Genomic DNA, 72,089 nt, shown 5'->3' with positions numbered 1-72,089 from the left:
ACGGCGCAGGTCTGTCGGCGCCTACTTCCAAGCGTGATTTTTTATTGGGTTCACGTGCTATCCCTTGCCTCCTCGCGTTTTCGAAATAAACTTACTGCTGAACGACTTTTGGCTGCTGGCTAATATGATCGGTGCTTTCGACGTAGCCATAAATGTTACCTTTAAAGCTGCACGCCGACTGCTCCCAGCCCATTTGCCCCAATACGCTTGCATTCAGTGCGCCGTAATACGTCCGAAGGTTTACGACAGTGAACGCATCACTGTATAAGATGTGACTTGCGCAGGATGTGAGAGGTCGGGAAGTTGGAACGCCCATGGCTCGTCTGACTGCATTCGGAAACCTTTTCCGGTATACTTTAACTAAAACTCGAAAACTGAGAGAACGCTAACCACAATAAAAGACCTTACTGAACGAGACGATTTTTCGATCAACATACTCCTTCGCCCGCCGCACTTCCTACCGATAAACTGCCCCTTATGGTTATGGCCATGCACTCTCACGAGCATCCGGCAAGTGCCGGCCGTTTTCTTTAAGCCCATTCCAACCACCACAACTCAAGGAACGCGCGACAGAAAGGGTGCAGTGACCGAGCATGCTTCCGGCCTGGAGATCGTGCAGCTAGATGATGCTTCCTCCAATGCTCTGCAGGGGGCATTGTGACTCAGGGTGCCGCAGGAACACCTTTGTAATCGCATGCTCATAGGGCTCGCGCAATACGTTTCGAAGAATAATTGGCGCTGCCATGCCTCGCTCTGGCCAGTGGACAGAGAAAATACGTGTGCGAGAGTCAGCTGTATGGGGTGCTCTGCACGTCCACTTTCGAAAGCACAAAGACCAGAATAAACGCTTCGAATAAAATACAGAAGGGAAAAACATTTTTCTACTGCTTCTAATATTTACTTCAGGTGGCTCAATCTAATTGAACAGCAGGGTTTCTTTCCAGGAGACAAGGTCAGAAGTTCATTTCAGACAGCGAATTCAGTCGACTCGCGGATCTCGGAACATTGACACCAGTCCGTTTTTTTTTTTAATTTTTTTTCCTGTGGGGAAGAAGAGGGGGAGGGGGAGGGGGGACTCTTTACTAACCTCCCAGCGGCTCATATTTTCTTCTCTTTGGAGTACTGCGAAAAGAAGCGGGAGTATGCGAAGAAATAGTCATCGCTGAAGCTACGCGCTGGAAATCAAAGTGGCGCATGTGACGTGCCGCATATACCCTCTACAGGTACATGCATTTGGGCTGATTGAGACGTGTACTTGTGATCACTATGGTCATGTTTTCGGTTTTTATTTTTTTGCGAACTCACTTGAAGGACAATGATAAGCGTCTCTGCGCCGCCGAGTATCTATAAAACAAGCTGATCGAGACCTTGCACGCATCCATGAATGCATTTACGTATATGCTGGGCACGAAACACTTAGGGAAGTTGGGCGAAGGAACACATTCTTACTCTGGCACGGCTTAACCTTTCATTTTGCAGCGGTTTCAGGAAAACAAAACAGAATTTCATTGCTTGTGTAAAAAAGTAACGCTTATGTGCGGCTTAGATTACCGAGTCTCCTCCGGGCGGAGGCTGTCGAGAACAGTGGAGCGTCATGTGAAAATCATTTCCATAACGACTTTCTCTTTCGACTCCTTCGTTCAAACATCCTTTGTTTCAGACGCCCTGAATTCTGCACAAATAGCGTTTTGAGCAATGCTCTTGCCTGCTGGGTCATTTTTGCCTCATCCACTACGTCTTTCTCTAGGGAGAGAGAGGATGTAGGGAGTTGTTGCAGTACTGAGTCGCGGATGGCCTGCGAAAAAGATCTTGCGGAGGAAGCCGCCCTTGCAGAAATATAGTAATGTTTCTGTCTTCTTTGAAACCACACGGTAAAGAGTCATCTCGCATGAGGCCATTGGTTCCTTGATGTATACATCATCTATTTACTAGCCATGTAGTGATGGAGCCACCCGAAAGTTCTGCGCGTTCTAGCCAGAAAGACTGAGCGCATTGTTCGTAACGAGTAGACCTGTAAGAGCGCAACAGGTGGCCCCCCACGTGCTTTGCCAACTTTTGCCAACTTTTCGTCTTTGTGAGCTCGTTTCCAATATCTCTAAAGGCATTCAGCTTTCAAACGTGATCTGATAATGGCAGACTTCGTATTTAAAAGTTACATTTTAAAATAATAAACAAAGATTTTGTCTGTCTGCCGGATGGCGTGCGATTAGAAACAGCCTACCTGTATCGACAGTGTGGTGTTGTTTCTGCCCAGAAATTAATCGAACAAAAGAAAGCTGTTGGTTGTTTGTTTTTTTTTCTTACATAGAGTCTTTAGTGGCTGTCGAGAAAAACTTTGGAACGAAAACATGGACGTTTCGTTCAACGGGTAGGCGGCACTTTGTACTACTGACGGTATCTGTATGGGACTGATGCCCCCGTACGTTGAAATTCTTGGTTATTCTATTAGAGCAGTGTACTGCCGATCACAGTGGACTGCGTGGCTTAGCCCACCTGTATCGTGTGTAACCACGGAAGATGCATTCTCATCACATACCTTCCTTGTTACATAAACAATGGACTCTTCAATCGAATACATCAACTAAGGGGAACTAATCGAGAGCATTTAGCATACCTAACGCGGAAAACACCCATTCAGCCCTGCTATCATCCGCTTACTCTTGAAGGTGTAAAAGTGTACTGATGTGCAGACAGAAAGCATTCACAGTGAAAGAAACTGATTTTTTTGTATTTTTTTTTTCTACGCAACCCTTTTCGTGCACAAAGAAGTAAGGGATGCGAGTGCGGCACCTGTCGGTGACCAGTTGGCGAACACGGCACGACGGTGCTTACATTGTCACTTACTGCGGATGGCGGCGAAACTTTGGATGTTTTGATACGTGTCATTCCTCTTTTCGTCAGAGACAGTAAACAAAATGGAGCAGCTGAAGATTCTACCATCCCGATAGACGTCTCCAAGGACGACATAATTTAATCCTGTTTGCTACAATGCTTAGCTAATTCTGCCTGTGGATTCCTTACCGCTCCATCGCGCGGAACGCGGACTAGGTGAAAAAGTAAAGTTAAATCGCCAACAGCGAGAGAAAAGCCCATAGCGCAGCGCAGTGCAGCGCTTGGCAAAGACAGGGAAGAGAAACGCGGCGCTTCTATCTCGTGGGTGAAGTAAAACTCCGGGTAACGCGGCTATAACGTGGCGGCTTAAATTCGCGCAGCAAACGAAGGCCAGCCCACGGATGTTTGTCTCCGGCGGGCCTGGCCATCTTATTGACGGGCGCGGTGCCATTTGCCAGTGAGCGCGTGGCCAGTGGGCGCTTAACCACTCCGGGTCGACCAGGTCGTTGTCGCGGGTTTGGGGAGCTATAAATTCCGCCCCCACCGCGGCATCGGTGGGCCTCCACTCTCCAGCGATAGACCTCCGACCGCAGCCGTTAAAGGCGGCCGCAGTTCCGGTTTCTTCTGTGAGCCCTTCATTGGCTTCCGTGTCCTGTTGGCCCGAAAGTAATTCGCGCAGCAACTTCCGTACTACCGTATCTGGTAGTATCCGAGCGCGGCCTCTGCGCACCCTGCTTGGCAGGGTATCGAGAATGGGCCTCATTGGCGACTCACGTCCTTATCTTCCGATTAAATGGTATATGCTTAACTGTGAGAACGTAGGAAAAAAAACGTTAATCAAAAGCATTGGCGACATCGATTGTGACATGCCATTAGATGCAGATCGCCATGTCAACAGGTCACTTTTTCAGTGTAGCTATTTGTTAAGTATTCTTTAATACGGCACCGCAACGAGCATACTTAGAAGAGATTAATAAAGTATCTCATTGCGCGCGCATCGAGGCACTTTGCGGGTTAGACCCATTTTTTGAAGGGATTTAGTGAAGCCGCTGCGGTCATTGCGCTCCCCAGGCGTCACCGCTGCTTATTGGGAAAAGCTCGTTCAGCGTTTTTTCGGACAAAATGCGTGGTTTTCGTATGCCTTAACCTCTGAAACACGGACGACATGGTTGCACAATGCCTCGTTTTCCAAGATAAGCTCTAATGACGACTGCTTCACCTCATAAAAATCGATCGAGACGTTTGGCAACCTGCAATCAAGTCGTGCGTTGCGTATGTACACTGTAAGATATACCGTGTGTTTTTATTCACTTTTTGCCTGGGCGGCATGTAAATTATCGTTGCCTCCATACTTTCTGTTCCTGATATTTCGCCTATACGTTGGCGTGTGTAACTTTGCTTCATTTTTGGATACGCAATGCTTCGGTCTTATTCACTCAATCGCTGTATAGCGACTAGCGTCTGCGTTAGCGGCTAAAAGGCTGTGATGCCCTTGTCACCACGCTTTCGCGTTTTTTTTTTTCTTTTTCTTACACTGAAAAGAGCACGGGTGCAATGCAGTTCTATGTTCAGAGAGCTCAAAGCGCACTTTCTTCTTCTGCTCGAATCACTGCAATTGTAGGGAACTTCGATTGGCTTCCTTCTAGGGGATATAGTGAAGAGTGATGAGTGACAACAACTTAATGCCTGCAAGGTCTTTGAAGAGAACAACATTCTCAGCCATCATAGCGCGTCGAAGCCCCCCCCCCCCCCCCCCCCCCCCCCCCAGATGTTATTCCGTCGCAAAGCGCTGTCTTCTTTATCCGTAGCGCGTAACTTTCTTAGCTCGACCTGAAGTGGCACACGAAAAACTTAAGGGTTAATGAGAGCCACCTCCAAACGATACCCATGGCAAAACAAAAAAAAAAAAACAAAAAAAAAATGTCAGCATACTATTTAAGCTAGCCACGCCGTGGTGGCTCAGTGGTTGGGGCGCTCGACTACTGAACTCTAGGATGCGGGACCGAATCCCGGCTGTAGCGACTCCCTGTAATTCTGATAGAAAGCAAGGCGCCCGTGTGCTTTGCGGTGCCAGTGAACGTTAAAGTACCCCAGGTGGTGGAAACTTCTGCAGCCCTCCACTACGGCGTCATAAGATACCAGTGTCCTCATCGCTGTACCTACATGAACCGTAGCAAATATTTTTCTAAGGAGCGCTACCAGCTGCTGGCATTTTTCTTTATAATACCTGAGACGAAGCAAAAACATTCTTCGGTAATGAATAGAGATTATTCATCGCCGTGGACTTTATGCAAAAGTTTTATCTCGTCAGCGCCACGATTAGCAATTCAAACAAGATGTCGAGTAAGGACCACTAGGGAGCGTTGGGAATAAGGTGCGGGCGCCGCCTGTGTATCTTTTTTTTTTCTTTTTTGCTTGCGTCGGGGTTTAAAACGCAGCTTCAAAAGACCATTGACTTCATAGTCTTAATAGTGCCCGTGCTGATATATCAGTTCTGTAACCTGCGGTTATTGGGTTCGTAATCAATTTTATTTACATCGGCAATTAACTTGGAATGATTCGTAATCCTGTTCAATGCGCAAAAGCTCCCTCTAACGAAACTCAAGACCTGATGCTTTTAGTTGTATTGTGCTCGGCCTTCATCATCGTCATCGTCATTAGCCGGACTGTGCCTACTGCAGGGCGACGGCATCTCCCATATTCCTCCAATTAACCCGGTTCTGTGCTACCTTCATCCAGATGACCCCCGATTCTTAATCTCATCCGCCCACGTAACTTCCCGCTTCGCCTTGCTGCGCTTGCCTTCCCTTGGAATCCAGTCCGTCACTCTTAGCGACCATCGGTTATCTTGCCTTTGCACTACATACTCTTCGCACGCACATTTCTTCTTCTTGGTTTCGGCCAGATTTACTCGTGCTTTTTTTTTTTCATTTCTTGACTCTTGACATCTACCACTTTCCGTCCCATATCTCTATGCGTCGTCCTCCATTTGTGTATAATCCTGCTCGTTAGCCTGCACGTCACTGCACCATTGGTGAAAACCGGTAAGGCCCCTCATAATAACTGGCCTCGTTTGTTCGGTGCTAAGAGCTATCCCTCCAGTGCAAAATTAGCAACAGCTGCTCAATGTTTCTAGCGACAGTGCTCTAACGCGTGGCGCCAAGCCTGACCCCGTAAATTCCTACACAGTTGTTGGAGTTACCGCGGGTCACGCCATAAATAGAGGTTTCGTCAGCGCTTTAATGCAATTTGTTCTTTTCCCCCAATCTTTCATGCAACCCTTCTAACAAAGCCTTCCCGTGCTGCAAGATAGCTTAGTTTATCATACTTTGACTGCTGTTATAAACTTGCGACCAACTTAAAAAGGCAGTCTACCTCCCATTAGCAAAAACTGCCTTTACACGTTATATGAAAAGTGTACTTTGAGTCTCCGTGTGTACTTAATATTTTTGCTATTTACTTTTTCTGCCAAGATTTCTTATTGGTAAGCTCTCATTTTTGACACCCATAAACGTAATTTATGCATCTGCGCTAACTTCGTGTGTGGGGATTTTCATTCCCTCTCAGTCACGATGTCATGCAGCTGCTCCTCCGCAAAGAGCCATTCCTGAGCGCCATGAGAGCAAGGGAATGTCCGACCCTTTTTTTTTTTGTTTGTTGGCATTGAAAAGAAGTTTCTGGGGAAAGTATTTTGCGCAACGAGGCCGTCGAACAGGTTCAACCTTCAACGAAGCTTTTTCGTTAACGCCAGTGTCTGCCAAAGCTGCTTTTACTGCAGCGCCACTCTATATGCAAGGAAGCCTAACTCAATAAGCGCGGGTGGCCCGGAGTGGGTACGGAAATTTTTCAAGACTATTTGATACCGGGATAAATCAAAGCTGAGAACATGAATTTAAATAGCTGAATCTATAAAACTAACTTTAGTGGGTGGAAGTTTATAAAAGAAGGTTTAGGTCAGTTCGCCCTTCTTAGCACTAACTCCGAGGACATAAACTACTCTTCGTGTTTATTCACAAAGTTATGCGCCCTTCACAGGATGTCGTACTCTTGCTTTAAGTACAAAATATTATTAAGAGGTGCAAAAAGTGGAAATATTTAACTTTTTTATTAATACGCTGCGCAGCCGGCTTACTGTGAGTAGAAGGACTAACGCGCAAAACTTAACCGTGCTCCATGGCATGAGTGTGTAGCGCAAAAGGACGAAGGTCACTGAAAAGTACACAACACAGGCGCTAACTTTCAACTGGAAGAAACTGGAAGGGAAAACGTGACATGTAAAGACTAACAGGCACATACGTCCAGAAAAAGCGGTGAAAAAAAGAACTGACGAGAAAACCACTCAGCGATTAACGTTCCTTAAGAATGCCAGCTCATGTTTGGACGCCTTAGCTTGTTTCATTCCGAGGTTAGCGGCTGTGTTGCGTGCCTTTTCTGCGTCCTTCGTCCTTTTGCGTTGCCCACTCATGTCATGGATCACCGTTACCGATTCTCCCAAGTTTCCACCCTTAACAGTATGCAGAGATATTGCTTCCACGCCAGCCGTGACACGGCAGTCAAACTGATGCTATTTCAAATTCCCTTTTCTGCGTGATCAGTAAACTGCTTGTTATCCTTGGCCATGCGTTGCTGCGGAGATGAAAATGGTAAAGCATGCTGTTGCCACGTGGCTAGCATCAAGCATACCCTCATCGCCCAACGTGCACGTGTTCCACAGCACCGAAGTGGTGCCCGGGAAGTGCTTGCGCGCGTCAGTCTTCTAGGACCGTGGTAGTCCGCTCTGCCCCCGCCAGATACAAATGGATTTCGTGTTCTTCATGGTGTAGCGTGAAGCATCCCCTGTCACAATCGGCTTTCCTGCATGGACGCCCGAAGAGTTTGCCAGTACGCATTTTTACCCGCTGCCTATACTTCTTTGCATCGGGCGAGGGCGTCGTCGAAATTTCTCCTCTCTAGAAAGCTGGAAAGAGGTTTCGCTGCAGCTTCCACAGTGCTATTGCGCGGGGTGCACACGACAGTCGAGTGAACGATACAGCAGGGCCAAGGAAGCCTAAAATACAAAGGACTATACTGCGGATAATATATGTAATGAAGACACATCCGCAATAAACAACTTATCGTGCCCAATAACTATTTACAATCATTACATTCGGTACAAATAAATGCCAGGGAAAGTTCGGTGACTAGTTGTTTTGCGATTATCAAGTTCTTCGATTATCATCGCTTCTGATTTGGCTTATGAAAATAATGCTCAGAATCCTGAATACCGCATATTTTATGATTATCAACCATGGGGTACTGCACGTATACACGACTGCACTGACGTTCAGCTAGCACCTTTTCCGCAAGGGGGAACAGCGCAAGTTACACACGGACAAAACTGGGAGGACGAAACACACACAGCGCTGACTTACAACTGAAGGTTTATTTCAGACACGTCGGTAAATATACAGTAGCATCAAGGGATACAACAGCAACCTAGTTAGAAATAGTCATCGCCACCAGAAAACATACAGGAAAACACAGATCATCCAGCTCCCGATAAGAACTGCAATTCTTTATCTATTAGGGCTATGGAGGGGGTGCTGATACAATGCTCTTTAAGATGCGCATTGTTTAAGACTTCAATAATCTCTCGCTTGGTCTTGTCACCGCACCTGCTCATCACGCTCGTGTTGACCAACTGAGGGGTGCATTTGCAATCTCGGCAAAGAATGCCCAGGTGGCCCGAGATACGTTGCGTAACATTGTAATTGTGCTCAGACAGTCTCTTGTTGAGGCATCTGCCGGTTTGGCCTACGTATGCATGGCCGCAAGACAAGGGGATGGAATATACAACGCCCTGAGCACAGGAAACGAACTGGTCACGATGATTAACGGTGCATCCTATGTGCTTACGACCCATCTGGTTAACGCGCTTGCAGATGCTTGACAAGCGATCCGGAGCTGAAAATAAAACGTCTATTCCTACTCTTTTTTCCTATTTTTCTTAAGTTGTGAGAAATTCCGTGTACGTAGGGGATGACCGCGATCTTGCCCTTATCTCTGATTCTTTTTTCTTTTGCTTTCAACAAGGCCTCAGCCACTGAGGATATGAGGGTTAGCGGGTATCCAGCCTGTAGTAATCGGCGCGTCTGGGTTAAAAAGCTGTTTTCCAGTTTGTGGTTGCAGGATTTCTTGAATAAATTTTCAAAACATGAATTTATTATACTGCGCTTAACTAACTTTGAGTGTGCTGAGTCAAAAGGAAGAAGTGATTTGTTGGCTCGAGGCTCAAAGGCCCAGCACACGTGACTGGGGTTAAAATAAATTCCCAATTCTAAAAACCGCATGAAGCCATTAGTAGGAAGTTCATGAGTGACAATCAATGGGCTCAGAGTGCTTGCAAAATTGCTAAGAACTTTGGAAGTTTCTGAAGAGAGGACGTCCTGTTCACACTGTAACAACACAAAATAATCATCCACAAATCTAAAGATTTGTTTCACATTGCTTCCCTGAATGGACCTGAGTAACGCTCTATCTTTCATGGCCAAGTAAAGATCACTCAGGATGGGTGCAATGGATGATCCAATACAGATGCCATTCTTCTGAATGAAAAGTAGACCGTTCCATTCCGCGAAGGTGGATCTCACGTATGTTGACAGTAGCTCAAGGAAGCCGGCAGTTGAGACGCAACTCGCGTTCTGAAATTTTATAACTCCATGCTGGTCGATACAATCAGTTAGACAACACGAGCGTGATAAGCAGGTGCGGAGACAAGACCACGCGAGAGATTATTGAAGCCTTAAACAATGCGCATCATAAAGAACATTGTGTCAGCACCCCCTTCATAGCCCTAATAGATAAAGAAATGCAGTTCTTATCGGGAGCTGGATGATCTGTGTTTTCCTGTATGTTTTCTGGTGGCGATGACTATTTCTAACTAGGTTGCTGCTGTATCCCTTGATGCTACTGTATATTTACAGACGTGACTGAAATAAACCTTCAGTTGTAAGTCAGCGCTGTGTGTGTCTCGTCCTCCCCTTTTTGTCCGCGTGTAACTTACGCTGTTCCCCCTTGCGATGAACCAACTAGCCCGCAACGTTTTGTTTTGTTCAAGTTCACCTTTTCCGACGATACAAGAAACACAAATATCATAACAGCCGAAGAGCGTGGAATGATGTGCTTGTTTGCTGCCAGTTATGGAGTCCTTAGTGCGCAGAGAATTCAAAACCCTAACCTCATTCGAAAGCAGATACGAACGGAGTGCTCCTCTACGCCATATTTTAATGCAAAACGGCAGTATTTACAGCGCTGAATACCAGAAAAACGGCCGATCGTTCTTCCAGTGACCTCCCTGCCCCCAACCACCTCTTTGTTTTTTGTTTTTTGCATAATATTATCGAAACCACTCATAGCTTTCGAACACAAAAAACTGTTTTAGAAACTTGAAAAATTCTTATGTGTGGTCTACTTGCAAATCTTACTGCCCTACACGTTTGGCTTTTTTCTTTTGAATGGTGTTCTTAATAAAGAGGTACTGGGAAAAGTTAAGGGAAGTGGGGTGCATAGCCCTCACCGTACAGTCCCGCGACAGTTTTCTTTGAAGACGAAAGCCCAACTCCGCGCACAAATGGCGTCCGCAGAATGTCCACGTGAAGTGACAAGACAGATACCAGAAGCATAGCGATATTTCACATGAAGATTATGACGCAATCATTACATGTGCAGCGTTCAGGGTGGTGTCATAGCACCTCGCTTTATATTAAGCAGCCAAGTAGCAGGCTACCTCGAAATAGGGATTCGAACTGACGTCCTGTGTACTATGTACTGTTAACTGTATACCGTTAATTGTAGCAGAGATATCCATAAAGAAGTCAGGTCGATAATGCGCCTTTCCTTTCTTCAAAACAAACCAATTTTCATTTCTGGGAAGGCACATTTTGCCAAGCTCTGTGCCAGTCTCTCAATGCCAGACAGCCAAGTGAAACCATGCCAAACCATGCCGAACGATATTTGGTACGTTTTATTCGGTTTAAATGGAATTGGTTCTTTCCAGGATCATTACATTAACGTTTATGCATTTCAACACGCACTTAGGTTGTCATTTCATGAATTTTAAAGATTAAAATTCATTTTAAAAATTCATTCTTTTCGACGGAGGTCAAAAGCAAGGAGATCGTGTGCTGTGCGATATCGGAGCACGTTAAAGAACCCCAGGTGTCGAAATTACCGGATCCCTCCACTACAGTGTCTCTCATAGCCTCAGTCGCTCTGGGACGTTAAAATTCGTAAACCAAACCACTGAACCAATCATTTCAAGGCGTGCTCAACTTCATCTGGAACATTCCAGACATAGATCAGGTGTGGATGCAAAAGTACCTACCACGGACATAAATGTGCCAGTAGAGATGTACAGGTTGTGTCGAAGAAAAACGCAGCTCATGATGTCATTGGAGTGCATCTAAAGCTTTGGATCGAGTGCAGTTATGCCGGCAGCATCGCGCCATGTCAGAGTTGTAAGAACGTTAAACAAATTCTTTTTATAACACGGACTAGGCAATAGCGTGTACAGCTCGTTCCGCCAAATAGCCGCCGTTGTTGCCGTATAGACGGCGGTACGGAAAAGTCCTGATTGGTCGACAGGGTCATAAGGTCACAACTACGTGACATAGTGTGGAAATTTCAAACACCTCACATTCAAATAATGCTAACAAATTGGGGGAGGGTCCAAATGAAGCCAAAATTGACGAGGAGGTTCATCTCATGGCAGTGTTTAAGAAAACTGAAGTACTTCAATTAAATGAATGCAAGTTATCGGAGTTCAACTCCAGGCCGTCTGCATGCCAGGCGGCATGCAATGCATGCACCATGAAAGGTTTTGTCTTCTTTATTGCCTGTTTACAGGGTTTCCAAGTTGGCGGTTTTCCTGCTAAATTTATCAGGTTTTCACATTGTTCAGACGGCAAAAATGTATTACAGGAGAGAAGAAACTTGGTGTTTTTTAGGTCCAAATGCATTTTATTGGTGATTTTTGGAGGTGCTGCAATTTTTGTTTAAAACAATGAAAGTTTTTTAACATTGTATTTATTTCCGCAAAAGCATATTACTGTGAGCACATGACGTCACTGAGATACCAAGGTGGCGAATAAATGAACACACCCAATAGGTTCGAAATAATTTGTGCGTTATTTGTAATGCAATCGTCCAGTCTGCTGCTGCAAGGCATGAGAGGCGGCGTCCAGGGACCCGTCAAGCGTATGAAGATATTTAGGAAAGAATGTCGGCAGTGCCCTAGTCAAATGCAATGGAAGAAGCCACCCTCGTCAGCTGGAACGTCTTTGAGAGCCCAGCTGAATTTTGAGATGTAGTGAACAAGTACAGAGATGCTTCTGACAAAAATCCCTTCTTCGGGCTGGTCTAAGTTCAAAATCTAAGTCCCCAAGTTCATGCAATCTAACTAGAACCCCGCCGGGGTAGCGCAGTGGTTACGGCGCTCGACTACTCTTTCCGAGGATGCGGGATCAAATCCCGGCCTCGGCTGCTTTTCGATCGAGGCGAAAAGCAAGGCGCCCGAGTGCTGTGCGATGTCAGTGCACGTTAAAGAACACCAGCTGATCGAGATTTCTGAAGTCCTTCACTACGGCGTCTCTCATAGCCTGAGTCGCTTTGGGATGATAAACCCCACACACAAACGATGCTAATCTAGCTGGAACATTTTTGTTTTCGGCCACAGTAATACAACTCACAGAACGGTTTATTCTTCAACGCACCGTTATCAACCACACTAATGCCCCATTCTATACTAACTATATCAAGCGCTTACCAGATAAAAAGAAGCGACTTAATCGTGTCGCTAAGCTTTCCCCTACTAGAGAACGTGGGGCTTCGTACTCGGCTGCATCCGAAGCATACGTGCAGACAATTATAAGCACGAGGAAACACTTTCATTCACATATACTTCCTACTAAGGTTATAACAAATATTTAAAAAATTCTAGTGTGTTATTCATCCCATGACGGATGATAGTATTGCCTTAACAGACTCTTCTGGTGATCCCCTTCCATCAGACCTTGTTGCTAGAATTCCTAACCGCACATTCACTGAGAACCTTTCTGTCCTATCTGATGCACATATACCTACAACACATAATCATCACTATGCAACTTTATCTTGAATATTATTTCATATATTTGCTGTTATTAAACTCTGTGATAATCTCAGTCTACAGTCTGGTCCAGTGTTCTTATTAATGCCAAGTTCTTGAAAAACGTTTCAGCCTATGTTTCCATTATGTTATAAAACTTTTCCCAACAATCTTATGACCTATATATCCTAACGAAAGAGTGGAAAGTTGGGAAGGTGATTCCAGTGTAGAAGCCGGGAGCAGAATATCTCCCCTTAACCATCGTCTCATTTCTCTTATAGCACATGTTGTAAAATGTTGAAACGTATAATTTCTACAAATCTTGTTAATTTTTTCGAATCCAACGCTTTGTTCACGGTTTTCGAAAATCCTACTCTTGTGAAACACAACTAATTTTTTTTTTTACATTTACACAAGGATTAGGCGTAATCCTTGATCGATCATAACTAGCTGAATGTATATTTGTAGATTTTAGTAAAGCTTTCGACAAGGTATGTCACAGACTCCTATTATTAAAACTAAATAATTTTAATATTTGCCCTCGTCTTATAAAAGGGATTAAATGGTTTATCTTCAATCACTGAGTTTGTTACCGCAATTGTTTTTGATTGCGGCTTTACAAAAGTACATTAAGGTGTTCCTCTAGGCTCAGTCCTTGGGCCCCTCTTGTTCCTAATCTATATCAATGATCTTCCGTTTCTTGTTCACACTCACATTCTTCTTTTCGCGGATGATGGCGTTTATTTTAGAGAAACAACTAATGCTAGCGACAGCTGCCTTTGCTGTATTTTTCTGACATTATTTTTGTGTTTTGCCACTCCCCCTCAGTAAAGCCTCTGGCCCTGATGAGTCGCTAAATGCTGATGCAGGTTTGCTAAAAAAGCAGATGTTGGATGAATATTTTGTCAATTGAACATTCTCAAATGTACACAAGGAACCTAATGCAAATAAAGACGCCGAACCCCATCGCAAATGTTCTCAAATGTAAGCTAACAGATCGCCATGACATGAACGTGTACGTTGGTAGCAGTGCTGCAATCCCGCCTAGAGCCGGCGGTACAAACAGACAATTGCCCTCCGAGTGCTCGGTAAACCAAGGGGAAGCAGACGACGCCTTTTTGCGATTGAAAGTTCCTGCAGACAGCATGCAGTTCTTAGTCAGGAAAGTAAGTGCTTTCGCAGCCTTGTTTTAAACCTACAGAAGGCAGGCTGGATATTCTTTAGAATAAAATTATTTGGATTCCGAACTTTCCCATCAGAAGAGAAAAAATGTTTCTATCATATTTACAATGATTGCTATGTAGTTTTCAGACTAAATCACAAAATAAAATACGCGAAAATTAGCTTTTTAAAGCAAATATTGAATTTAGCGGTTTTTTGTGGGACAGGGGACTTCCTGTTGCGGGTTTTCTATTTTTGAATTGGCAAAACTCCCTGCTTAGTTAACACTTCACAAATACGGGTACGATGAACGAATGCCACGCACAAATTCATCGTTATCAGCAGGACTATTCCCATTGCAGGGCGAAGGCCTCTCCCATGTTCAATTAACCTAGTCCTGTGCTAGCTGCCTACACTTGATCCAATTTTCGGCCGCTCCCTGCTACGCTTTCGTTCCCTTGAAATTCAATTTGTTTCCCTTAGCGAGCATTGGTTATCATCTCTTCGCACTACATGTCCTGCCTATACCTATTTCTCCTGCTTAATTTCAACTAGACTGTCATTAACTCGAGTTTATATGACTCACTCTGCATTCTTCCCATTTCTTAATGTCACACCTACCATTTTCCGTTCCACAGCTCTCTGCGTTGTTCCCAACGTTAAAGTAGAACCATTTTCGTTAGCCCCCAAGTTTCAGCCACATAGGTGAGTGCAGGTAAGATGCAACTGTTATATAATTTCCTCTTGAGCGAGGCCTGTACGCTGATGTTCATGATCAGCAGTCACTTGCCTAATGCGGGAACATCCAAATCTTGTTCTCTTGGTTAATTCCCTTTCGTGGTCCGTATCTGAGGTTTCTACCTGTCCTAACTAGACATATCCGCCTACCACTTTTAGTCTATCGCTCCCTGTTGTAAACTGCTCTTCCTTTCCGTTTCCTTCTAAGTCATGAATAATTCCTTGAAATTCGTGTCCTGAGTTACTTAGCAAGACAATGTCATCAGCGAATCACTGATTATTGTAGTAATCTTCATTAACTCTTATTGTTAACTTTTCCCATTCCACGTCTGATTAACTTCTCTAAGCAAGCTGTGAATAGCACTCGAAAAATACTGTCTCCTTAGCTAACATCTTTTTATGAGAATTTTATTACTTTCTTTAGGATGAAATATGGTTACTGTGCAGTCCCAATTTAATTATTCCAGTATTTTCACATATGGGTCCTATACACCCCGACTTCGCAACACTTGCATGACTGCTGAGGTTTCGACTGAGTCAAATGCTTTTTTCATAAGCAAGGAATGCTATGTACATAGGGGCTAGTTATATCCTGAGCATTTTTTCCATCGCCTAGTAGATTGCGTGGCTATGGTCGATGGTAGAATACCCTTTTCGGAATCCAGCTTGATCATTTGGTTCATTAAAGACTAAGGCAAGATTCTATCACTGATTACCTCAGTAAAGACCTTCTACGTAATCGATATTAAGCTGATTGGCCTGCAATATTTCAAATCATTGGCGTCCTCTTTCTTATGAATTAAAATATTGTTAGCATTCTTCAAAGATTCTGGTATTGTCGATGTCGTCAGGAATTGAAAATACAAAGTAGCTAATCGCCAGTTTTCTTGGCGTGATATTCTCCCCGTATTGCAACAAATCTGGAGTTTCCCGGTCCTCCCCAGGTGCTTTCACCGTTTCATAACTTCTAGAGCTTTGTTAATCTTATTTTCGCTACTGGCGGAACTTCTGATCGCTCGTCACTGCTACCAATCTCATTATTGTCCTGACTTCTGCTACTGTATAGATCAGTATAGAACTCCTCGGCTACTTTGACTATATTGTCTTTATTGGTAATGACATTCCCCGTCTTGCCTCTGGCTAATTTCCTGTTCACTGTTTTCACGTTGCCACTGTTCTTTACAGTATGCTAAATTTTCTCCATATGTTACTCCTTACCTCTGCACCTATTGATTAGCTGTGATAGCTCTGTCAAGTCTATCCTATCTGTTGTATTGTAGGCTTTCATACTTTGCTGTTTATTAATCAAATCTTTCGTCTGCTTCGATAATTTACCGGCATGCTCTCTATCGTACAGCCTACTTCCTCTGCGCACACCTTAATTATATCGCTGAAGGTATCGTTCATCGCTTCTACACTAAAGTCGCCTTCTTCGGTTAAAGCTGGATATCTGTTCTGTAGCGAGATCATGAACCTTCCCTCTCGCCACTAATTCGTTGATGGACTTCTTTACTTATCTGTTTTGTTCCTTCCTAAAACCTAGACTAATTCGAGACCTTACCATCCTATGGTCACTGCACCGCACCTTTGTGATTACCTCTACATCCTGCACAGTGTCAGGGTTAGAGCACAGTATAAAGTGAATTTCATTTTTAATCTTCCCGTTAGGGCTTTTCCATGCCCACTTCCGGTTATTCAGTTTTGTGAAGAACTTGTGATTTAAAGAACACGTGATTTTTCAGTTACTGCGCCCTGCGAACTCAACTAATAACTCCCCCCTGCTATTCCTAGAGCCAATGTCGTAGTCACCCACTGCCGGGTCTCCAGCTTGCGTTTTGCCTATGTCTGCATTGAAATCGCCTATCGGTACAGTATAATACGTTTTTGCTTTCCCATTGCCGATTCTACATCTTCGTAGAAGCTTTGGACTGCCTGATCACCATGAATATACATGTAGACGCATAGGCGTGTGAAAATTTCAGTTTTACCGCGTCTAAGAATAATTACGATGGCTGTCATCCTCTCATTAATGGTGTAGAACTCACCTATGTTACCAGCAATGTGTTTATTCACCAGGAATTCTACCCCTAGTTCTCGCCTCTCTGCTAACCCACGTTCCCACCCTTTTCCCGAACAGCACAGCTAAACTAGCCTCATTATCCAGCGTTCTAGCATTAAACGTTGCCAGGGCCAGTTTCCAATCGCGGCCTGCCCGGAACCAGAGATTCTTAGCACCCTCTGATGCGCTGCAGGTCTGACCGCCCCCGTAGTCAGTTGCTCCGCAGTGGCTAGGGACTGAAGGCCGGGGGTTTGTTGCAGTAGTCACGGAAGGTTGTGGCCAATTGCTGCACCAGGGTGGCAAAATGCTGCTTTTGTGTGCTTCCGGAGGTGTTCATCGGCATCAGGTTGCATTCCAAACCTTTTTATGCAATGCCATCGACCCATGATTTTTTTTTTTTTTATTGGATAAAGAATTGTGCACGCGAGGTGGATGTTGTATACCTCTAGACCACCGCTGAAACGCAAGCATACATGGCTATGTGAATCTTTAACACGCTTGCACCAACTACCTTTCGTGTGTGTACGCCATGAAGTGTCGTTGGTACCAAGCGTCTTAGAGCAGCACCTAGTGAAGGCGTTATGAGGCGTATGCCCACTAACGTGTATTTGGGATGTGTACTGATATTACAGTAATGATAATTGTAAAATGTCAAATAACCTAATCAAGATAATTCCTTTTTTAAATTTGCGAAATGACAAGCTCGCATTAAAGCCGTTATCGCACCTACTCATACGGCGAAGATTAAGCGTCATTTTAGTTTTTGTTCGTGCCAAAGGAAGAGACGTATGTTACGTGAAATCTGATTACTTACTGCTATGCAGTGCGTTTCCTATACTTTAAAACCATACACTGGAGCTCCAATCTCTCTACACACAAGCATCCTTGTGAAAGCTAGAGCTGACATTAAGAAAAACATGGATCTGATTCCAAAATCTCCCCGCATTAATTAATAGGTGATGGCCGCCAGCCCTTCCGCTATGACATCATTATATATCGCAACTGGCAAACGCGCGGACACGTGCCGTACGCTGATCAATTATGCTCGAGCGAAAGCCCTTGGTGAGTTCGAGCTTTAATTACTTGATGCAAGCTATAATGCTGTAGAACTCTGCACAGCAGAAATAGTATGGTGTTGAGCCGCATTCTGGAGTTTGCGTAGTTCACGTAGCGTTGAAGATAGAATAAGCTTTAAAGCTAACCTCTCATTTGTGCGTTCCGTTTAGCTTTCTTTTTTCATGCGTATATTACAAACAAGATTCAAGCCACCTTTGGCCCGTGTAAAAGTGCTCCCAAATTCCATGCATGCATTAATTAATCCTCGCTGCCTTTTCGCGTTCCAGTTGGTCCTAACATCGCCATCGCAAGCCGGCCTATGGCGTGAGCCTGCCTCTTTACGGGTGTCCGTCAGTAATTTTTAAATATAGGCTTTTTGGAATATGACGCCTTGTACGACACGCTTGTACCGGTGTGGGCTCACATCAGCAAACAGAAAGATAATGTTGACTATTAAGGTTGGCAACTAAATTATCTCAACAAATTTTGGCTATCTCGCGCCAAAAGGCAGGCGTTTTCCAAAAATCTCACTGTCTAAACAACGCCCCGCAGCGCGGTCAACCCATGGCGCAAATAACACGTGGCCTTCCCTCTACTGTCTGTGCCTGTGGTACATGCCACTGCTCGCTGCTACAGTCCACACTGGAAAGGGGAGGGGATGTGACACTTTGACCATTGAGCCACGGCATTGGGAGCGTTGCTAGGGAATGGGTTTTTTGACAGCGCTCGTCTTTTTGAGCGAGATAACCAACATTTGTTGAGCCATGGCGCTGTGAATAATCCCGTTATTGGAATTCTTAAAACTGATAAGGCCATTAATAATACCCGCTATAAACCTCGGATTGAAACTATAGTTGCTAAACTGTAACTGTAAAAGTTATTCCTTAACAATTAGTTAACTAGGTCCCTAGTTATTATTAACCACATTTTCCGATATTCTCCACCATTGGAAATATTGTGCCCCAGAAGCCGTGCTCACCATGCGAAAAAAAAAAAAAAAACATAAAAGAAAATAAAGCTAGTGGCAGCCACCTTAGGAACACCCAGTGTATATTCAGCGGAGGTAAATAAAAAGACACATGAAGATCCCCGTGAAGCCCCGCTACAAATTACAGCAGTATTATTACGCAGCGCATCATAATCATTTGGGATCCTGAAGAGCTGGGTAATTGCATTTAATATCCCGCTAATTTATCTTGACACGTCATTTATATCCGAGCGAATAACCTTTTTCACGCGCTCGACAATGTATCTCCTTAAGTTATGAAAGACCTATAGCTGAACAGGTAGAATTGTTTTTGTTTTTTGTACCACGTGGTTTGTCGAAACCTATTTGCTTCTCATATTTCAAGCACACCGATGCTTAGAACAGAGGTATGCCAGAAATCGCCCCGTGCTTTATTGTTTTACTAGGTAGCAGACATGCTATCTTTTACTACTTTGCGTCCGATCTGAGAAATCGCTTTATGAGGTTCGAGCACCAAACGTTTTCTATGAAAACCTGCAATAGGAAAAGAACAAAAACCTTAGTGCGGCTTTTTTATGTATATCTTCGAGCAAAGCAGTAAACAATAATAACTGTACTGAGCTTTGAAGAACACGAATTGCTCCACCGTTTAAGTCGTGGCTTCGGTGCGTCAGTCACATCTCGAACTACAGAACCTTTTCCTTTTGCCTTCAACAAAAATGACACTGTTTGTTGTTGTTTTTTCCTACACATGAGCGTTGAACGGCTTGAAAATTATACAGTATATTTAAAGAGAGAATAAATATGACGACAAAATTCTGACGATTTTCAGGTTACACTGTAGTAACGAAAAAATTTCGAGTCTCGATGGCAAAGTACAGCGCACGGCCCATACTGTAACATATCTTGTTCCACAAATTTCTACTAGTAAATACGAATTATCGAACTGTTTAAACATTGGCTTTTGGTATAAGGTGACCATTTGGAAGTTCTAGATTGTCATAGAAAGCAGCTGGCTTAAATGCTTGCGCCAATGTATCGCTTAAAGATCTAATTAACCAGTCATGAAAAATAGCTACCATTGCTTGCGCATCTGCCTCGCCCAAAGCATACGCAGAGCCGCTGTCGAGGAGCAGTGCTTCAGAGAAAAGTGCACTTAGTTCTCTAACACGTGTCGTGGGACACTGAAGATACAACGCTTCCACCTAGAAACAGCTATTTCCAGGAAGCTTTATTATGTTGCAATTTATCTTTTATGGCGGTAAACAGAGCTGCTTTACGCAAATGATACATTCGTGCAAGCATTTCTCGACGTTTTTTTAGCAGATCTACAATTTCTGAATTAAGACTATATGGCTGAAAGTTAGCGAATTAGATTTCACTGCATATTTTTTGGAGAACGAAGTCACATGGCTTTAGAAAATCTCTCATTCGGTTTCATTGCCCTTGGCCACTCCGTCTTCTTTAAAACCTCGGTTACGTTTAGCTGGGACAACTGGCATGCCTTACAATCGCTGCTTGCTTACTTTACGAAGCTTACTTTACTTTGCTTGTGCGTTGACAACGACGACCTGACATCCGAGCGAGAAATTCCACTCATGTTCTAAGCCGCGGTGGTGTCCTTTCAGGCTCTCGTTCTCATGGCCGAGGCCTGGAACTGGGAATCGGTTTGGTTGATATTTTTTAATCTCCCAACGCGACTCAGGCTATGAGAGACGCCTTTGTGGTGGGCTCCGGGAATTTCGACCACCCGGTGTTCTTTAACGCGCACTGAGATCGCACAGCACATCGGGCGTCTAGCTTTTCGCCTCCATCGAAAAGCCTCCGTCGCGGCCGCAATTCGATCCCGCATCCTTGAGCATAGCCGTCTAGCGCCCCAACCACTGCATCACCGCGGCGGGCGGGACTGCAAATCCGTTGCGGCCAGCCCAATACAATGCGAACCAGGCACAGGACGTAGCTCGTTAAAACCCGTTTTAGAGCGTTAGCCATGTTCTAACTCGTTCCGCAGTTCTGCGCCGTCTGCGTGACACAGTCCAAAGCGCAGACCTTGCCTTGGCATGGTGCCAAAGAGCTACGTCACTATACATTCCTCCAGGGCGCCGGTAAAAAGGTGTAAAGGGGCATGCAGCGCAGGGGCTCCTGCACTCGTGCGGGTATAGCGACTGAACGCATGGCAGAACAGTTAAGTTAGCCAAGTCGCAAAGAAGAGCGCTCGTGTCACATTGCGTTTTTTTTTTTTTCTGGACGTTTGGATAGTGTCGGTGGCGCTGGCGCGCTCTGACGAAAAACCAGCACCTGCCGGAGTAGAAAAGTATGCCCACTACACGATACCGCCAAATCAGGAAGTGACAGATAGCCAGTGGAAGCCAGGTGAGCCGTCACATGATTCTGGGCTCAGAGCACCCGGGCGTGCGACACGGCTGCAGTTTCTAAGGCGAAAGCCTTCATAGGCTCATTAGTGTGCGTTCATGCGTCCGTCCGTCAGCAGAAAGTGTCACACTCAACATATTAATTAAACGACGTCGGGGTTCTGTTCAATATTTGAAAAAAAAAAAAAAGCCATCTTTTATCAGGAATCGAACCCCACCCCTTAGCACGTTAACCGGCTAAGCAACGCCAAGCACGTGAGAAATATGTCTTAGTGTGCCTTCTCTAGCGTTACTATCATTTCCATTGCAACGTAGAGGCAAAATGACGACGCCTTCAACGCGGTCTCCAGGAGGGCTCATGGCGCACGCCATCTGTCGCCAGCTATACAGACCAAGCGCAGCAACGAGCGCGCACCATCGCCGCCGAGTAGAGCTGCTCACTTCAAATCCATATACCTTGTCCAGCACGGAAGAAGCACTGTGTGATCGGCGGTGTTCTGGGAAATAAACACTACAGTAGAGTCAGCCCCAAGACTTTCACCTTGTCGCTCTTAAGTACCTCAAGAATGTTTTTTTTTTTTTCCGTTCTTGATTTGGATTTAGAGGTGTGAGCATGAGTGAAAGATGGACATTTTTTTTTTTCTAAATCTGACTGCCAAAAAGCTGAAACGATTGCGTACAAATCCGAGCTAAACGACGTCAGAAAACAAGGGTAGATCGAAGAACCTATATCGCCTGATAGTGACGACGGGAGAGGAGGGGGTCCTCAGCAGACATTGATTTGTGTTTAGAGAACAGCTGCTCTAAATTACGCTCCCAATATGCTTCTGAAATGACTTTCCTGTACTCTTGTAAATATGTATATAAATCTCCTGTGATGTCTTCCCTCCCGTAAATCTCTGCCCATTCCTCCAGGCCTCCTATTCGACACCATATCTTCCGGACGGGACCTGAGGCGATCAGCGAGAGGGGCGAGGCGAGTCAAGTGTTTCGTATGTAACAAAATGTGCGTCGTCAAAAGCGGCCTTAGCAGTTGCCGACAGGAATAAAAATTAGCCGGGAGAAAACAAAATTAAAGAATACGACCGCATATGAAAGCGGAGCCTCTATACTTACTTCTACATTACTTGGACGTGTGCGCATTTAGGGGTGGGTGGTGCCCTTTTTTTTCCGCAGTGCGATTGGCCATTCACGCATTGCTAGTTCCATTCAAGCTGGTAGTGCAAAGCCAACAATAACATTGATTCACCTAGGTGAACCTACGTGAACATAAGTCTCTTATTGCGCTTCTCTTAAGTGTATAACTGCCCTGGCCTTCTCAGAAAAAATAAAGTAGGCGCCACACAGAGTCAGTCACATTTCACTCGTTTCACATGTGGCTGTCGAAGCATTCACGGCTCTTCTTTCTCTTCTTGTGAGAAGTTCTATTTGACTCGTGAGGAAAATAAAGGATCCTTTGTAACTACACACACGCACACCGATAGCAGCATCTCTCAAATTATTTGCAATATATCGCAAAAACGCTTAGCTGCACTCCAATTTCGCATTGCGGAGTAATCGTAGGCCCATGTAAGTACGCCATGGTGAGCTTGCTGTCTGCTGAGAAAGCGCACACCTGAGTGTAAAAAACAATAAGGCACGCATAAAAGAAATAGAAATAGACGCAGCGGTGGCGTAGCGGTAGAACATCCGCCTCGCATGCAAGAGGACCGGGGTTTCAAATCCCGGTGCCGCGTAATTCTCCACCGGATTTAAAAAAAAAAAATGAAAAAAGAAAAAAAATCCGCGTGTCGATGGAATTGCATAAACAAGGTTTGGGGTGCGACCTGATGCCGGTGAACACCTCCGGCAACGCACTCCCTCACCAGAACAGGAGTTGGCCACCCTGGTGCAGTAATTGGCCACAACCTCTCATGATAAGCTCCATAAAACTCCGGCCCTCAGCCACCAGCGGCTGCGGAACAACTGACCACGGCGGCGGTCAGACCTGTGACGCAGCAGGGGGTGCTAAGAATGCCTGGCTCCGCTGGACAGGCCGCCATTGGAAACTGGCCCTGGCAATGTTTAACGTTAGAACCCTAGCTAGTGAAGCTAGCTTAGCAGTGCTGTTAGAGGAACTAGAAGGTATGAAATGGGATGTCATAGGGCTTAGTGAGGTTAGGAGGCCGAAGGAGGCATATACTGTACGGAAGGATGGGCATGTACTGTGTTATCGAGGCTTACCAGAGAGGCGACCACTAGGAGTAGGTTTCCTTGTCAATAAGTATATAGCGGGTAATATAGATGAATTCTATAGTATTAATGAGAGGGTGGCCGTCATCGTAATTAGGCTTAATAAGCGGTATAATCTTAAGGTTGTACAGGTCTATTCACCTACAGGTAGTTATGATGACCAGGCAGTTGAAAGCTTCTACGAAGATGTAGAATCGGCAATGCGAAAAATAAAGACGCAGTATACGGTACTAATGAGCGACTTCAATGCCAAGGTAGGAAAAAAGCAGGCAGGAGACCAGGCAGTAGGTGACTATGGCATTGGTTCTAGGAATAACAGGGGGGAGTTACTAGATGAGTTTGCAGAGCGCAATAACTTAAGAATCATGAATACCTTCTTCAGCAAACGGAAGAACCGGAAATGGACATGGCAAAGCCCTAACGGGGAGACTAAAAATGAAATTGACTTCATAATGTGTTCAACCCCCGCCATTGTGCAAGATGTAGAGGTGATCGGGAAAGTGCGATGCAGTGACCACAGGATGGTGAGGTCCCGAATTAGCCTAAATCTGAAGAAGGAACGCAACAGATTAGTAGGAAAGAAACCGATCAACGAATTAGCGGTGAGGGGTAGGACGGAAGAGTTCAGGATCTCGCTACAGGATAGATATTCAGCTCTAACCGAGGACGAGGACATTACCCTAGAAGCAATGAACAATAACTTCAGAGACATCATTACTGAGTGCGCTGTAGAAGTAGGCGGTAGGATAGTTAGAGAGGATACCGGCAAGCTGTCTAAGGAGACGAAAGATTTGATTAAGAAACGCCAGAGTATGAAAGCTTCAAATCGAACAGACCAGATCGAATTGGCCGAGATATCAAAGCTAATCAATAAGCGCAAGGTGGCTGATATAAGGAAGCATAACATGGAGAAAATTGAGCAGGCTGTAATAAATGGGGGAAGCCTTAAAGCGGTAAAGAAGAAATTGGGCATAGGCAAAAACCAGATGTATGCGCTAAGGGACAAGGCGGGCAACGTCATCACGAATATGAACAAGATAGTCAAAGTAGCCGAGGAGTTCTATACAGATCTCTACAGCAGCCAAAGTAGTCAGGATCGTAACGAGATTGGCGGCAGGGAAAAACAGTCAGACGTTCCACCAGTGACGAAGGACGAGGTCAAGAAAGCATTAGAAACTATGAAAAGGAGGAAATCAGCTGGAGAGGATCAGATAACTACGGATTTGCTAAAGAACGGGGGTGATATCGTGCTAGAAAAACTGGCCACCTTGTATACGCAGTGCCTGGTGTCATCGACGGTACCGGAACCATGGAAAAATGCAAAAATTATCCTCATTCACAAGAAAGGGGACTCTAAGGACCTTAAAAATTACAGACCAATCAGCTTACTGTCTGTTACGTATAAGGTATTTACGAAAGTAATCGCTAATAGAATCAGGACAACCTTAGACTGCAATCAAGCAAATGATCAAGCAGGTTTTGGGAAACGGTACTCTACTATCGATCATATCCATACCATCAATCAGGTGATAGAAAAATGCTCGGAATATAATCAGCCTTTATACATCGCATTCATTGATTACGAAAAAGCATTTAACTCAGTTGAAACATCGGCGGTGATGCAGGCATTGCGAAATCAGGGGGTAGACGAGCCGTACGTGAAAGTGCTGGAAGATATATATAGTGGCTGCACAGCAACCATAGTTCTGCATAAAGAAAGCAACAAAATTCCCATAAAGAGAGGTGTTAGGCAAGGAGACACAATCTCCCCAGTACTATTCACAGCTTGCTTAGAGGAGGTATTCAGAGACTTGGAATGGGAACAGTTAGGGATAAGGGTAGATGGAGAATACCTCAGTAATCAGCAATTTGCTGATGACATTGCCTTGCTAAGCAACTCGGGGGATGAACTGCAAATAATGATTGATGACCTAGACAGGAAAGGTAGAAAGGTAGGCTTGAAAATCAATATGCAGAAGACTAAGTATAATGTTCAACAACCTCGGGAAGGAATAGCAGTTTACAATAGGTAGCGAAGTAGTGGAAGTAGTAGGCGATTATGTCTACTTAGGACAGGTAGTAACCGCAGATCCGGACCATGAAAAAGAAATAACAAGAAGAATAAGATTGGGATGGAGCGCATTTTGCAAGCACTCACAGATTGACTAGCAGCTTACCGGTATGGCTAAAGAGGAAAGTATATAACAGTTGCATCTTACCTGTACAAACCTATGGGGCTGAAACGTGGAGGCTAACCAAGAGAGTTCTACTTAAGTTGAGGGCAACCCTAAGGGCTATGGAACAAAAAATGGTAGGGATAACATTAAGAGATAGGAAGCGTGCAGAGTGGGTCAGAGAAATAACTCAAGTTACCGACATTCTAGTGGAAATTAGGAAGAAGAAATGGGCATGGGCAGGACATGTAGTGCGAAGAGAGGATAACCGATGGTCGCTTAGGGTAACAAACTGGATTCCAAGAGAAGGAAAGCGTAGTAGGGGGCGGCAGAAAGTTAGGTGGGCAGATGAGGTTAAGAAGTTCGCGGGGGTCAAGTGAATGCAGCTAGCACAGAACCGGGTTAAGGGGAGAAGTACGGGATGGACCTTTGCCTTGGAGTGGGTATAGTCAGGCTGATGATGATGATGATGAAAAGAAAAATAGGGTAATATTTCGTAGCGCTCCGTCCCTTCCAAGTTACGCTCAAAACTTTTCTAGCCTCGAAATCAGACGCGTCTGAAAACGCAGTCTTCATTATTATCGTTATTGGCGTCCGGCTCATAAATTGCAGACGAGTTTCAGAATCCACAGCCAGCGGCCGCCATTCAGAATGGCCTCAAAAATATTTGCTCGCGCATGAAGGATGTTCGTGTTTTCATAGCAAACGCGACTACAGCGGCCGTGATAGGCTGGCGTGTCCAATAGGCAAGACGGCAATATAAGAAAAAAAAAATACGTTTTCACAAATTGGGCCCCCAATTTCTTGAAGCCAGCTGTGGCTTTCGGAATAACACTTTCACGTTTTAGACGTACAAATGGGAGGTGGCAAGCGATGCGTGTATATAAAAGATCTTTTTCCTTGCACTGTACTACGTTTTGAAAAGTCCGCAGCCACAATACTCCGCGCCAGACTTATGCGTGCCTTCGCGGCGCTTCATTCACCGAAGGCGCGAAACGAGGTATTATGGCGTCTAAATACAGAAACAAAAAATCAGTTTTAATGCATACACTTTATCTCTCTCTCTCGTTTTTTTTTTTTTTTATTTTACAGTGCCTACATTTTTCAAATGTACCAATATTGCAGTCTACATGCAGTAAAATCGTTCCACTGAGCTTTCGTTTCCAGAGTCCCAAGATTATTGAAAAAATTTTATTCTCAAATGGCGCTTCGAGATGAAGCCAAAAGAGTTATGTGCGCTCATAAATATACCTTGAATTTTTCTCTTTCTATAGCTTCAACTGGAACGTGCCGTCAATTTACACCAATTTCTTTCACTATCGCTCACCGTATCAACATTTTTGTGGTCGTTTTTCTTGTTTGCTACTGTAATTAACTGCGTGTGTGACAGAAACGCATCGTCTGTCGCGAACTTCAAAAAATACAGGAAACTCACAGTTGCCCGCGGCAACTCAACGTAGAGATCACGTCACCTTGGTCCCACAATTACTCCTACTGTGCGAACTGTTGACATAGAACTCAAAACCTCGCAACATAAATTGAAGAGTGGTTGCTAAACACACAGCCACATTAAACTAGAGTGCACTAGTTTATCACCCTCTTTGAGCCCTACCTTCTGGAGCACTAGAGTGAAATGCGCCCTTCACGATAATAGCATCCTGTTGTAGCCACGAGCGGCGAGGCAGAGGGAAGACCAACGAACGCGGCTTATTCGCACGCCAGTGCGTAACAGAAAGCACCCGGAGCGTCCGACATACAGCGTTTATATAAGGGTCATTTGTTTAACCTACACCAGCTACACCGCAGTGTAGAAAATTTCCTATAACTACAATAGATTTTTGCTGCACAGGTGTAGCTGGTGTAGGTTAAACAAATGGCCCTATAGCAATATGAGACGCGCTATCAGTGTGACGTCACACGCGCTTGGCACGACACCACACATCCCTGTTAGCAGAGGCTATGCATATTTTTAGGGAGCCGCTCTTCTTGCCTCGCCCCCCGCGCTTTCGGGAGAAGGCACACAAGTTGCAGTGCAGGGAGCAAATCGCGCGCGCGTAGATGGAGTAAAATCGAAATGGTCGTTGGTATGCCACGAAACAGAGAGACAGCAGGCGAAATTAACAAGCTATGCTATTCAAAGCATACTGTGTTGGTTACACTTCGGCTGGCGTGGTTTTGGTTCCATCGGCAGGGTACCGCTAAACCTGGGCGTCTATTTCTTTTTTTTTTTTTTTTTTTTTTTGCCTCCGCCGAATTTCAATGTTTGGGCCTTAAAAAGAAAAAAAGCATTCGTGTGTCTTAACATTCTTGATGATAGCATATGCCTGGTGCATTTTGCACTAATGACTAGTGAAATGCAGCATACGAGTATAAGGCAATCAATAAAGGTTTTCTTCAGTGGACCGGTTCCTTACAAATGGCATACCTCAGCAGCCTGTACTGCATCTATTTCATCGCATAAACTGGACAATAACTGCCGTGAAGCTATCTGAGCACATGCCACACCCTTTGTCACTACGAAAGTTCGGCCAAAGCCGAAAAAAAATTGCCGATCACAGGCGCTAAAAGCACAGGTTGGAGCAAAATAGGGCTTTCCAGCGAGGAAAAAAAAATGAAATAGAAGCCATCATTTGCACAAGCACATATCCACAACTTGCACAGCTGTAAACGCGCTTACCGCGAATCGCCAACTACAAGATGAACATCACGTGGCATAATGCGCACAAGTGATCAATCGACGACCAATACAGCAAACGCACCTCCTACTCAGGCGGCATGCTGTTTTCAAAGACACTCCATTGTAAACTAATATAAGACAATAAGAAAACCCACTCGATATGCATTCCAAATTCGGCAAAATGCGTTGTCGCTTTCGCTACCAAATAAATAGCGAAAACGGCAAAGCTCAATAATCTATCATATTCGAGATACCAAAACAAATCGCAGCTTGCGTCCCATTGTTTGAGGACGAAATACAACAAACCTCTTGGGAAAACAGCAGCATGCCATCACGTTTTTCAGCGTTGCATGCACAATACTTTGAACGCCTTTTGTAGGCACTACCAAAAGCTTAGCTTCCAATTAGTTTTCGAGTTATTAGTTTTGCGTGAGCTTCGCCTATAAAAACCTCGAAATAGTATCATCTCAAATATCCAGCCCCCCACGCCAGACCAATACAAAGGAATACCAACAACCAGTATACGTTGAACGTGATGCTGACCATTAAGTAGGGGTTCATGTTCCTTCTTCACGGCGCTGACGCTTGGGAAAGGCCACCCGTATCCAGGCACATAGGTAAACAGTGTCAAGCTTCGATGCAGGAGCCAACAGCTTCGAACTTGTGCACAGGCAAAGATCAACGCGACGTCAGTCCGCCGCGTCCACCGTAAGCCCTAGGCCACGATGTCGACTGGCAAGCTCGCATATTCACGGGAAGTCGCCGATAACCGCGCGAAGTGTCAGTGCCAGCGACAGGGGAAGCGCCGTGGCCCGCATGCCGAACACCGGTCGTGCGCGGCGCTCGCACCGGCGGCCCGAGCAGCGGACATGCAGACGACGGCCGGCACCGAGCAGACGACGCCCGCGTGGCGGCGATTGCCGCGCCCTCCCGTGGCACCCTGTGACTACGGAGCAGGATCCCCTGGCGGCACGCTGACTGATAGCTTGGCCGATCTCCGCGCGGGCGAGTGTTACCTGCAAATGCGTGGGCGAACGTCTCGCTTCGCCCTACTGCGCGTCACTGTCTCGCGACGTCGCCCGTGATTGAGCGCTTGAACGCTTGTTTTAGAAAGAGGTCGGCGTGAGTTCTTTTATAGGACGACGGCTACCAACCTCGACGTGGTGAATGTTAACAGATCAAGCGTGGAACCGCGGAGAAAATACAGACACCAGAAGGAGAGAGAAGGCGAAAAACAGAGCAAAAAGAAGATCGCGGGGTAGCAGAACGTAACCATGCCAATACCTATATCGTAGGTTTGGGAACATATAAAGGTCAGTAAAAAATTAACAATAATAATCAATCAACCACTATTTAATGTGCGCAGGGACAACCATACGGTCTTCGTGCTGCAGCACAAGTAAGAAAAAAAAAAATACACGCGCAAGTTTTGCACGAACAGATACAACACAAAAGAAACAACAAATAACACCTGAAATGAAATTTAGACAAAGAGTTACGGAGAGAATGAAACCACTGAGTAGCATGTCTCGTAGAGCACATCACACACACACAAAAAAAAAAACGATAAATGGATAAAAAAATCAACAACCATTCCAGGCGCAACACAATGTGCGGTACCTAATACTAAAGTTGAAAATACAGGGCAATGCAATAAAGAAATATAACTTAACGCGGGACAGTAAGATTCAAATATAATGTTTTAAAGTTAAAATAAAAATAAAAAACGGATTAAAAGCGGTTAAATATACGAACAACATACAGCAGCAGAAAAAGCAAAAGTGAAGCAAATACAATTAATATTTAGGCTAGAAAGTGGAAGTTATATGTAATAAAATACTGTTTAAAATACAGCGTACGAACATCCAATATAAATGAAGAGAGCGAGTTTCGGAAGATGTCAAGGTGAGGACAAAAAAAGTTAGACAACTTCTGCATTCTGTCCCGAGGGGAATGAGAATGCAGAAGCGGAAAAACTTGAAACGGTCTGAATTCCCTCATGCTCTTTCGCGGAACGCGCTGTAGGATGTACTCTAAGAGTTGAGGCAGAGAATGTGGCCGTGGAGGAGTTCGCACAGGAAAATTATATCTACCCTGACACGACGGCAGTTAAGAAAAGGAAGATGCGATGGGGTACCCCCTGTGGAGCGAGAAGAGCAAGTTGCGCAAGGAAAGCGAAATCGAAATATCAGCAAGACCTTTTGCTGTACTCTGTCGACCTTGTCACAGTTCGATTTGCAAATGCCATTAGCAAACGACCGACGCATACTCCAAAGGCGGCAAGCATAGAAAAAGGTACAGCTTTAAGAACGGAAGTGGAGTACGGAACTCTCTCGGAAGCCTGCAGACGAATCCGACTGTGCGCATAGCCCACTGAGCAATGCGTTTAGTATGAGAGGAGAAGCTGAAGGTACGGCCAAAAAGTACACCAAGGTCATTAATTTCATCAACCCTGTCCAATAGCACAGGATTCGCAGAATAAGAGCAGATAATAATAATTCGCAAAATAATAATAATAATAATAATAATAATAATAATAATAATAATAATAATAATAATAATAATAATAATAATAATAATAATAATAATAATAATAATAATAATAATAATAATAATAATAATAATAAATCTTTATTTTATTGTGCGCAGGAACAACAATGTGGTCTTGGTGCTGCAGCACAAAGAAGAATAAAAATGCACACGCAAGATTTACACACACAGATAGAAGACAAAGGGAACAAGCAGGAATTAAGATGCTTGAAAAGCTTAACACAATAAAGCCTTCAAAAGAGGGAATACCAAAATACATTCAAATATAATACATAAATCATTGAAAGCGATAAAAAAGGATCAGATATGAATACACAGTGCTAAAGTGAAAATATCTATAGAAAGAGAATAATGCAATTTTGAGAACATAGACAAATTAAAGCAGGAGGAAAAGCACAATTGAAGTAAATAAAAATGACTTGAAAGCGGTAGTAATATGTGATAAAAGGACTCTCCAGAATATGACGTTACTAACTTCCAATAAAAAGGAAGAAATCGAGTTGCCGAATACATCAACTTGAGGACAAAGACAATTAAACAACTTCAGCATTAATAATAATAATAATAATAATAATAATAATAATAATAATAATAATAATAATAATAATAATAATAATAATAATAATAATAATAATAATAATAATAATAATAATAATAATAATAATAATAATAATAATAATAATAATAATAATAAACCTAGCAAATCCATATATGCGCAAAATTATATAGTAATATCCGACAACGTGCCGAGAAATTAGTTTCAAACACGTCCGCATTTTTTTGTTATTCGTGTAGCTTTAAAATTTAACAGCATAGAGCTGACGCTAATTGGTAGTTGGCAGCACAGAGCGCTCATGTTCATATAGTTGTTTTTTTATCCCCTTCTGTCTCGGCTTGTTGCGCAATGCTTGCACGATAAAGTTTCTCACATTGCGTAGAAATACCATGACGGTGTATTTCGGCATGGCAGCCCTCTGCTTTCTTCTTTGTCTTTTTTTTTTTTTTTTTTTCATGTGTGAAGACGGTCTTCGATCTCCCTTTCCTCTCTCTCATGTAGAATTCGGCTGCGACGCGCCAGATGAGAAGAAAGAGGTAATATTGAAGGACCACCGAGCGCCAGATCAACTGCCAATTTCATGAAAGTTGCAGACATAGTGTGACTGGCTGACGCAAAATAGCCGGTATAGCATGCACAGCAGCGATTTCATTTGATTACGTTCTGTCCGGTTTTCAGTATTTTTCAATGATCAGCCGGTCTAGAACGTAAGCCAATCACGAAAGTTAGCGGGGGAGGGGAAGGTGTTGCTTGAGCTGAGCACAAAAACCACGAACCAAAGAATAGCATCGAAATGTAATCGCATTACTGTGTAGGGCCATGAATGACCGAGAGGCATAAGGAGAGGCCTTCGTTCTTCGGCAGGCTTAAGTGGTCTGGTGGTTAGGACGGTGGTGGGTGCTGAGCCATCACGGGAAAATACGCATTCACAAGTTGCCAGCACTAATTTCTCTTATCATTAATATGTTGGCAAGACAAAAAAAAAAGATAAGGAAATGCAGCCGGGAAATGCCAAGGTCATCTCAAGTGTAAAAAGAGTGCTTAATATTTTACCCCAAATTAGAGCGACTAGTGGATCAAATCTATCGTAGATAGCAAGATTGTAACCCAGAGCAGGACATGACACAAGAAGAAACGAACAATAACTTGTCCTCACGCATTAACAAGCCCAAAAAGCCACGTTTTTTAACTATCGTAGATTTCGGGAGAGAATGCAGAGCCGTGCACTCGCATGGGAAATATGAACACCGCCAAAGGGTAGGCAAAACGTGAAAGCAAAATCTAAAACTTCTTTCAAGCATCCTGCACTGCAGGTTTTGCTGTATGTTTTGTTTTTTTTCTTAAACGTTTTTAATCGTTGTAACTTGAGCGAAGCGATATCTACGCCATAATTGCAGAGGGGCTGAGCAAACTTCCCCTGTTAAACATTTATGAACGCTTTCGCAAACCTCCGCCGTCACGGAGGCTTGGCACGTCTTTGTGGAGATTACGCAACTTTGTAATAACAATAAAGTAAAATATTACATTCCAAGGTCTCCTTTTTTTTTTTTTTTTTTTTTACTGTGGATCCTTTCAGTGTAACATCCGGTGACCTTAACCTTATTATAATCCTGAGTTCTTGGCCGGTGGAGACATCTTTCATTTTTATCGAATAGGGAACCATATGGGTAATATTTAATGGCTGGCGTTCGTAACGAAACCTTCTTCCCGAATCAGAGGTGCCCGAGTTTCGAGTTTCTTTCCTACTACCCTCATGAATGCGAAATTAGGCATTCCACTTTCGCAACCATGTATCCCGTATAACGACCTGAAATCGGCGCATTACTGTAATGAGGCAGTGAGTCGAAGTATATTTAGAACTGCTATGACCAATATGAACCACGCTGTAGCCCTTTGCCACTCTCAATGGTTTTGAACGTAGTGAAATCGAGCCTGGAGCGCGCATGACGTCTCGGAAGACCAGGCGATATCCGCGCTGCTTGCGACCAATTTACCGCATCCCAGCGCAACGATTCTAGACGTACGCGCTGACCAGGTAATGGCAGTGATCCGTCTCGTTGCGTAAGCCAGCGCTCATCGCACTGTCGCTGGCTGCACCATTGTACAATGCCGTGGGAGGCGGCACACCCGTCCTACGTCTTATGATACGCGAGGTTGGTGACAGCGTTGAAAATAAGAAAAGGGCGGACGCATATTCTGGATGAAGGAACAGCGTAAAAATTCACGGGAAGCGAATTAATTGTGCTCAGGACGTGCTCCGCTAAACCCTTAATATGCGTTCAGAAAGCGTACAATTAATACTTCGCTTACCCATCTCAGCACTCGCCAGAGGGTAGAGACTAAAGTAGATCGAGTCTCCGGCACGGGGGATATCCGCACGCGGACGGGACGACGACGCCGACGTCAACGTGAAAGCAGGGGAACTACAGGCTCTACAGCTAGTGATCTAGATCAAGGTTCAGTTCTCACAGTGCAACAGTGCCTGTGCAGATCTGTCACGCGATCGAGCCAATGAAAATGACTTCACCCCTTATCACTTCTCAGCAAAGCTTCGACGAAGTCGCACTATAATTTCAAGCAGAAGGTTTTCGCTTTCCAGGCGGAAAGTGTTCGGGAAAATATCACATGTCCTACAGATACCTGTTTAGGCTCCTCAAATTAAACGGTGAGAATGCTGCATGACAAAAACGCGTGAGTCACGAAGGGAGATGACTGTAGTCTTCCTCCTTCACTTCGTCTCGCGTAGGTGTAAAGAGGACAGCTTCTGAATTTCACGTTCTGTTCATAGCACCAGATCGACTTCGCAAAGGTCGTGCCACAGTGGAAATGACAGCGGATATAGAAAAACGCGCAACATCAAAATCTTTAGTCCTGTCCTCCATTGGGTAAGTATATTATGCGCGACTGCTTCGATGAGCTGGTTATACCGTTGCCGTACAGTTTCATCCTACAGACATTATTACTCTCGTCGACAATTTAGCCAACAGCGCGTGAATCGCTGTTGCCGCGGCCCAATGGCACTACGGGAGCGCCAAGATGCGGTCGCGGTAAAACTTTATTGTCCACCAGATACCTGCTTTTGGCCGCCATCTAACTTATCCTATAGATGGCGGCCTGGAGTCCTTGGGCCCGGCAGTTTGTTCAGCCAGTCTGATCAAACATAGTCTCAGGGTGAGAATAGGGCGGATCTGGTACTAATTGTTTGGGCATATTCAGAGATCGAAGATATAGATAACGAGATAAAAAGAGAAGTTTGCCAGGCTCTACTGTTAAGCGCTGAGAAGGGTAAATTTAAAAAGGTGCATCAAAGCTTGGGAAATATATGATACTGCGATCTGATTAGGCCGGCAGTGCGGCAGTTAATTCACAACGGGAAACAGCAGGCATATGTAATGATCAATTAATATTGTTGGATAATAACTTTCAAGAGAATACCAATTGTGCTGGGCTTTGCCGCGCTGGTTCGTCATATAAATCGCGCATTTAACTAACACCTGAATGTTGTTCTTTTGCTGCGCGTATCGCTTGAGCAAGGAGTTTCGTTATCTTTGCTGCAAAGCATTGTGTACGTATAGGATACATGTAGATTAACAGGTCGCTGTCGTGTAGGCAAGGAAGAAGACGACAAAGAAGGGCGGGGAGGTTAGCCTGGAGAAAGTTGGTTGCGCAACTTTTATTTCCATCGGGAATGGGCGTCCTCTTTCCCGCCCCCAGCACGCGTGCTGGGGAAGATGGGGAATCGTGCCCCCGCGGATTAGAGGCTGGCATGTAGCCCTTGGCTTCCTGGGAAGAAACCGATTTACTACCTGGCGCTGGGAAAGAAAAGGATGAATGAAGGTGAAGGAGGAAAGTGAGTGAGAGGATAATGAAGCGAGTAGTCATTTGGCAAAGCATGCACTACACCGGGTGTTTTTAAGGTTTGTAGATTTTTATTTTCTTTAAGTGCGAGATAAGTAAGTGAGATAAGGCGTTTGGTATAGTGGTATATAGTATATAGAGTGGACATTGTTTACACTGTAGAACTCTGGGCTCACTGAGCGATCGTTTCAGTCGATTATGCAGAAAGCACTGCAGCGTCGTATACAGGGAATCCAGAAGCACCTTGGAAAACGAAGCTAATTTTTAGACTTTTCAAGCCCTTTTTATCCCTCTGTTCTTTTTTATTCCTGACTCTTGCACTGCCCCTTACAACAGTAACACTGCTGCTATCGCCAGACTCCTAACGTCGCCTTCACGGTTAAGGAAGCATCCGACCTGTCTACCGCCACAATTTCGAATTCAATCCATTTGATAAGTCCGTATCCTAACCTTTTTCTTCCATCATGACCCTTTCCTTCCATCATGAGGGCTCTGTCTGCTACGGTCGGTAAGGAGGAGGTTCACATGTTTATAGCCTCGCTCTAGCAAGAGCGTTCGATACTTGCCGCTGGCCAACTGAGTGCTATAGGACAGAGTTCAGACAGGCGGACGTTTGCGCAACACTGGAGCCCGTTAAAACGCATAACGCCGTTGCATAAATATTGTTTACAGAAGACGCTTCACGAGCTGAGCTTGATGTCACCCCCTGGGGAACTGTAACGATCCGAGCTCAGCGATACACTTATATAATGCTTTATTCTCAAAATATCTGAGCGGAAGTTTCGGACGAAGCTGCCAGAGACGTCCGAAAAGAGCTTTCGAATTGTTTGTCCCTAACTCGCAGGAGAACTAGTTCAAGGTTTCGCTGAGTCTCATTCAAGCAGGTGTAATAGCATGTGGCGCGGTGTGGCAGATACACTCGCCAAACGCACGGATGCCCATATATGTTCTTGAATAAACGAAATCACGAAAAATGTATTTTTCTCGTTTCCTACGTGGGCAGACGACCACCGAGTGGTACACTGGCCAGGTCATGAAAGGAAGAGCTAAGAACAGTATTCATGTCATGACTATGTGCACACGTTGCCCACGAACGAGGCTTTGTTGTAATATATCTCCCGGAAACTTTTGCAGGCACCTGTACGCTGCATCTGAGAGTGCATGAAAGCTTTGTGGTGCAAATTTATAAAAAAAAAAAACATATTAAACAACGCATATAGTGCATGCAAAACGTAAACATTTATTGGTGCTCAAATCGCAGCTCAAGACTGAGCAACACAGGCTTCTTCGCGTTTTTAGTCGCTTACAGGCTGCAGCCAGTTTGTGATTTCATTGATTAAATGTAATGCCTACAAAGCTGATAGATATATCAAGACGTAATTCGCAAAGCGCTGCTAATCGTGCGGCTCCAAGTTGATCAAAGATTGACAACGCAGCTGGCATTTCGACGGACAGTTCCTTCGCTGGGTCACAAAATTCGAGTGCCACCGTACATGCTGAAGCCCGCCGACTCGTAGTTGAGAAATCGAGTGCTAAGAGTCACTTTTGTCGTCTCGTCTGAAGTCCTAGTGCTGGCACGTACACGACGCAAACATAATGGACCGACGCTTGATAAGAAGAAATTGAACGGCTTTTTGACAACTGGTCGCACATTTGGCCCTCTGTTAATCTCAGTGGCGGCCTTAGGTGTAGGCGATGAGTGCGGTTGCACAGAAGGGGGCGCCAATTAGGCTTGTCAATGTCGCCGTACCACCCCCATTCTATACCTCCCACTCGTGCACTCCTCCATCTAAGAAAAAGGCAGAACGGGCGCTCCGAGAGGCATCCAGTACTTGGCAAGCTGACAGTGTATATCACCGAACGCCGTTATTATGCCACACGTTTTGCATCTTGCAGGCTTTTTAGTACTATGTAAATGGTATCTCATTGTAAAGATGTCACACTGGTGATTTACTGCCAAAGCAGCTGCAAAAACACCTTACAGGCTGCAAGATTCTATCTAGGTATTACCCCTTGGAAAACTGTTTTCTTTAATGTTATGTTTAGTTATAATTTACAACATACAGTCATTTCCTTTTTAACTGATTTCGTCGCCGCAGATTCTTTTTGGCTCTGTAAAAAACAAATGCCAGAATTTCTTTCTGGGCGGTACCTCATATATTTCTTTATTCACTGAATCGTGCGCATTTCAATATAAAGATACACGAGCTGATAAGTTAACCACATGACTGAAGTTGATCCGTCTTTTCCGGCCCCGGTACATTCGTTCATTACGGGGAATTTGCAATACGCTGGCGCAGGTCCTCGATCCCGAACTGAAATACGATGTGTGATCTAATACTGCTTCTCTTTGTTTTTGTTTTTTCTGGTGTCTACTTGTGTAACAGCTTTGGAATAATGTAGTGGAAACAACCTACTCCGCTGCATAAACAGTGTGCTCTCTTTTTGCGAGTTTTCGTAACTAGATGGAGTCTTGTTTGTTCCCTTCATTGCTAAGGCCCAGGTGCTGTTACTTTTTTTCAATTGCTTCCAGTGACCCAACGGTTTTTTAGTAAGTACCTGCGTCGCTTTGAAGCCCGTCCTGTCATGACTCTAGCAAATGTTTTTTCTCTTTTATGTTTAAATCACATAGTAACTATTTGCACTTCACTCCTGCGCATAAACGTGTTCAAGAAATAATGAGATTGTATGGCAATTTCGATTACTGCAACTAGACTTAACTCTCGGTAGCAATCCTAATTGCTTTTTTTTATATTTTAAATGATAATACCTTCCTACAAAGGCGATCGTCCATTACCTTTTTTGATGCCTTGGCAGCGACCACTTGTTGGAGCTATTAATTTATTGCATCCTTTCGGGCTTCGACCATCTAAATTATGGATGCGACAATTAATGTAATTGGAAGACAAGTGAGAAAAAATATTCTCTACGTTTTATTTCTGAAAAAAAAAAGATATTTTAAAACGGAGGTAAAGTCGACTGCTATTTAACAACCGTGCAGAGCTATTTCACAACCTATCTATTGCTTCTTTAATGCCAAAAGTAATATATTTCTTTTATATTTGGATAGTTACAGTCCCAGCAACACTCCGAACTGAGATCCTATGCCAGACTTCTCGCCAGCATGTTCTGACTGACGCATATTTGCATCAATCTGTCTGATCCATTGCTCCTGGCCTCAGTGCGCAGCGGACAAAAGCAGACGTTCCCCTATAAGCCCGCAGAGTACATTGGTGCCCACATCCCCAAACAAAAACTAATTTCACACACAGCCGCAGAATACGGGGACGGAGCTCAAAAACTGAATGGAACCATTTTCTTTTTAGCAAGACATGTAAAAATGTTTCCAGAAGTGAACCACAGGCAAGCCATATCGAAGAATTGGAATAATCACTCTACAGTGAAATACAAGCCAATAGTTGAACCACAAGCTTCGATATATGTCGAAACACGAAAAATACGGTACGCCAATCGAAAATTAGGATGTGCAGCCTTTGTCAGTCTTGTCCGAAGATATATTATAGCGATAAGAAAACGAAGCCAAAGCTCGCGGTCAAGAATGAGTCGCGTTGCAAACTATAAATACACTATGTCAAAAATTTCCATCCTGAATCGAAAAAAAAAAAATCGTTTCCTCCTTTATTTCAGTGTTTTTATTTGACCAATTACATATATCGGTTGTTCTCATGCAATCTCAAAGAATTTTGTTGCATTATTGTGCTTTCTCTTGGAAAATGCGAGAAAAAACTACAGCCACGTAAAAGCAAATAAAGGAGGAAGGAAGAATTATGTGTATGTGTGTGTGTGTGTGTGTTGGGGGGGGGGGGGTTGCACAGGGCGCCGATTGGGGCAAGACCGCCCTGCTTGAGCATTTCTACGAACCTCGCACACTTTTACTTTCGAACGTCATTTTCTACCCATATTCTTTATTTCTGCAGATATGGAGCGCACTGCTGAACGCATGGTGCTCCATCAAACACGTTTTCTCTCTGTCGAGCATTATTGCCAAATATGATTAACAACCCGAAGCAGGAAAACCGTAAAGCACAGCCATCTTTTTTCTTATGTTCTTTTTTTTCTTCTTCTTCTTCTTCTTCTTCTTCTTCTTCTTCTTCTTCTTCTTCAGATGAGCGCGCGAAATCCGCGCAAAGTTGTCAGGCAGCTCCGGTTAAATCACAGCCCTCAAGATTCGCGCATATTTCGCACTCTTTCGGCGCGTTTTGGCGCTATGAGATTTCACAGGTACTATGATGAAGAAAAGTTGAAACGCTGAGGTTCCATTCCTTGCATGCAGAACAGGTCTTGCGGTCTACTGCTGGCAGCTTCTCAGCCGTAGCGACATTTAATGCAAGTAAATGAAACGCACTCGACCTTGCGTGCCACAGAGGGGCTTTAGGATGTATCAGTGCTATTCTCTCACCTCTCGTATGAGGCACTAAAAGTATACATGTGCTGTTTTACCTATACTTAGCCCACTTTAGCGTCGTGAGTGCATTTCAGAAAAATTCAAGAATCCTCCCTCCAAAATTTCGAGGTCGACCAAGGAAAAACGCGTCTTCTATACACAGCTTCGGAGAAGCGAGCAGGACCCGCTGTGCGCTGGATAGGACATACGACAATGATAATATACTAGACGTGGAGATGACACCAGTCTCGTTTTCCGCGATCCTGCTGGGGCCCGAGCAGAGTCCGAATCAGTGTAAAATCTGGCTTCTTCCGTCTGCTGGTCCCACAGGGTCGGTTGGGTGGCGAACCCAGTTACTTGAACTGATTCGTAGCTTTTATAGCGACAGCCGCTACTAACTCTTTCTTGGGTTTAACCTTGTTGCCGGCATCCTCATAGATGGATGGATGGAATATAGGAGCGTCCCCTTTGAAACGGGCTGGTAGCAGTTGCTCTCATGCTCGTTTTTTTTTTCCTATATCTTAATTATTGTTCTAGATCAGTTAACTATAACATCATTCTATGTATTGAATTTTCGTTTCTACATTACTGACATTATGTTACTTTTCTGCTTTTAAGCCATGAATTTTCCAATCGTTTTTCAAAGAATGTGGAGCGATAATACCTGCGAAGATAGTACCGAAGACAGTACCTGCAGCGCCAGCTGGCGACGGCCGAGCAATACAAAGAACGTGCTCGAACGCGACAGCGTCCGGTTTGAGATATTTGACGCGAATCCCTCGCCTCCTTCAGCATTCAGCGATCAGAGAGGCGAGAGAGTTATGGAGACTTCTCTGCTCATGAGCTGCGCTGGAGACGCGACGGAGGGGAACGCCCCATTACGCGGCGGGTATTACGCGCACCACAGAGGCATGCGCCAATGAATGTGAGTGTTGAAAATGCCATTCGTGCCACTGTAGCAGGTGCAGAACACTAGTGTCACTGACTCATAACTGTGCCGTAAGATTAACCATAGAACTTCTTTATCTCCCATTGCCGGCAAATTCGGGGAAGTAACTTGAGCCCACAGCGAACCTCCGGCAGCGAAGTTCAAGCCTCCGTCCAATGCGAACTTCAGGAACCTTCGATACCAGTCAATGACACGATTCTACTGATTTCTCAGCAGCCCCGTGATGACATCTGGCAGGTCGGCCACAGAGCACCGCTCCGGCACTGCGAACATGACCGTTGTACAGCCACTCGCGTCCTGAATTGCATTGCGCCTACGCGTGTCTCCGCCTTAACTGTCACAAGTGGTGTTGGTGTCTTGCGTGCCTTTTATGTATGCGCTCCACATTCTTGCACACTAGGTAGCGCCGTTTCTAGGACAACGATTGTATTGGCTAACGCAAGAATTAGGCAAAAAATATACATGCGTTAGTGCCGTTGCATGCTCTGTTCTCTAGATTTAGTGTACTTTGATATTGCTGAAAACAACACGAACGCCGCAAAGCACGCTGGGACAAGTGTAGGACTATGATGTGAACGCAGCTATCCTCGGTACAATTTAACTGAAGATTCGCATCCTCTTCAAATCGTTATGCTCGATGAGGCAGACTGATCTCGCAAAACCGCAAAACCTGTGGTGATTCCAGAAAAGCGGCTGCCATGAGCACTAAAGACACGCAAGAAACTAATATCTCTTACGTGGGTACTTGTGGCGGCATTTGAAGGCAGCGGCTTAAAATAAAGAACCGACTGCCTCTCTTCTTTTTTTTTTTTTTTTACTCCATTCCGTTGCTTTTCTTTTTCTTTTTTTTTTTCATCTTTTCTGCGCTAAAAGCCAGAGCGGTCTTATGACGAGAGCCCACAAAAGAAAAAAAAAAGAAAGCAAGAATCGAATATAATAAGAAGCTACCGTAAAAAGTGACACTATGAAAGGAAACGCTCCGTTTGATTTTTTTTTGTTTGTTTTCTTTCTGCTGATTCGCGCAATTAATTTCTGGAAATCTCTCATTAGTATTCTAGAGTGAAGCCCACCGAGCGGGCGCTCGACGAGCGAGAACATTCCTGGTTCAGACAGGTCATTAAAAAAAGCGTATTCCGAACCCCACAAAAAAAAAAAAAAAAAAAAAAGTGCCCCCTAAAAAAACTAGAGCGCCGTGCATGCTTTGAAAAGAAATATAACCAGTCCTGGAGAATGATTTAGGAAATCCGCGTGCTAGCTTCCTTGCCGATCCCATTTCAGGCCTTCAATTAAAAATAAACATTAGCACAGCAGCAATCCTGAGAGTGAGCGCCACCTATTTTCCCGCTACCTGTATTGTTTGAAACTTTGACCACTCTCCTGCCCGCGCTAGTTCTCAGGGGGTTTCGGAGAGTCCCTCCTGAAAGACAGCGTCGCCATTCATCGTTTAAATGTTCATGGCGCGATTAATCATGCGAGTGCAGAATGACAATGACTACAGACTGAAACCAAGCTGACAGCGCCTGCAAGGCTCGGCGACAGACAACTTTACAGGCGTATGCGTTAGAGTGCCTCGAAATGCGCGGAGCGTGGAGGCGCCCTAACTACGCCTTGCTAGTGGGCGCCACAGAGCCCAATCCCAATACTGTTAGGTTCACTTGGGTTGCTACACTTGCCTCGCCGTGATGTAGCGGTGGTTTCGACGTGTAAAAGCAGAAGCGAGATGAAAATTACACAAAGCACTGGCTGTTTCCCTGCACATTTTGCCGGACCAATTAGCATTATCTTGGAGCAAGGGAAAAAAACAAACTAGAACAGCACTGAAAGAGGAAAATTTGTTCTGGGGACACTAGTACACATGGCGACTATCGCGAAGGAAACAGGGGACGGGTAATGAATATTTGCTGACGCATCTCTAGCTTTCGCCTTTGCAGAGTTAGACATAAAATGTGCACAAAGCGTGGAGGTGTCTCAGATGTATTCCTTTATTCACTTAGTGCATCTGGGCCGATATTGTGAGTGGGTAGGAAATGTAAGATTTAAAGTGTTTGGTGAAACCAACGTAGACAATGAGTAGGCGGGAACAGAGTTTACATTACGGGATGCGGGTGCACAGACGAAAAATGTATATCCAGCGCCGTCACCCAAGCCAGTCGTCTGAAATGCCTACCGGAATGGGAGGCAAAATGAATTTCCTATCCGTCATTTTTGATATAACGCAGTCGAATCTCGAAGAAGTACCATAATAAATTTGCTTCCGTGCGTGTGCGCGCGCACACACCTATGCATTTTCGCACGTGACTGCGCGTTATGCGTGCCTCTCGTAATTTGGTCACTGCCTTCAATTATCTTGTTTTATTCACTCTCATAAATATAAAACTGCCTGTCTCTTTCAGTGCTGTATCCATAAGCAACATAATAAAAATAATAATTTCGAGCGAATTACGCTTTTCATGCATCAGCTGCAACACAAGAAAAAAGTTGCTAAGACGTCGCGTTTGTACAATGAATAACGATTAATTAGAGGGAGAATCACGGAGCAGTGATAAAGGTCATCGGTGAGCTCGTGTAGAGCCATTAGGGCCCACTGTTCCGGTATATGAAATCACAACCCGCTTGTTCACGTTTACATCATAAGGGCAAAGCAGAGAAGTAGGCTGTTGTAGCTGACAAATTATTCTTCCCAGTGAAGCGACTCGCCCGGTTTACTAGAGCTCGGGCAAGGTGGATCTCTTGACAAAGGAGCCGCACCGTTAACTCCAGCAGCCTTAATACGTGACAGTTGCTGACACGTCTAAAGGCGGGTTAAGGCCACGGCGCGAGCCGAAAAGGCAAGCTGAAAACTTTCACGCAGTCTCATCCGAAGCGTACTCTTCCAAGCATCGGAAAACGTTTCCAGGAGTATGCGGTCTTCTTACTTTATACACGGCCTTAAACTTGGACTTCAAAGTTTCGCTTCTGTTCTGGATTTACGGAAATGCACCGCGTTTGAGGCGGCGCCCATTACAACGGAAGAGCAAGCAGAACGGACCATAAAAGCGAATAAAAACTCGAAAGAGCGGCATCTCTCGCGCGGCCTTGCGCACCATATCGTATACCTTGCGACTTAAGGATAGAAAACGGCCTGTCACAGCAGGGAAGCAGACCAAAAACAATGCCTCGAGAAGGGCAGTCCCTGCATGCCGGAGAAGGCGACGCAAAGCCACGTAAATGAACGCGCACGGCGGCCGAAAGACAGACAGAGCACGCGGCCTGGTAAGCGTCTTGCTGGATACGGGGGCTCGCACCTTCCTGAGGCGATGCACGCTGACAAAGACGGCAAGACGCGCGAAATGAAAAGAAAAAAAGAAAAAGCAAGCGACAGAAACGTAAGCACTACGCGTACAGATTGTCTGCCGTCTCCCCCATCTCTCTCTTAACTCTACGCAAAGGGTGCCGCGGGCGGCCGTCAGAAAACGCCCAGCTTAGGCGATCCTGGGCGTCTTCGCACTCTTGAATGTCTTCTTTCTCAAAGCGTCTTCAAAAAGAAAACAGGGAATAACTACCTACACAGAAGAAAAAGAAGAGCAGCCGTGGCGTCCTTGCCGGCGCGGAGTGTCCACGGGTGAGAGAAGAGGGGTGGGAGAGAATAACAAGGCGACTCGCGTCGCCAGGGGAAGAAAAGGAAGCATGATACCGTAGCCAACGTATGGAGGATTGAGGCGAAACAAGCAGCAAAAAGCGAATCGAAAATATGTTGAACACCAAGCAGGCGCTTGCGGATTCAGGCGAACAGCCTAGACACGATAAAACAAAACTGGCCGTCCAAGTAAATTTTAAAACACCCGACCAATGAAAAAAAAAAAAACAATAGTAAAGAAAGTAACGTGATGGTCATTGTTCTTGAGTCAACACATCGGCATCAGGGCTTTGCAGGTCACGTTTACTGAGCTGGACTTCAAAGAAAACGGCAATCTTTTTTACTTGTCCAGGTTGGCTCTTTTTCTTTCTCTCAGTCGCCACGACAAAGCGCGGTGATGGGCACGTGTTTTCCTCTCCTCCCCCAAGTCTCGGCTCAGTACTTCCACCTCAAGTTTTCCTTACACCGGGCGCTTTTTGTCACCAGGGGCCCGAGGGTGCCTCATCAATCGCTGAGAAAACTTGCGCACGCGAGAAAGAAGGCGGTAACCAAAAAGAAATACCATTCGAAAAACACAAAATTACATGCTAGTTTTTCATGAGAGACGACGATAGCCTTTAACAGAACTGCCTACTATGAGCTGGTTGGTAACGATGAAGGCTGAAGAACAACAGCACCTGGTGCTAGCTTGAGCTATCAGTGGGATTTAAATAGGGTTGCGTGCCACCATTGTTCAGCGCTGAGAAATCTGTGCCACGAATTGCACCACTTTGAAAATACACGGAGTGATCAGAATTCTGTAGAGCGTCCCTTTTCCCTCGTGGCATCTGCTGGCTGCCTAACGTACGGGAAGACTTATGCATCTTTAAAAGCGCCACTGAACGCTCACATACTTGGTCAGATTTCTTTTTTTTTTTTATGATGGAGGAAGCTTCCATTGTCAGTGTCTTCTACGAAGAACTTAGGAGAGGACACAGTTGCACTATCACTGTACTCCTTGTTTTTCCTTCAACCTCCTGTTCAAAATTAAGAGGCCCCCAACCTTCCGAGTTCCAAATCATCCCGCACTGCATTCGTGCACTCGCGGTTTCGAGAAAGTGCCGTGCGCCAGGGTTGACTCCAGGAATGCATCGTCAGGTGGAACCTGCATGTAGAAGTATCCAGTTTGAATCTAGGAGGGCGGGACAGGGGGCCTCTTACTATTTCTCACGGTACCGTAGTTATGAATGGCTGAATAGTTATGTCGCTCACAATCTGGGCAAAATGCTAGAAATGCGACAGCGTTTCCTTCAATATGCCTTTCCTTGACAGATCAGCGGATATATGTATTTGAAAGACCAGCGCTGCAGAACACATGACGGGACATTAAATTTTTTGAACGCGTAGTTAGCGACGGCCAATCTTTCACCACCGGTGGCCTTGTACTGCAGTCGATGCATGGCCTTCGCTGAGGCAGAGATACGGGGGTGACAATTGTTACGCAGTCGTTCGTTGCGCGTTAAGTTTAGAAGAGCAAGTTGACTGGCTGGTTGGTTTTGCATGGTTTGGAGCAGCTCAATTAAGGGACGAGACGTGAAGGCTGAAAGAACGAACGACACGCACTCGCGCTGTGTGTGTCTTTCATTTTTTCGATCCCTCGCCTATTGCACTGCTCCATCACCATGATATTGAAGATGACATGAAAGCGCTCATGGAAAAAGCAGTCTGCGATGGGTCGCAGTGAAAAAAAAAAATTAGGCAGGCTGCGACATGTGATGATTGGATGATTCAATTGTGAGTACAAAGAACGCGGTTACAGTGTTAGGACTTGCATTTTCTCGTGTATGTCATGCCTTCGAAGCAGCGTCGGTTGTATTACGATGCCATTAGATGTCGCAGTAAGTCCTTTTTAGTCGGGCTGTGCATTTGGTCACCGCCAACTGCGCCGCTAATGGAGAGGAGGACATCCAGCGAAAAGGGACAGGGCTCTGATTTTTGAAGGATTAAAATAAATATAGCCCAAACTGCGCCCAGACTTGGTTTCGATCCCGCAATGGCGCGAACAGATCGCGCTGTGCATTGCATGTCCGCGTCTTCAACTTCCTTCGATGCGCAATCGATCCATGTAGATCGATGCGCTTCGTACCACTAAGGTCCCCAGTCACCCATTTCGCCAATCGTAGCCTGAAGGCTGATCTTGAAAACCTAACCTCGAATCGAAAGCGAAATGAAATGCGATGTGCTAGCGCGCATACTTTGTTCACTCGGCCTCAATTATTTTGGAATCGATTACAAAATTGGGAACAATTCTTTGCAAAAAAGCGATATTTGATACTTGACCTCAGATTACTTTAGCATTGGACTTTATTCTTCGTTCGCCTTATCGCTTCCACATATGCCGCTGTCATATGACAGATAAAACACCAAAGTGTGCGTGGAGCGTCAGAACACCCAATTTTTTATTATGGCCAAAATATTGATTACATTCACTGGGCTCTCAGCACAGCAGTATGTTAAAGAACAGGTAATTTTTGGAGTAAATCAGCTGCAGCAATCTTTCTTCCACACAACTGTCTTCTAGTCAAATGAAATAAAAAACATTAACACGGTCATGTGAGCACCTAGTTTCGTCCACACTATATACCTTCGTATGAGAAGTATGCATACCTTGCACCTCCTGATATTAAGTTTGCAATGAAATATGGGTTCAATATCTGGAAGTCTGAGCTGCTTAGTTTACTTTAGCTTCACGAGCGAATACTGGGCGCTCGAGAAGCCTTGTTTGGAGAAACAAGCGCCGCCTCAAACGTCTGCACTTGTGCGAGCCAGCTTAACAAAGATTGAGAAATGCTGGGGGTGCCACAGATGGGCGACAGTAAATTTCAATTTCGAAGGTGCTTCAAAAGTAACGAATAAAATCTGTGAATAGGTTGCTGTGCATTCCTTTTTTTTTTTTAATAAGCAGGCCACATTAGGATTCAACGCAAGCGGTCACGTCATTTGTTAAAAAAAAAAAAAAGCCTCTGATGATTTCATTAGAAAGTGTTCATATAATTAATCTTCCCACTGAAAATTTCACGCTCAAAAACTGAGCTGTAACGTTCAGTGCATTGCAGCCTTAACTACAGGGAGTAAATAAATATTAAGGACACACCTGAGCTCCGCGTTAACAGCATAATGTGATAGCAGCGTGTGGCCGTCTTTAATTACACACCGGCACATTAGCATGCCTTCGTAAGATGCCACCTTATGCGTAAGAAACCACCCAACCCACAGACCAACACACGCTTGGTACCAAGCCATGCTCTGTGCCTTGTGCGACTATAGTCGGTAGCGTCCCTGGCTCGCAGCTCAAGGTGCGAAACGCGCCAGAAGCCTAACATTTTTGAAAATATTGTGAGATATACGACGACTATTCCTGTCATTTTTTACCTGCCATGTTTTAATCGCTTTCATCCCACTTTGACGCCACGTTTCACGTGAGCGTTGTGGGCTGTCTTGAAATTCCCGGGCGAATGCACCTGTGACGTCAGCCACGACCAATCAGGATTTTGGCGTTACAAAAGCGACGCCGACGCTGGAATTTCTGCGACGTGGGGCATTTAAACGATCGCGTAAAATGAAATAGTTGACCTTAGTGGTCAATAACCGTGGCCTGATATAGTTGCGTGCTCTTCTAGCGCTGGGCCGGCAAACTAGTTGCACGCCCGTTCTGATAACAGAGCAAATTGTGTAGAGGTGATGAAATAACGAAATCGCCTCTACCCCACGCGCGATCTTCTAGAAATTGGCTCCAAGATTTCACGACTACGCTACATCGACAGCTAACCAGTTAGCGATAGACTGCGGCCCTGGGCAATTCAGCCGGAATCATACATGTAATCTACACGTGGTTGAGCCAAAAACTACACCGTCGATCGGGCTAGTCATGCGGAATTTTGACGGCTATTGACTTTATCCAGCAGAACCTGCTTGATAATACGTTTGCCACTGCTTACAGTACTGAGTGGATTTCATTAGCGTTCTTGTTTATTTTTTTTTCTTTAATTTTGTCCACGATTCAGCTTTCTGAAGCAACTACATCAAAAGCAGCACAATTCATCTGCCAAATATTAGTTATATGCTGACAATGTCCGACCCAATGCATGGCCAATGCATTGCCAACAGATTGAAATATTGTGCAAATGGTTTGTGCTGCTTGATATATAGATATCAGCTTTTTCTGTGAATGAAGGCTGTTTACGATCTCACTCTCCTCCATCCCACATATGATTGATTACCTTGGAAATATTCTAAATAAATAACTGCTACAAATTTCTCTTACGTTTGTCCTTTTTCTGACCTACTCTTTTCCGACTTGACTGCCTCCTTTCTTTCTTTTCTTTTCTTTTTTTGTTTTTTTTTTTTGTGCGCATCCTCTAACGCGAACGCTTTCCGGACATCTGTAGCTGTCTTGTTTATTTGGTGCTAGAGGGCATTGCGGACTCTATATTTTTTTTTTTCTGTGCAGTAACGACAAATATCGGCCACGGTGCTAGGCTTTTTCACGTCCCGGGTTAACCTCTTGTTATTGCAAAAAATAAAGCGCTTACTCTGGAATCGTTTGGACGGACGACCTTAATTTTTCCTAATGTCGTTATCGAGTGCTTCGCTTTGTTTGAACCGAGGAATAAAAAAACGATACACACGAAAAGGAAACGCGGTTTACACAAGTGCTGAACGTCACTCCACAATTTATCGACACAAGTTTGCTTCTCGTGGTGTCCTGTTTTTCCTGGTCTGTAAAAACACGAAGACATATTAACTCGTCGAAATAGCGGCCTCAGTTGATTAAAAAAAGGGCTGCATACCACAGCTGGGTGAACCTAACGGGGCATTGTTTGCAGTCATAAGGAGCTCCTTAGAGCGTATTTCATTTCGTACTTATTTGGGGAATGATACTAAGAATATTGATGAAATAGCAATTTGATATTCACTTCATTGCGCAGTGGTTTTCATTGTTGCTCCTTGGCCCCGTTGTAGACGAGGTTGAAGAACATTCATTGAAAGCCCGCGGCACAGAAAAAAATGACACGTTACTGTGCGACATGCGCTAATATACTAGTATGCAGCGCTCCCAAGGACATTTTGAACGGACGGAACGTGCGCGCCAATCGTGCACATGGCTGCGACGTATTTCGATGGGTTGCGCAGACAGAAACTAAATACGGATGCAGCACTTCAATCTACAAAATGCTCTAAATGTGAAAGCGTTAAAGTCTCATCGTTAGTTCTGTAACGAGGATAATTGACTACATAACATACATTTAAATCCCGTTTGTTTTCAAACCTAACAAGAACGCCTTGCATGCATGGCCTATAGTCGGTAGGGTGCTTAGCTCGCAACCCAGTGGTCGCGGGCTAGAATCCCACCTGAAATTTCAATTTTAACGACATCAATAGCTGTATAAAGCTAAATAATTCCAGACAGATAGTAGCCTTTAATGCCTATTGTATGTAATGTTTTCATCGCTTCGGTTGAAACGTGATTACACCCACCCTGTAACCTGAACGTTGTGAGCTATAGTACTTGAAATTCCTGGGCGAAGTTGTGTGGCTGTGATGTCGCAAAGCTTCTGAACGCCATTTTTTTATATGTGGCGCCAGGTTTTAGCAATAAAATGCCCTCGCATTAAAAATTGCAGAGTGCCTCGAACAAAGCGACTTGACTGCTTTATCTCCGTTGTTTTTTTTTTTTTTTTTTGTTCCTGCATGACAGCCCGGTCTCACACATTCCCATTAGCATACAGACCTAAGTCAACACACCATCCAGCTACCGGTCGTGTGTGACCACCCGACACTGATATAAAATGCCGCTTTAACCAACCCGTGCAAGCTTGCCTGCGTGGTCTAGGCGTTGCGTGCCTGACTTGGCATCCACAAGCACTGGAATGTTGATGCTTATCTCACTCTCACACCTCACGTCAAAGCCTCACGTTGGCTACCCTACCGCTGTGACACGGTGGTTAAGACGGCAGACTGCTGTGTCGGAATATCCGGGTTCGAACCCGACCACCGGCGGCTGCGTTTCGATGGAGGCGAAACGAAAAGGCGTCAGTGTGCTGCGCGATTTCAGTGCACATAAACATCCCCAAGTGGTCGAAATTACTCTACGGCACCACCTTTCCCTCTTTCCACTTTCACTCCCTCCTTCCTCCCTTCCCTTACTGCGCGGTTCAGGTGTCCACAGAAACAAGTCTGACAGATATTGAGCCTTTCTTTTCCTGTGAACCAACTGCGCCAGCCCTGCGGGGCGTGCTATAACACCGAGCAACTTGATGAATCATGTTATCAGCGATATCAATATCTGACTACCACGTGCCAGAACCATGCCCATGATTTTTCGCTCACAGCGATCAGGTGCTAATCATGATAACAGCTGTAGGCAATGCATGGAAGGCTGCGATTTTTGTGCACATTGGCGACACTAGCCTAGCCTGCGCTGATCTTTTTTTCCCTCTCAGAGTAAACAGAACTGTTTCGCACAGCTATGCGCGTATTTTAGCATGACATCTAGATGCATCCATTTGTATAAGCAGGAAAAGAAAGAGGACGCGATAGGACAGAGCTCTCTGTTCTATCGCCTCCTCTTTCTTTTCCTGCTTGTGTGAACTCTGATACACGCTCTGATACAAATTATGGCGCTCGGCCAATGGGGGAGGGGTGTCAAACGCAGAAGGGAAGCGCCGGGAAGGATATGGAGGGTACTCTTCACGTGTTGGCGCTACATTTAGTTTATGGAGGGGTTTGTGGCTGCTTTCCACCAGAAAGATATGTCAACCCTGAGCCAAGAATACAAAGTGATTATTAATTCTGTTAATGTGCCGTAGAGCCAGTAAAATCTCCACATACATCTAGACTAACACCAACTGCCGGGCTAGTTGGTTGTGATCCATTTGTATCAGCAGTGCACACAATCAGGAAAAGAAAGAGGAGGCCATATGACAGAGCGACGCCCCTCCCCAATTGGCCGAGCACCGTCACGTGTTTCCGCGCGCTTTTTTCTTGCTTGTTGTGTTGGCTGCCTCCTTTCCCCCGCTGCAAAACAAGGTTGTGTGTTTTGGTACGGCTCGCGCCTCTTTTTCTTTTTTTAAGTTGCTTAGTTCGAAATGCCATGTTGCGGCGCTTTCTGGTGCAGCACACGTGGGCATGATGGCAAACGGTTTGTTTTTAATACCGTCCGCGAATCGAGATGCGGCGCGAAGGAAGGTTTCGCGGCACCAAATCGGTCGGGCGGACTTCAACTCAGTGTTATGGTCGCGGTTCCGTGAATTAAGTGAGCAATTGCTCATCTCTAACCTAATATGCCACCACACACTCTGTTCGGATTCGTTCATTTTTTTTCTCCCAGCCAAGTGCCACATGCCCGCGCGTCATATTTTTTAGACTTTTCGCGTTAGATATCGATTGAATATAAAATAAAGTCCTTGGTTTTTATCCACTCAGCCATGCTTTCTGAGGCGTGCCAAGCCGAGTGGTTTGGCGTGAATGCCAAGCTAACTGCATGTTTTATGTCGCCGCATTTAACAAAGCAGTGACGACTCTTATGGCTCGTTCACACTTGAGTGTTCGGCGGCGAGTGGGAGCGAACTCCGCCGCCGCGGGAGAGAATCCGCCGGAAACCTCGGCGGAAAGCCGAATCGGCCCGGGACCGATTCTCGCCGCCAGATTTTTTCCGCCGAATTCCACCAGCCAATACAAAGGCGAGGAAGTTGAGCCGGCTCGGCCCGCGACATCGACCGCTTAGCATCCCTCAGGGGCCAACATGGCAACAGCGTACTCGCAATCGACCATCGGCTCACAATAAGTGACGACCACAGCCGAAATAAATAAAACGATGAGAAGAGTAATTTACCGAGTGATAGGCTCATGAAAAAAAAAAAAAAAAAAAAAAAAAACAGAGCGCTTGTAATGCATAATACTTTATGTGTTTCTCGAGCTTTTGGCTCCTTCTTGCACTGCATATAAACAAACCGAGCCCTCGGTCATCGCAACGCTTCCCGAAACGTTTACATACAAATAAGATTTAGTTACCAACAAAATAGTGTCGTCACTGCCCGCTTGCCTGTTTCGAAGCTTCATTGCGCTTTTTTCCTTGAAGGCTAGCGCTACAGCTCTGTGTTCAGCGAAAATTACGTCCACGGTTGCAGAGCATGACCGAAGAGCCGGCGCTCCTAAATTTGCCAGCGCTGTGAAACTCCACATGTTAAAATAATTAAAATAATTCCAGTGCACTACATAGTGCGCATTATAGGCATCCAGAACGTTAGTTGCAAGTCGTGAGAGCAGGCAGCCAGCTCCGATGGTCAAAGAGTTGTAATTTTTAGAGGGGAGCGATGGGGGAAAGGGGGGGGGGGGGGGGGGGGGCTGTACACCTCGAAACATGAAGTTTCAACTTTATAATTGCAGCTGTGTCATAACACGCAAAAATTTCTTATTAACGAGAAAGGAACTTTTGGGGTTTGCGCTGAATGGGACATGGGTATGAAGGAAAATGCTCTTCCGCAGCGGCCGCCGGTGTGTGTGGACAGCAGCCTGCCCACCTGCAGACATGCGCTCGCGAACGACCCGAGTCGTTCGGGCTGCTGTCGCGCACAATTCCGAGAGGTCAAGAAAGTAAAGAAACCGGCGGCCAAGGAACACACGGCACAAGGATGAGAGCTATGCAGACGCAGACGGGACGGGAAAGGCAAAGACCAATGAATGCGTGGGCGACGCTCGGGAAAACAGGCGTGACAACCGAAAGTCTGAGAACCCAGCGTCTCCGATCACGCTTCGTGGGCGGTGCGGAGTTTCCGAGTTGTTTTCTTCGTTTCTTTCTGGTGTCTCCGAGTATTGAGTTGAGGGGGAGAGGAGGAGCGCTGTTTTAATCTCCGATATCTCAAGTGTTAATGAAGCTCGCTTGAAAATCCTTGCGATGAATTCACCTGTGAGGGAGTACCTATCTCTCAACCGGTTTGCTTTACCTCATTTTAGGCATTGCATGACCCCTTTAAATTGCTTATTCAATGGTGCCTCGCATGTAACCAGACAGAAGGTGATGAAACCACAATGGCGCGTGATCAGCCAGCCCGGTTGATTGAATACTGGCACCAAGAATGACTATTGTTATGCAAACGTGTGCGATTGTTGCATTTCGGGTGTTTATAAAGCTTGTTACGTTACCAAGTTTCATAAAGACCCTTATTTCGCTGAAATATCTCGAGTGTTTTCCTTCCACTCTCTCCTATATGCGCAATAATGAGTTTCCAGAGCAGAGATAAAGTTTGACAAGGAGTCCATCAGAAAAATTTCACCGAAAAACAAGTAAACTCAAGATTCGTTTAAATTGAACTTTTTTTTTATCATTATTAACGGAGTGCCAACAAGGGTCAGTTACAGATGCGCTGCTCTTATTTATTAATCATAAGATAATGCTTTCCCCCAGGACCTTCTGTATTATGCTCATGATACCAATTCATTTTTCTTCTTTGCTGGAATTCAACTGAAAGAGTAGGAGACGCAACAAGTAACTTGCTGACGCAACCTTCAAACCGGCCCATCGATAATGATCTCAGATTAAACATAACTAAAGCGAAATATATCATCTTCAGGGATAAACACCCCTTCTGCAGCGGAATCACTGCGCATACAAAAACTGCGAACTTTGTCGGTGTGTTTTCATGAGCCTCTACGAGTGAACCCACGAACCATGTAAAACAGAACTTGTAGGAAGTAGTTAGCACACTGCAGGAAGCGAAAAAATTTTTTCCAAATATATTTATACCGTTATTTAATCGGATCTAAATTATTGTTTTCGATATGGGAAAAACAACTCGTTATAACTTCCTAAACTTACTGCCATGTAAAACAAAATCATGAGAGGAATTAGCCTGAACTACAATGAGAGCATTTAATGAACCTGGACTACAATGGTAAAAAGCCTATAAGATCTTTTTGCCAGAAGTCCCAACTAAATGTAACGAAACACCCAAAAACACGCAGTGTCTTAGCCTCGCGAAACCGAACTGAAAGCTGCTGAGAGTCACCTGGTCTAGTCGGCAGCAGTACTTATATTAAATAGTAATTAATAAAGTCTAGCAGCTAACCTTAAATTATTGTCTTGAGGAACGAACTATGAACGAAAATTGTTTTAGATCATTTCTAAAACGGCTAGCTGTGTTAATTTCTTCAAAGTACGGTTCACGTATCTTTACTTACTGCCCGTCACAGAAGACTTTCACGCCATCGCCTGGTCGCTCACATCCCTCGCCCAGTGCGCGCACACAAATCCCCATTCGGAAGAGCGCTGCAGACAAAAGCGGATTTTGTTCTCTGAGGCGTGCCTCGGGATTCCGAAGTGACAACGCTGTCACGCGGAAGCTTTTATAGCAGGTTGTTCTTTGAGGCTCATAAAAATGTGCTTTGCGTAAAGAGTATCCCGTGGTCCAAACGCAGTTTTTCAGGACGACCTACAAGTTCTGTACGGATAGTTTGTTCCTGAAGCCAGATTTAATTGAATGTTAGCTAATTAATCCTTGCTAATTGAAATGTAGCATTTCATTACATTCCTGCATTATAAGTCTCGAGAACGAAAATGGTGCAGACAAGGCCACGCTACTCTCAATAGCCGCTGTTGGTTTCAATACGCTTGGGCACACCGTCCTTTTTAAAACTGGTTGAGTTTAGCTGGAACACCTGCTACATGACTAGTTCTACTTAAGAGAACTTCATATGTGCACGTACACCCCAAGATAACAACGTACCCAAGGCTCTGAAGAATACGCATCTTGTGAAGAGTGACTGCCTTTTCGCGAGAAAAATTTAGCACATATTTTCATTTATTAGGAAAGCTATGCGTGGGCTACAATGCGTGAAATATCGGATTTCTAACGCTCGAATCACCCGGGCATCTAAGCTTACTAATTCCTCCCGAATCAAAACTTTGAAACGGGTAATCCGTGAACATTCGTTGACATGTCGTATTTTGGACTTTATAGCTACGTGCTGCTTTGTTGTTTTTCTCCACCTAAACGTGGAAATTGCTCTTGCATAGTGTCTCTCTTCTTCAGTGACTGCTTTTCACTTGAATGTACTTTATTTATTATGTACAGGCTCTCCCGCTTACATTGGGCTATGATTTTAAAATTACTGCCCTCCTGTCATCGAGTGTCGATGTAAGCGGTTACAGTCATGGAACCGTGGTGCCATCCTTAATGACGGCGTGGAAGCCGTCGTTCCGCTGAGAGCCCCTTTTACCTGGAGCGGCGCTCTCTCAAAAGCCCCTAACAACCAACGAATGATGATGAAATGTATAGTGTCATATATCTTCCTTTTGCACGGCGTTATTAGAAATGGCAAATTAAAATTCAGAGCATTTTAAATACACAGCAGTGAGTGGCATCTCAATGAATATTGAGAAGAATCGGGAAACAACGACTGTTCTAACTCTTTTTAGTAGCACCTAGAGTTTGTATGCCGGTTCTGAACGAGGGCAGAGAACTCGTCTCGTTAAATATCGTTGGGTGCCCGGATGTTTCCATTTCAGTGCCCGAATGAACAACTACGTTTTTTGCTTACCAAGGCCTAAAATTCGCCAACAATGGAACTAAAAGCTCAAACGAAAGGACACTTCGAACATGAATCTAACCACGTTCACTGACGACGGCTCGGAGTTACTCAGGCTGATTTTATTCCCTCGTCGTTTATTTGCTTAACTTTTTTCCTGGATTAGCTGCAGTTTATATACAAAGTTGCATAGCACCTTCAGAAACCACTTAATAAACTGTTTCCTGCACAATGTCTCGCACAGCCGTGTGTGCGTGTGCGTGTGCGTGCGTGCGTGCGTGTGTGTGTGTGTGTGTGTGTGTGCGTGTGCGTGTGCGTGTGCGTGCGTGTGTGTGTGTGTGTGTGTGTGTGTGTGTGTGTGTGTGTGTGTGTGTGTGTGTGTGTGTGTGTGTGTGTGTGTGTGTGTGTGTGTGTGTGTGTGTGTGTGTGTGTGTGTGTGTGTGTGTGTGTGTGTGTGTGTGTGTGTGTGTGTGTGTGTGTGTGTGTGTGTGTGTGTGTGTGTGTGTGTGTGTGTGTGTGTGTGTGTGTGTGTGTGTGTGTGTGTGTGTGTGTGTGTGTGTGTGTGTGTGTGTGTGTGTGTGTGTGTGTGTGTGTGTGTGTGTGTGTGTGTGTGTGTGTGTGTGTGTGTGTGTGTGTGTGTGTGTGTGTGTGTGTGTGTGTGTGTGTGTGTGTGTGTGTGTGTGTGTGTGTGTGTGTGTGTGTGTGTGTGTGTGTGTGTGTGTGTGTGTGTGTGTGTGTGTGTGTTGCAAAGGAAGCTCGCGAAGTACGAAAAAAAGTACGGCGTTTGGACGTTGCTATTGTGCTGCCCCCAGTTGTGCGATTGATAAGCAAAGCCTTATGTGGTATGTCTGGCTATGGCGAATGGACGGCGTTATGACAGTTGTAGGTTATCTCGGCTTCCGACTCACGTCGCTCGGCGTCGGAAAAGCATAGTGGTGTCCGAGCATTGCCGAACTGATAAAGCGTCCAATACTGCGAAAGAGGAAAACACAGCATTTTGATTTTGTTTCAAAGGGGAAATGCTCGGCCAGGAACATTCATTTTCACCGCCAAGCGACAGGAGGTCCAGGCACGTACAATCGGCGTAACGGTCGGGCTGCAGCCGCGGCCTTTTTCATCTATAGCACGCTTGAGACCAGCGCGATGGCAGCCCGCAAGCTCCGTGTCACGAGGCTGTATTTCGGGGTTCCCTTTTTTTTTTTTTTTTTTTTGAACACGAAAAATATTGACGAGAAAACAATGTAATAAGTGGTTTAGAAGATATTCTACAATTCCGGGCATCGCACTTGGGGTTGGCTGCCAGCATTTTGGAAATTTGAGTAATTAAACCCAATTGATAAGCTAGCCAGGCAAAATGAAAATAGCCTGAAATATTCGCTAGGCTAGTCTCAACATCATGCATTCAGTTCAACTGGCATCTGAAGTGCTCTTTCTCCTTTCTTCCTTTCTTTCTTCAAATTTTCGCTTATGTTACGTGGCACAAAACAACTTGCACGAGTATAAAGGGTGTTCCAGCTAAATTTAGCCAAGGATTAAAAATAATGTTTTGAGTTTGGCCAGTAAAACCAGATGCATAGAGCTGCCATCCGTCTTGCGCACCGCGTGAAATATTTTGTGTTGCAAATAATTAGGTTAATTTTTCAATCATTAGATATTGACTTCAGACAATAAATGTAATTTGAGAAACTGGAGAGCACTTTCAGGCCCCCATTCCATTTATTTTGCGATGAAGGAGCTCCAAAGAAAGGCCGGGAAATACAAAAACAAAATTACGTGACTGGCGCATTAATGTTCCACGATTGTGCTGCTCTCAGCCGCGGCTTGAATGAACGAAATCAGCTGCGACGGTGCCGGAACGTTGCAGCTGAAAGCCGATATGTCCGCGGTGGTTCCTTTAACCGTCGGTGCATATGACGGTGCAAGTTGCATGGCAGAAGTAAACTGGTGGCGAAGGCTAGTCCCAGAAGCGCTTTAGCGCGACTGCAGCACAGCCACAGGTCGGGGGGCCAAATACTCAAATAAGGAAACTATAATGCTACACACAAATTAGAAACATACGCACCAGCACAATAACAATATATTTTGATACCTCATTTATTAAAGAAGCAAGCTATATGTTAGTAAACCTCTTCATTTTCTTTTACTTTTGCAACACACCTGTTGCGTCTCCCCTTAATGGCGCATCGGCCTTTGCGGGACTTTGCATGCCTTTCTATTGGCTTGCGAAGGAGGCAACGAAGCAGGGGCCCGATCCTCGATATTCGCCTTCCCCTGGCGGCGCCATATTGTCTTTCTGATTGGCTCAGAAAAGAGTCACGTGCTTCAAACTTGTGGCGCGAAACCATCAGTTGAGGCAAGCACTTTTAGCGGTTACGTCAAAATGACGTAGCCGTGAAAATTGATTTCAACCGGAGCTATCCTTGTTGCCTGGATGACAAATACGAATGATTTTGGAGTGGAAGCAAAGTTACTGATGGTGGTTTGGAGAACACTTACGCTCGATTAACCAATGTGATGAAAATAATGGCATACTGGGAAGGAGCGGATGCTCAAATTTGATTGGCTGGAGCTATGTCACGTGAAACACGTGATACGCAAGCATATTTAGATTACGTCAAATTGACGCGTCATGACGTAACTGACGTGCCGCCATTACCGAAAATGCTGACGTTTGGCCGCCATAATTTCGCCGAGTGGCGAGGTGCCCGAATTATGCTAATGAGACTATGGTGACAGGCAAGCTGATTTATGCAGCCGTTAGCCTACCGTAGTTTCTTAGCTTGTTATTAAAAGTAAAAGGATAACTTTATATACACCTTGTATGGCTTTTTAAACGGAATAGAAAGGCAAATTATGAGCGCGTATGAAATAAAGGACGTTTGAGACAATCTCTAATGGGGGCAGAAGCGTGCGGCCGCGTGACGGCGCTAACTGCTTTCTTATTTCAAACCCTTTCTTCCCATGGTAAGAAATTATTGGTCTGCGCGGTTATAATAACCCAGCAATGGCGGCGGCCTTGGAGGGAGGTACGCTTACGAGTGGTCTTCGTGCCGTTCGTCGTCTGCAAGTAGTGATCGAGGATTTGCTGCAGCACAGCAATGCTGTCAAATTGTCTTGAAAGATAGCTCGTCAGATCTGAGGAGTATAGTGTGGCGGCTTTGCAAGCTCCGAGGCGAGAATTGCCCTGCGCTCGGAGTGTTGAACTGTTGAGCTACTGGTGTTTCGGGTGGAATCGGCAGTGGTGAACGCCTCTGATGTAGGATGGCACGAAATGTATTCGTTCGGCCGAGCAACGAGCTCCTGGAATGTGTCGGGCTTCTCGATGGGTGTCGACCAGCAAGGCAACGCAGTCAATCTGCTGGAAATGCTGCAGCACGTCGAGCATCACAGAGGTAAGCGCAATAGGAAAACCTGCAAAGGTGACTGTTCATACAGCGTCATTCGCATTCAAGTTGTACACAGGCGGGAAATGACTGAAGATAAAGGAATACTTACAGGACGCATGCGGCGAATCCGGTATTTTTAATCAGCACTTTGCGTTGCTTTTAGCTGCCTATTTCTACGACGCATTATAATTTTCTTCAACTTCTCTACACTGCACGAACTAAAAAAAAAAAAAAAAAAAACAACCTGAGTGTGCTCGTAGTTGTCAAGATTTCTTGGCTAATGGTTTCGACGACCGAGAAAGGAAAGACGTGAAATCGCCTGATATAAGTCGTCGTTCCTTTAGTTGCAAAATAGAAAAAGTTAACCTTCGCACTACAATTTCCGCCACCAACCCGTCTTTACCTGTTACGGAAATGGTTCACTTAGGTATTGCACTGACCATTTCTTGCATTCATAGATTACACTTTACCGCAGCTTAGCTTGCAGCATTGATGATTTTGAATGTTCCTGTGCCATGCGTGTTTGATATTTTATTTGCATATAATTTAGGCACTAAACGTTTGCAGGTGATCGTGTGGACCTTGTGCAGCCGTTGCAGCACTTCCGATCTGAGTCATCATATGGTGAGAAGTCCTGGGGCCATATTCAACATCTGTATAATCTGGGAGGCCACGCCTTGTCCCTGGACGGCCACATCAGATGTGAAGTGCTATGCAGATGGACAGCTCTTTTTGAAGATCGTTACAGCTTGTAGTGTGTGCAGATCACATGACATTGACGCCACCTGCAAATGGTAATCGCAGCAGGAACATCGACAAGTACAAGGAAGAGGACATGCAACATTTGTATTAACTTGGACAAGAACAACTTGATCACCTGCACTTGAGATTTTCACTCGCTGTCATGATTTTGATATATGCCACAAGTGATCAATGTGCACATTCTTACTGCTTCATGTTCGATAGCATACTGCTGAAAAGCCGTCCAAGTCTTAATTTTTTCTGTGGTTTTGGTCTGTGGTTTTGGGATATAACCATCTCTTTGGTGTACATTTTGTTGATAGCATGTGCAAGAACCAAGTTCAGCTTTGGGGTGGCGCAGTGGTTACGGCGCTCGACTACTGTTGCCAAAAACGCGGGCGGCGGCTGCTTTTCGATGGAGGCGAAAAGCAAGGCGCCCGTGTGCTGTGCGATATTAGTGTACGTTAAAGAACCCCAGGTGGTTGAAATTTCCGGAGCCCTCCACTACGGTGTCTCTCATAGCCTGAGTCACTTTGGGACGTTAAACCCCACAAACCAAACCAAACCTTTCTTTGGTGCTATAATTTTTTGTCTACCAGCTGTAGACATACTGAGTGTATTCTACAAGTGCTGTGTCCCTCGCTGAGAGCTGTCATTCTTTGTTGTATACTTTGCTTTTTTGTGTTCTGCTTAAACTCAGTGTGCATTTTATTAAGTGCTTCATGTCAGTGAAACGCAGGAAGGTACAAAAACGTTCTTCTACCTCCAGAAGTGCCATTCTAAGTAGGACGTGCGTGCACATATAGTTCACAATTCACTTTGGTGTTTGTGGCAAGCAAGCAGTCTGCGACATACTTCAGTGAGAATATTTGACATACGTGTACCCTGGTGAATGTGTCTGCAGTCGTTTACCATAGCAGAGTCCATTTCGTTACACCTATCTTGTGTGCTACTAGGGTGAAACGTGAGGTGCCCACTGTGTTTTTCCACAAACTGCAGAGTGAAGCGAGCTGTGCTTCTTTGTATTTGGTTGCCTTTATGCTTGTTTTCTATTGCTTCCTTCATATGCTGAATGTAGATGAACAGCAATCAACTAGTTTTCCCAAGGATAATTTGTGCATCTATTTGGTGGTCAATGTCTTTCATTGTTGTATGCACGAAAAATGAGGGCCCCGCCAACTTGTCAACCCATTTTGGCAATTTTAGATTCCACTTTTGCAAAATTTGCCATTTTCACTTTGCACTGCAATTACCGATGCTTTTTAGTCATGTTAATCAAGATCCCAGATAACCTGTTTAACCTCTGCATCATTTGTGAGGCTTGGCTATCAATGAACATTTTTGTATTCATTTTTTTTTACAAAGGCAACTATTGACTTCTCTGTTTTGTAACTAGGTGATATTGATGTGCATGTGCACCCACTGGCAAAAGTTCTTGAAGGTGGCTTCGCCGGGGAAAGAATGCATTCATTTGTGTACGAGATAAATTGCTTGACATTTCATGTTACACTATATAACCCATAGTCACAATAATGATGCACAAGCGCAGGAATGAAATAAAAACTTTTTGATAAGATTGTCCTTCATAAATTTTTGACTGCAGCTCTACAAAATGCTTTGCTCCTTTTGTACATTGCTACATATCTTGTTCCATAAAATATCTCCCTCCATGATAGCGTTGTGTGTAGACCTTCCATACCCCTATTATGAGGCTGCTATCTGGGCTAGTTGCTTCTTGACACATTCTTGCTGCTGCCACATGCCCTCCGGCACTCACATATGTTAAAAGAGGGTTGGTAAAGCTCACATCATCATCATCATCATCAGCCTGATTATACCCACTGCAGGGCGAAGGCCTCTCCCATATTTCTCCACTTAACCCGGTTCTGTGCTAGCTGCATCCACTTGACCCCTGCGAACTTCTTAATCTCATCCGCCCACCTAACTTTCTGCCTCCCCCTGCTACGCTTTCCTTCCCTTGGAATCCAGTTTGTTACCCTAAGCGACCATCGGTTATCCTCTCTTCGCACTACATGTCCTGCCCATGCCCATTTCTTCTTCTTAATTTCCACTAGAATGTCGGTAACTTGAGTTATTTCTCTGACCCACTCTGCAAGCTTTCTATCTCTTAATGTTACCCCTACCATTTTTCGTTCCATAGCCCTCTGGGTTGTCCTCAACTTAAGTAGAACTCTCTTGGTTAGCCTCCACGTTTCAGCCCCATAGGTGAGTACAGGTAAGATGGAACTGTTGTATACTTTCCTCTTGAGCGATACCGGTAAGCTGCTAGTCATAATCTGCAAGTCATAAAAGCTCACATATTCATGCTCTAAGCCACTGAAGCATGGCTTCATCACTCGAGGTGTTTATCTAATGATTGCAGCTGTGTATAACTGCTTCATTATTTTTTTTCTTTAGTTGCTTTTGTAGCCTTATCTTCATTGTTCTTTGTGAGCTTTAAATTGAGAATTTTAAGGAAGGGACATACATTTTATGCCAATCACTTTCATCTCATTTATGTGGAAGCACTTTCAAGGACACTTTTGTTTCATCATCACTTTTCAACATTTTGTACCATTGTGCTAGTACTGAGTTGTATAACTTTTTGCTCTCATAAGTGACAGCTGCACTAGTTTCACTTACACCTATCCTATTGTCACATTTGTTTTCTACGTTATCTAGTATCCCTATGCTTTCCTATTATATCAGCTTCAGCAATCCTCTCTGCATTTAACCCTCAGAATGTGTTCCATATTTTGCACGTCTGCTATGTGTACAGCCTAAATTGAACACTACAATATATTCTTAAGATTGCATTCAAAAGATAACTTCCTGAAGGTACAATCCTATTGAACACAGTAGACGTCATACTATCCATAAGTGAGCCATTCTTTTTCATGATGTATTGAAGAATTTGTGAACAAAGCGATTTCAATTTATCTTGACCACATTCGTCTGTTGTTTCTGTGGTACAGCCTCTGCCACAGCTACATCTATAACTTGGCTGTTGGCACCGTGGTCAAATGTCTTGCGAGCCAGCAGAGCCTAATGTAGCGTAGATGTTCAGCTATTGGCTTCTTGCTTTTTTTTTTGATGCAGCAACGTTAAAGCCTCTTTTCTGCACAAAATGTGACGTTGTGAGGGGAAAATCTTGGGCACATTTCAGACAGGTGACATGGCCGAGTACTCAATGTGATGTCTCTGGCTTCACCTTTGAGATGAATGTGTGAGGTGATAAACCTTGCAGGATCTTTGGGTAATAAGACAGGCAACCCTTAGGCCATGGAAACGCATCCGTACAGCTTGGTTACAGTGGGCTTTATAGGTATCTAGACAAGTGGTCTTCCACATAATTGGATAACTTACAGGTATACGCTACTGATATGTATCATAGAATAAATACTAGGTGTTAGCAGTAGCAAAGTCGATTCACACGAATGAGAGTCTGCAGACAGGAGCCATAAAAGCTGTCGTGTCATAGCGGTAAATGCTGAGCTTGCGTGTCCCCACAATTGTTTTTAGAGCATGAAGTTTTCAAGTGCTGTGCTAGTTTGCCTGATAGCCGTCACATTGAGTGACTTGCTGAAATAATGCTTAAGGCTTGTCTTCCTGAGACAAACGTTTCTGCTTTTTGGTAGACTGCATAAAGGGAGCATTCTAGGTGTGGCAGGCATTTATGCACAGGTAAAATCATTCTTACACACACTATAACTACCTTTGCCCTGTCCATAACAGAATCAGGGAATACTTGCTCTGTCGCAGGTGCCGACTACCATTTAAATGACGAGTTCCATATTTATTTATTTATTTATTTATTTATTTATTTATTTATTTATTTATTTATTTATTTATTTATTTATTTATTTATTTGCAAGTACTGTTAGCCCTTCCGGGCTGTTACAGGGTGGGCAATGTACATTCAAGCAGCACAACAAATTTCCAACTCTTTCTCAAAAGTTCCTAAAGAACAATTTTTTTCAAATACGCTTCGGTCAAGGTTGTTCCATTCAATGATTGTTTTAGGCAGAAACGAAAATTTAAATACATCAACTCTTGGCACATACGACATCACTTTGATACTGGTAATACTGCGAAACGCATAGCATCCCTTGACTGTAGTTGCAGCCTAGTGGTTTGAGCATTTGGGGACCAATCCTCAGTGGTGTTGGGTACTCTTTGGTAAAACAGTGGGTGCTTGCTTTGCTGGTGCTGGGATTATCTTGGGCCAAACACTTGGAGAATGGGTTTTTGACCCTATCTTGTGTTCCCTTGCTTTGTATAACTAATTTCTCTTATTTGGTCTCCAAGGCCGTGCCACCTTTCAGATATGGCGATGAGCTGTACAAGTACAATACTGTAATTACTTGAATGTGTGACAGCCTTTCATTTTTTAGGCTGTGTATTGTAGAGTGTGGAGTGCTGTAAATAAATTTTGTATTGTTTTGTATATTGTAATTTTCAGTTTTCTTATAAGCAAGGCTTGATGTCAGGTGCATGTAAAAAAAATGCCAAAAAGTACCGAAAGCAAATAATACACCAATTGTTAGTCAACGACGAGCTGTTTAAAGCTACAGGGAATGTGTTGCGTGAGTAGCAGGTCTCTTAAAGTGTGCATGTTTTGCCAAAATAAAGGACAGAAGCTATGCTGCAACCTGTTGGAAAAACCATGCATACAAGACACACTAGCTGCAAATCATACGCTCATTTAAACAAGCCATCACGTTTAGTTTTCCAATGATATGCAATCAGAATATCGAAAAAGTAAATTCCATGCTTTATTCCCATATTTATGCCCATATTCAGGTGAGGTTCATTTGAGCATGTTTTTGAGTTAGAGTGTAGAGAGTGGATGTTAGACAGTTGCACGTTGGACATTATGCATTGCTGGAAGAGCACACAGGGGATGGCAAAGCCAATACAAATCATACAGTATTATCACCTGGCAATAATGACCCTTTGCCAAAAAATCCAGAACACCACCCGATTGTGTTGCTGTCTCTCCTAAAAATAATGTACTGCAGGCCACATCAGCCTTGCAATTCATGTTTCTTTTTGTCTAATATTGTCCCTGTGCATACTTCTGTTTTCCTTTTTTGTTGCTGTTACTTTTTACTTACGGTGTCCTTAAAGTCACGCTTGTTTTCCCCTTTGGCTCCCTTGCTTCACTCAGAGACAGGTTCGGGCTTTGTGTAGCATGTGCACTGGTTAATGTGTGCATGAATGCTACATTCAATGACAATTGCTTCAAGAAAATGGTTTCCATACTGCATCTAGCTCATTGTAATTAGGCATCATATATCATATTCACTCTTCATGTGTATTCCTTCACTTCCTGAGCGTCAAATAAAAAAAGTGAAGGCATTTCTCTAGCTGACCTCTTCACCCTTCTCTCCTCTGAAGAACCTTGCTGCACTGAAAGAAAGTGCCAGATGCTATTGCAAGTGCAAAACTGGTAAACAGTAGCAAAGGAACTAGGCTGTACCTGACAAATTTTGTTTCACTTGTGACATTGTGGTGTGATGTGTACCTGCATCAGACGAGCAGTGTTGCTACTTTTATAAAATGTTTTTATGCAACATGCTCAGAAACCAAGGAGAATAATACCGACAGATTTTTTATTTTATTTTAACGAGATAATTAATACATCTGCCACAACACAGTGACGCTCTGCATGCGGTGAAATGTGCATACAACGTGCTATGTACGTCTAATTCAGGGCACATTAAATGCCATCAGCGTGAAACCTAACCTGTTGCTGGTTACACTTTTTATTGCATTTTCATTGCTGCCAGAAAATCTTATCTGCTTATTTTTGCGGCTGCGTGAAAACGTCCCCGCCGCGATGGCTCAATAAAAAGTGTAACCATGCAGACGCCGGCTCTCTGACCCGCAGTATATGTGCGTAGCCCAGTCACGACGATCGCATTTCGATGGAATTAACACGCCAGCGTGTTAATTCTATCCTAAAGGTGGTCCGATGTCAGCGCAGGCTAAGATCGCCAGATATATGGCCTAATCGAGCTCTCCACTATGCGTGTTTTCACTACGCCGCTTCACCGGGCCGATATCCGCACGCTACGCCACTGAAGCCGACACGTAGCCGTAACAGACATAACATGATGGAAACGGTGGGCTGCCGCAGGCAGTTTCCAACGGCAGTGATACCTTGAGAAGGCCAGCGTTGTTGTCGAACAGGTGTGTCTCTTCTCTAGTGGCAACTGCAGCCCGAAAATCTGCTGGACGCTTCCAATTCTCAGTATTCGTAAACAACTTCTTTATACCCACTAGCTGAGAAGTGAATGTGCAAAGATGATCCTGATACTCGCCGATTTCTTTGCGCGACTAAGTCCATAAATGAAACTTACGCACAGCTAACCACATGCACGCATCTCAAGTAAGGCATCGCTCACACTTGACGACCGGCTGTTTGTGGGGTTTGCGTCGAGTACCGCCGTTCGCTCAGCCTAGCTGCTGCTGGACGTCCGACAGCGTGTGTACTATGATTCACTGTGGTCGCAACGACCATAACTAATAGTACAGTACAGCCGCAATATATACGTAAGTATCTCACTATCTCCTCAGCCTTACCCTGCAGCGTAAACACGGTTCGCACCGACCCTTCAGCTTCTCGGCATCGCAGCGTTGGCATTTTTGTAATCGGCGCCAAGTAGCAGACGACGGCGTTAATTTTTTGTAACTTTTTTCCCTGTTTTCTAAATTTCGTCATCAATTTCTGTGTACACGCGTTTTAGCACCGCCCCAATTTACACGTCACGGGTACGTCACAACATGGCCGAAAAGGCGAATGTCGAGGATCGGGCCCCAGGTTCCTATCACTGCCGTCACGCTGTCTGCGCTGGCGCTGCCGCGAGAATGGTACGAAGTAGCTCGCTTCCCTCAAAATGTTCCGTTTGAAAAGCTTGTCTTGCTTGCAAGGTCTTTCTCAGTCATGGCTTTTTGGTAGAATGCCTCTTAGTTTTGTAAGACCGTATTTTTCCTTTTATCGTTCCGCGTCTTGCTGCGCTGTTGTGGCACGCATTTCGTTTCTTTCAAAGCGTTTGGCGCTTATACAACGGAGCTCACGGGATGCAAAGAACCGATGGAACGTGCAACAGCGAAGATTCTACCGTCGGTGTCACACTACATTATTTCCCTCGGAACTTGTGAGCTCCCGTCTGCATGTGTAGTCTGTTTTACGTATGCGCAATGGTCACTTGCATATGTTGGTCGGTGCTGGTTTTGTTCTACAATTTGTTGGTTTGTTTTATCATTGTATTTGTGTCGTTATTATAATAAATCACGAATATGCGTACACGAGCCATGTATTGGGCGCGAGCGCCACGACTGGAGCAAGTGGCGCGAGTGTCGACCTACGGGAGAAAGTGGGATCACGTGACTCCTCTTACTGCTGCTGAAGCAGACGATCGATTGAATTTGTGCGTTTTAAAAGCTAATAGTCGCGTTCATTTCTGTAGTTTGGGTTGATATAGAGTGCCAGCCTTGCATTTTTTTATCTTTTATCGTTACTGAGGCAGCTGAAGTTCATTTAAGCTGTTGCTACGGTCCGTTACTGCTTTGTACCCGGACATAAGCGAGGGAACCCGGCGCAAGCTCCCATTGCTACCCGAAATATAAACTCACAGAATTCTCCATCCTTAATTAAAATTTGAATGAGAAATCAGCCAGTGATTGCTCTCATGATGTGCGCAGCAGAAATTTCAGCGAGCGAGATTGTGTCGATAAAGTTGGCGCTAAAAGTTCGGTGAACGGCAAAAGAAACGGCGCGCGCCTTTCAATTCGCGCTTATCACTTGTGAAATTTAACGATACTACTGCTAGAAGAATGGAAAATATGCTGGCTTCTTCATGGAGCAGTGCCCTCCCAAAGAAAGGAGGGATAGTGCGAAGGCAATGGGGTCCAAATTATTCTGAATGAACACGTTGACACGGAAGTTTCACTGAAGTGAACTATAGAAGCTCCTGCCGCCTTAGGCAGTGGTATGCATGGTGAGTTGTCTCAGGCAGTGTCTCCAGTACAATAGTAATTTCAAATGACAGAGTCCGTGCATAAACGAAAGATAGAGCATTGCATACATGTTGTGATGTGCTGATCGAGATATGTTAAACAAAAAAAAAAAAACCCTATTGTGTGCAGGAAAAACAAATATCATCTCTAACCAAGAGTACCAATGACGGTAGTCGCTGCGTGGAACAAGTCTTCACACTTGCTAAAAAATTAATCCATGTCATCCCAGCAGTCAAATTTGCTTGCTCTGCTACATTCAAGGGAGCAAGCGAACGGTGCCGCTTCCGCCGGCGCTACGCGAAGGCGCTCAACATCTGTCAGGCTCCTGACAGTCCTCTGCTCTTGCACAGGAATCCTATTACCTGTGAACTGACTGCTTACATATGACTGGTTGTGCGGTAGTTTACATAGTTTTTTATAACAGCAGAAATGCTGCCGCCGGTGCGCGTCATCGTAGCAATAAAGCTCGCCAACTACGACAACTCTGATTCGCTGAAGTGCTTTTGGTCTCATACTCATACTGGGTCTCCTACCTCAAAACAAGCTTATACAGGCCCAGACCGAGGTATATATTAAATAAATAAATAAACGTAATGCTAACGCGCAACTGAACTGCCTAGGAAAGCATCCTACAGCAGCCGTTCAACGTGCGTTATCCCACTTCGTCATGGGGGCGCTTCCGAGAGGTGGCGCCACGTTATGTCCTCGCGCCCAATACTTATTCAACGTTATATTGCGAATTGTGTGGCTGCGCCAATGCTTTACAGGACATACGGTAATAAGTAGGCTTAGCTTGTGCCTTAGGAAGAGGTTTTCTCCCTTTTTGTGCTATCTTCTTTGCCAAGTTTGGTTGTCAACTGCACTCAAACAGCTGGATTCGAGAACAATCAATGATAAAGATTGACGAGCGCTGAAAGGCACCCTTCAGTAGGACGACCTCGAAAATGCGGCAGGCTGCATCCAGAAAAATGCCACTTCATAATTAGCGCCAATATCCTACGTAGGCGCCTGACGTCATTCAACGTCACAAAATTTAGTCGGCCCACCATATTTGAGCAGGCGCTCGAGTGCCCATGAGCCGCCATGTTTTCAATGCATGGGCGTCTGTGGAGCCTTCGCTACCAGTGTATACGGAGCTCGCTGCAGCCATCGCCAACATGCCAGCCTACTACTGGAACTGGGCAGTCGAGTCACTACAGCTGGCGATTGTGTTCGCTTAAACCCCGGTTGATAGCACAATCGTCGCGCGCGAATTCGCTAGACAGGTGATAGTTTTTGCATTTCGCGGGCTTTCTTTGGAGCTCGAAAAACCGATATACGTGAGGCTTTCTTTACTGCAAATAAATAAAATTGAGGTTCCTGAAAGTGCTCTCCAACTTTGCAAATCACAACTGTTGCCTAAAGTCAACATTTGGTAAAAGGAAATATAATTATAACTAATTCGTTAATTACAAAACCAAATTTGCATGCAGTGCGCAAGACTGCTGGCAACGTGCAAGTGGTTTTCCTGACCTACCTCATATGTTTGATTTTTTTACCATTGGCTAAAACTTGCTGGGACACTCTTTATGTCATACCACACCATTCATTATATTTGAAGAATTTTAATTGATCAGATGCATGCTACAAATTTTGTTTTTCGTAGTAACTAGCTTTCGCTTGAACGTTTTTGTTTTGCTTGTTTGTTTTAAATACCGTAAATTGCGACCATTATGCATATATAACTAATTACGTATAATCGCGGTCCCCTTTTCGAGTAATTTGCATTTTTTTCTGCCATAGAAGTTGCTCTCAAACGTTTTGAAGTTCCAAATGCATCGCTGTGAACATTGCTCTGTGGTGTGCCTTTTGTCTCCTGCCATTAGCTTTTGAGCCCAAACAAAGGTAAAACGTTTGAATAAACACAACTTATCTCATCCTTCAGAATTTTGTTACGGCTTTTATCAACTGGTTCCAAGCCGGGCTGCTAAGCACATGCTGTATCTTTTCCGAGGGCACAACATCTAAAAAAGCAAAGCACCACATGGCAAAGGAAAAGAGAAGTCCTCTTTTGTTGTAATCGGCTTGCGATTGTCAGCTTTGCATGACGCATCTCCTCGTGGTACATTGTCCAAGAACTGGGCGAGTGGCTGAGAAAGCGCACTTATTACTCTTCGCGGTCGTTCACTTCTCTTTACTATCGGGGAACGAGGATAGCTTACTTCTGGAAGAAACCTGCCCGGGCGGCAACTCACCTTGCCAGCGCTCCGGGGGCCACGAACACTTTGAAGTCAACCGCTTTCGTTCAACAGGAACAGCAGTCTTTGTGCACCTATGGCCTCATCCGATTATGATTACGAAACAAGGGAGCAGTTACTCATTGACACCCACCCAAGCGCAGCCAACGGCTACAAAGGAAAGCTAAATATTCGAATTCCCCTAAATACCCGACCAAAAACCATTCCCATTTCGAGTTGTTGATCAGTTCGCTCTCGCCCTACCATCTGTTCTGCTGACCGTCCTGGTTAGCTCAGTCGGTAGAGCGACTGCCCCGGAAAGGCGGTGGTCCTGGGTTCGATCCGCGGATCAGGACGAATTTTTCTTTAACTGCAAGCTTCCGAGAAAGCTGTGTAGCTTTCCTTGGTAGCCGTATGACTTCGCTTGGGTGGATGTCAATGAGTAATTACTCCCTAATTACTAATCTACTCTGCCTATGGGGGATTCCCCTCAATATCCCCCCAAAATTGTGATTACGAAGCGTCAACGTCTGTCTTATAAGGTTCCTTTGCAAACCCGATTTTTCGAAGCAAACGCTGCGGAAGCTGCACGCGTTCGATCTCTGCTTAGACATGTAGTGTTTTATTTATTTATATTTATTTATATACGCAAATATGCCACCATTGGGTGTTGTTTTATCATACTCATGTGTAATCAGTGTGTTCTAAATTATTTAGAGCTTGCTAATTATTGCAACACCAGTATGAGCAAAGCTGTGCAGTTATAGTCTTAAGAGGCTACTCAATGAAGCGACGTTACCCTTCTTGTCAATCTGATATGAACTCGCTTTAGAAGTAGTTCCATCTTTTAGGATACATCGCTCGAAGGTTGTGTACGTTGCTCTGATATGGCCTGTCGAGGGTGGAAGAACGTATTGGTTTCACCGCGCTAACACATTGAACGACAGAAAAGACAAACACCACGGAGCGCGAACTAACAACTGGTTTTAATGGATGAAACGGAAGTCATTTTATACACAAAACGTGGTCGTCATCAAACAAACATAAGCGACGAGGAAACATGAGGAAACAATCATCGCAGGTAACAAGGCATACAGCTAGACACACTCATCACGACAATCTAAGCAAATCAACTTCTTCTGACGACCACGTTTTGTGTATAAAATGACTTCCGTTTCATCCATTAAAACCAGTTGTTAGTTCGCGCTCCGTGGTGTTTGTCTTTTCTGTCGCTCAATGTGTTAGCGCGGTGAAACCAATATGAATAACCAACTAGGCCCAATTCTCGCCATTTTTGGAAGAACGTGCCTATCTTTTTTTTTTTTTCTTTTTTGCTGCCTCGCTTGCGACAGCCGGCCGCGGCCGAACTGTTGCCTGCATATTGACTATTTTATTGCGATAGCAATACTGGGCCAGATTTCGAGGCGTCACGTAGGTCCCGGCGGAGGCCACGCTCTGTCTTGAACAGCCGAGGAGGAGGAGGAGGAGGAGGAGGAGGAGGAGGAGGAGGAGGAGGAGGAGGAGGAGGAGGAGGAGGAGGAGGAGGAGGAGACTGGCAACTTGCTCTCGCGTCCTACTCTTAAAGGATGAAAAGTGTCCCCAATAATGTAGCATCTTACACTGATAGGGCATGATAGGAGAATAACGTAGCAGGCAAAAGAAGGTTCCACCGTTGCTATCGCAATTCAACTAGGGTTAACCAGAGATCAACTAGAACTAATTTTTTTCGTCCCTTTGTCCTTCTTTCCGAAAAGTAGAGAATAAAATCGGAATTTGGGAATGTCGAATTTTGCATTGCCTTCACTTCGCTCCTAAGACAAAAAACAAAAAC

This window comes from Amblyomma maculatum, chromosome 1 (assembly GCF_055883805.1).
Source record: "Amblyomma maculatum isolate TAMU_Amacu chromosome 1, ASM5588380v1, whole genome shotgun sequence".
NCBI classification, from domain to species: Eukaryota; Metazoa; Arthropoda; class Arachnida; order Ixodida; family Ixodidae; genus Amblyomma; species Amblyomma maculatum.
This window is presented reverse-complemented; position numbering follows the sequence as displayed.